The sequence below is a fragment of the Papio anubis genome, chromosome 18, assembly GCF_008728515.1.
Source record: "Papio anubis isolate 15944 chromosome 18, Panubis1.0, whole genome shotgun sequence".
Taxonomy (NCBI): Eukaryota; Metazoa; Chordata; class Mammalia; order Primates; family Cercopithecidae; genus Papio; species Papio anubis.
Window position 1 is genome coordinate 31,028,978 of NC_044993.1, and position 72,089 is coordinate 31,101,066.

The window sequence follows — 72,089 nt, forward strand, 5'->3', positions numbered from 1 at the left end:
ACCACTAATCATCAGAGAAATACAAATTAAAACCACAATGAGATGCAATCTTACACCAATTGAATGGCCATTATTAAAAAGTCAAAAAAACAAAACCAAGAGATGTTGGTGAGGATGTGGAGAAAAGGGAACACTTTTAAGTATACAGGTATCTAAGGGAATACTTACACACTGTTAGTGGGAATGTGAATTTGTACAATCTCTATGGAAAGCCATATGGAGATTTCTTAAAGAGCTAAAAATAGAACTACCATTGAATCTAGCAATCCCACTACTAGGTCTCTACCTACCAAAGAAAAACAAATCATGATATAAAAAAGACACCTGCACTCATATGTTTATCATAGCATTATTCACCATAGTAAAGGGATGGAATCAACCTAAGTGTCCATCAGCAGATGACTGGACAAAGAAAATATGATGTGTACATCAGAGAAAATTACTCATCCATAAAAAAATGAAATTATGTCTTGCAGCAACATGGATGGATCTGGAGGCCATTATCCTAAGTCAAATAATTCAGAAACAGAAAGTCAAGTATTGCATATTCTCATTTGTAAGTGGGAGCTAAATAACAAGTAGGCATGGGCATACAAATAAATAATAGATAGTGGAGACTCCAAAAGGTGAGACAATGAGAGGAGGATGACGAATGAAACTGTTTCTATTGGGTACAGTGTACAGTATTCAGATGATGAGTACACTAAAAGCCCAGGCTTCATTACTATGTGAGATATTCATGTAACAAAACTGCACTTGTACCTCCTAAATCTATAAAAATAAAAATAAGAACAAAAAATATGAAGAAGTCTTTTAGATTTTGAATATTTTCAGATTTTGGAATATTTGCATATACATAATATGATATCTTTTGGATGAGACCCAAGTCTTAGCACTTATGTTTCATATACACTGTCTACACATATCCCGTGCGTAATTTTATAGAACATTTCTAATAATTTTGTTCATGAAACAAAGTTCATATGTTGAACCATCAGAAAACAAAGGTGTGGCCAGGCACAGTGAGTCACACCTGTAATCCCAGCACTTTGGGAGGCCGAAGTGGGTGGATCTCCTGAGGTCAGAAGTTCTATACCAGCCTGGCCAACAAAGTGAAATCCTATCTCTACTAAAAATACAAAAATTAGTCAGGCATGGTGGCAGCCGCCTGTAATCCCAGCTACTCTGGAGGATGAGGCAGGAGAATCACTTGAACCCAGGAAGCAGAGGTTGCAGTGAGCCGAGATCATGCCATTGCACTCTAGCCTGGGCGTCGCAACAAGACTCCATCTCAAAATATATATATTTTTTTATATATTATATATTATATATATTTTTATATATTATATATTGTATATTTTTATATATTATATATATTTCTATATCTATATATAACAAATGTAGCAATGTAACACACTAAGGTAAGATGTTAATAAGAGGGGAAGCCACATGTGTAGTATGTGGAATCTCTCTGCTAATGTACTATCTTCTCAATTATTCTGTAAATCTAAAACTGTTCTTAAAAAGCCTATTAAAAATTTTAAAAAAACAAAAACAAACACACACAAAAAACACCTGACAAAAAAGAAACAGAATCTCACTCTCACCCAGGCTGGAGTGCAGTGGTGAAATCTCCGCCTCCCGGGTTCAAACAATTCTCCTACCTCAGCCTCCCAACTAGCTGGGACTACAGGCATGTGCCACTACACCCGGATAATTTTTGAATTCTTAGTAGAGATGGAGTTTTGCCATGTTGGTCAGACTGATCTCAAACTCCTGATTTCAAGTGATCCACTGGCCTCGGCCTCTCTAAGTGCTGGGATTACAGGTGCACCATGCCCGGCCTGATTAAACATCTAAATTAAACATTTAAGGCCAGGCGCAGTGGCTCACAACTGTAATCCCAGCACTTTGGGAGACTAAGGTGGGTGGATCACCTGACGTCAGGAGTTTGAGACCAGCCTGACCAATATGGTGAAACCCCATCTCTACTAAAAATACAAAAATTAGTTGGGCATGGTTGCATGGCTCTGTAATCCCAGCTACTCAGGAAGCTGAGGTAGGAGGGAAGCTGAGGTAGGAGGATCACTTGAACCCAGGAGGCAGAGGTTGCAGTGAGCCAAGATTGCACCACTGCACTCCAGCCTGGGCGACAGAGGGAGACTCCATCTCAAAAAAATAAATAATAAAAATAAATTAAAAAAAAATTTAGAAGGAACCATTTATATTAGCTCCCTTTGGAGAGAGAGGCTATGAGGAGAAAATGTTTTCTTCTTTTCATTTTATCTTATGCCCTTTCCAATTAACATATACCCGTGTTAGAATTTCTAAATTTAAAAATGTAAACAGGAGAGTGGATTTGGACCTTTTTTGGTTCAGTAAGTATACAAGTCTATATTATAAAGATCTGGATATTTTCCCCTAAATAAACAATGTAGAGCACAGTGAATGGGTTTATCAAGGGCTTGGATAGATGACCTTAAGTAGTTTGGCATTGTGTAAAGTTTCTATAAAGTTAAAAATAAATATGACAGGGCCGGGCACGGTGGCTCATGCCTGTAATTCTAGCGCTTTGGGAGGCCGAGGCAGGTGGATCAGAGGTCAGGAGTTTGAGACTAGCCTGGTCAACATGGTAAAACCCCATCTCTACTAAAAAATACAAAAATATTAGCCGGGTGTGAGGGCGGGCGCCTGTAATCCCAGCTACTCGAAAGGCTGAGGCAGGAGAATCGTTTGAACCCAGGAGGCGGAGGTTGCACTGAGCTGAGATCTTGCCATTGCACTCCAGCCTGAGGGACAAAAGCAAAACTCCGTCTCAAAAAAAATAAAAATAAACAAATAAATAAATATGACATACATTTTACTCCAGAATACATCTACCTTTGTTCAGTTTAAACATTTTTTAAATTGCTTTCTGGGGCAATCACCTAATTCTCTTTGAAAAGCAGAATCTGGTCTGCTGAGAAGCCGGGGTAAAAGCCTCAGCCCTTGCAGCCAGCATTCTGCAGGACGCATCCTGAGACTTCTACCACGAGATGGCGGCCGCTGCCTAGAGATGCTACCACCAGCCGAAGCGACCTCGGTAACACCTTGCAATAAGCTCACAGAACACTAGAGGGCCCTGAGAACTGTTGGTAGGAGCAGGGGCTGCGTCCGAAAACATCTCCTGGTCCGGGGCCGTCCTCCCCAGGCAACCACAGGTACACACTCACGCCCTCGTTCACTTCAAGGGTCCTGTTACCTTCTATACATCTGTGCCTGTTATACACACGCACACATACACATGCACATAACCACCCTGCACAAGATGTCCAAGCTGAGAAAACGCTCCTAAACTACCACATCTCAAGGTTCAGAGGGATCTTGCATCTATCTCTTCCTTACTTCCTATTTTAAACACAGAAGTCATTGGAGATCTAGCACGTTCAATAACAGTTTCAGCGGCAGGACTTACAGACCTCATTGTCGACCGGAGCGCCAGTCAGTGGAGGATGAACTCTGCACGTCCAGCAACTGGAGGAAACCACAACCCGTGAAGAGCTGGTGTTGACTGCACGCTGCTCACGCCAGACTCTGTGACATAACTTGATTCCCTTTTTCACTTCAGGAAACTGATTTTCAGTGCAGTAATCACCTCTCCATTGTCATACAATTACCTAGTGATAGAAAAGAGATTCAAAGCCAACTGTGTCTAATTCCAAACACCATTCTTTGTCCTGCTCCAGCGTTTTCTAAAATACTGGAAAAACAAGAAGGTCCAGGTCTCTGAGAAGAATTTAGTGTCACTTGCAATTTTCCTTCTTTTCACCAATAAATCCAGTCAAATTACACAAAGAATTTTGCCAAGTGCTAAATAGTAATTGTCCTACCAAAGACAAGCCATAGCTGAATGGAATGGAATGTGGAATTCTAGTCAACGTGAATTCTCAAAGGTATTGCGTAAAATGGCGTTTTCTGTAATCACAATAGTGCCTAAAACGCCTCAACACCACATATACTTTTTTTTTTTTTTTTTTTTTTTGAGACAGAAGTTTGCTTTGCTGCCCAGGCTGGAGTGCAGTGGTGCGATCTCAGCTCACTGCAAGCTCCACCTTCCAGGTTCACGCCATTCTCCTGCCTCAGCCTCCCGAGTTGCTGGGACTACAGGCGCCCACCACCACGTCCAGCTGATTTTTTTGTATTTTTAGTAGAGACGGCGTTTCGCTGTGTTAGCCAGGATGGTCTTGATCTCCTGACCTCATGATCCTCCCGCCTCAGTCTCCCAAAGTGCTGAGATTACAGGCATGAGCCACCGCGCCCGGCCACTTTTTTAAAATTATATGAAAATTGCCACACTCTCAAAAAGGTTAATAAATAAAATAAACTATGCACTCTTCGGTTTTTGTTTTTTGTTTTTGTTGTTGTTTGTTTTTGAGACAGCATCTCGCTTTGTCGCCCAGGCTGGAGTACAGTGGTGCAATCTCAGCTCACTGCAACCTCCGCCTCCAAGGTTCATGCGATTCTCATGCCTCAGCCTCCCAACTAGCTGGGATTACAGGCGCCCGCCACCACCACACCCAGCTAATTTTTGTATTCTTAGTAGACACAGGGTTTCTTCATGTTGGTCTGGTTGGTCTCAAACTCCTAACCTCAAGCAATCCACCCACCTCAGCCTCCCAAAGTGCTAGTGCTAGAATTACAGGCATGAGCCACCACGCCCAGCCCTTAGTTTGAAGTTAGAGGTAAAGTAACTCTGACTCAGGATTCCTTTTTCTTTTCTTTTCTTTTCTTTTTTTTTTTTGAGACAGAATCTCGCTCTATCACCCAGTAGCTGGGACTACAGGTGCGCACCACCACGCCCAGCTAATTTTTGTACTTTTAATAGAGACAGGGTTTCACCATGTTGGCCAGGATGGTCTCAATCTCCTGACCTCATGATCCTCCTGCCTTGGCCTCCCAAAGTGCTGAGATTACAGGCATGAGCCACCATGTCCAGGCAGGATTCCTTTTTCACATATGCTACTGCTGGCCACAGGCCATTATCATCAACACACCAATATGTGCTTGAGTTGTATTAATAAAAGGATAAAGTGATCATCTCACTCTACTTGCCTAGGTCAGACATCTTTGGTGCTAAATTCTTTTTTATATTTTTAAATTTTATTTTATTTTTGTAAACCAAACAAGCAGCAGCAGTGTGGTTCTAAATTCTTATCACAACATTTCAATGTTTTGTTAGCCAGAGAAGAGAGATTAGGAGGGCAGGGGCTACAGACCAGACAGCCCCAGGTCCTCAGTTGTTTCTCATGCTGTGGGCTAAAGAAGAGATTATTAAAACACTAACACCTGTATTCAAATAGGCAGGGTTTTGTTTATTTTTTTCTTCTAGCTCTAATGATCAGATGCAGGCCTATGAATAGAAGGTACACAGATAGAGTTTATCTCACCATAAGGAAAAGCACTGTCACACCCAACACTGTCTCACAGTGAAATGGGCGGCCTGGTGAGGGCATCAACAAATATTTGATAAACTTGATAGCAGCAGGAGGCAGACAAATCCCTAGGCAGATGTGAGCAGGTCCCCAGTGAAAACCCGACCTTCAAACCAAAGACAGTTTAAAGCTTGAAAGTCAAGCTACAAGTCCCAGGTAAATCCACAGACTGGATTGAGACCCTCTCTTCCTGTTTGGCATGCTTTCCTCTGATGGAGCCCCACCCTTCACTTATTTTACATACACCTACCCTTCCCCAATTGGTTTTATATACACTGTCATGCCCACCCTTGAGTGGTACCATTGTTTTAGCCCTTTTTGCGTAATCACAAGACATCAGCGTGTACTCCCCATTCTGAGCCCATAAAAGCTCCGGACCCAGTCACACTTAGAAAGAGACTGGCAGACTTTAGGTAGAGGACCACCCTCACATCCCCTCTCCATTGATAGCTGTTTTGTCACTCAAAAAAATTCTTCTCCACCCTCCTCACCCTTCAACTGTCAGCATAAGCTCATTCTTCTTGGATGTGGGATGAGAACTTGGGACCCACTGAACATGGGTATAAAGAAGGATGCAATTCCATGGCCCTCCACCCTCTGCTGGTGGAGGGCAGCTGCCCCACATGAGGGGAAGCAGTGGCAGGGCAGAGCCAGCCCCAGAGATGCTGGCCATAGCAGGGTGACAGGACTGACAGAGCTATTAACACACTACCACCTGTCAGGCTGCAAACGGCCAGACTAAAAGAGCTGTGAGCACGCTATTACACCCCCTCTGGTGCTTTGGAGTCTCAGGCACCCCTGCTTGGGCGCCACTGTGTTCCCCTCAGTGCAACACACCTGGTCTAGCTGCAAGCCCCACATGGAGCCCACTCCTGTGCCAGTACTTGGAGCAGCCGGCCAGATCCCACACTTGCTGGCTCACACACCCACTTCTGCCAGGAGCTGAGCACACAGTTGCAGCGGCCATGGGATTGTGCTGGAGTGCAAGCCTGGTGTGGCCTGGTGAGCTGAGTAGACTGGGCATCTCCAACAGCGAGCCCAGGTCCAAGTAAGGCCCAGGTCCAAGCCACCGGAGGTCTCTGGCTGGCAGAGTGTCCAAGAAAAATCCTGCATCAAACTGATGAAATCCATAAGCAGAATATCATTCTATAATATATATGTGATGTGCTATGCTAGGTTCTAGGTGCACAGAAAATATTGGAGGTGGGATCTGTCTCTGCCCTCACAGCCTTTACAGAGAGAACAGACAAGAAAAAAAATGGGGAATTATCATTATAAAGTATGAAACATATTATAATAAGAACTGTGTTGAGAAGCCCATCAAAAAGGCACCTAACTCTGTCTCTGGGTAGTCAGAGAAGGTAGAGAAGGATTCCCAAAGAAAGGTTGCCTAATTTAAGACCTAAGCAGTAACTGGGAATGAATTGAATAACAGAGATAGAATGAGAAGATTTTCTCCCTAAAAACAGTGTTCCTAGCTGGGCGCGGTGGCTCATAACTGTAATCCCAGCACTTTGGGAGATCGAAGTGGGTGGATCACCTGAGGTCAGGAGTTGGGGACCAGCCTGACCAATATGTTAAAACCCCATCTCTGCTAAAAATACAAAAATTAGCCAGGTGTGATGTTGGGCACCTATAATCCCAGCTACTCAGGAGGCTGAAGCAGGAGAATCGCTAGAACCCAGAAGGCGGAGGTTGCAGTGAGCTGAGATCACGCCATTCCATTCCAGCCTGGGGGACAGAGCGAGACTCCATCTCAAAAAAAAAAAAAAAAAAAGTGTTCTTTCAGTTTTCTAGGACCTCCTTCAAAGATGGAGTTTCATTCTGTCACCCAGGCTGGAGTGCAGTGACACAATCACGACTCTGCAGTCTCCGCCTCCCAGGTTCAAGGGATTCTCCTGCCTCAGCCTCCCAAGTAGCTGGGATTACCAGCACACACCACTACGCCCAGCTAATTTTTGTATTTTTAGTAGAGACAGGGTTTCACCATGTTGGTCAGGCTGATCTCAAACACCTGACCTCAGGTGATCCGCCCGCCTTGGCCTCCCAAAGTGCTGGGATTACAGGTGTGAGGCACCACACCTGGCCATCTTTTTTTAATAATTAAAACATCCGCAAGAATCTTCATTTAAGGTTACATGGAGTTATGTAAAAGGGTTTACTGAAGAAAGGGTTTACTAAAGTTGAAACTCACAAAAGCAAGGAGCTAGCCCTGGGCCTGGAAGTGGGCCAGACACCATGGCTTAGATTAAGGTAGGAGAACAGCTTCCAGTTTGAAGTTAAAGTTTGTTCTTACTTTTATGGCTCTTTCAGGTGCTTAGTGTGAGACAAAGCAGCAAGTGCTAAGAGGCCGTATTTGCTCATTTCTGCTTGAACCCCTGACTCTGTGATAAAATACAGCTCTTGGGAAGAATGTCTTGAAGTCAGAAGAGGACACAGCACACAGCCTCCCACATCTCTCACCTGAGTTACTACATTCCTTAAAAGATAAATGAAGCCAGGTGCTGTAGCTCATGCCTATAATCCCAACACTTTGGGAGGCCAAGCCAGGAGAATTGTGGGACCAGGAGTTAGAGATCAGCCTGGGCAACATAGTAAGACCCATTCTCAAAAATCATTTTATTAAAGGTAAATGATCCTTGTGTTGCCTTTTCCTATACATAAGATAATATCCAATAAGGTTAGTGGTTATGCTTCTATAAGCTATAACCAGATGTACTTTTTTTTTTTTTTTGACGGAGTCTTGCTCTGTCACTGGGCTGGAGTGCAGTGGCACAATATTGGCTTACTGCAACCTCTGCTCCCGGGTTCAAGCAATTCTCCTGCCTCAGCCTCCCAAGTAGCTGGGACTACAGGCACATGCCACCATACCCGGCTAATTTTTTGTATTTTTAGTAGAGATGGGGTTTCACCATTAGCCAGGATGGTCTCGATCTCCTGACCTCATGATCCGCCCACCTCAGCCTCCCAAAGTGTTGGGGTTACAGGAGCGAGCCACTGCACCCAGCCAACCGGATATACTCTTATATCCAAACTTTGAGGGGATTCTGCTTTAGTGTAACATCTGAACACATTGGATGTGATTTTTTTTTTTTTTTTTTTTTTTTTTTTTTTGACAGTCTTGCTCTGTCACCCAGGCTGGAGTACAATGGCGCAATCTCGGCTCACTGCAACTTCCACCTTCTGGGTTCAAGCAATTCTCCTGCCTCAGCCTCAAGAGTAGCTGGGACTACAGGAGTGCACCACCATGCCCAGCTAATTTTTTGTATTTTTAGTAGAAATGGAGTTTTGCCATGTTGGCCAGGCTGGTCTCAAACTCCTGACCTCAGGTGATCCACCTGCCTCGACCTCCCAAAGTGCTGGGATTACAGGCGTGGGCTACTGTGCCTGGCCTGGATGTGATTTTACACATACTGAACCTCTGCCACCTGTGTATGAGCAGTGGGCTGAAGAACTTCTGGAGCAGTCTGATAGGACACCTCTAACAGGCCGCTCCCAGGCTGTAGGCTTCTGTTTCTAGCCCTCAGTAAGACTTCTGAATAACATTCTCTTTAATTATTTAAAAGCTTGATGTTTCTTTATTCAACATTAGCATGATTTAAACAGAACTATTTGGAGGAATTAAATGTTGTGAATTTGTATACTGGTTTCTGTTTCTCCAAATTGTGGTTAGGAGGGCAGAGCGCGAATCCTAACTATTGGCCAGGTGTGGTGGCTCACATCTGTAATCCCAGCACTTTGGGAAGCAGGGGGATCACTTGAGCCCAGGAGTTCGAGCCCAGCCTGGCAACACAGCAAAACCCCATCTCTACCAAAAAAACAAAAATTAGCCAGTCTCCTAACCCAATCTCTAAATAAATAAACATTTTAAAATAAAACTTAAAAAAAAAAAATCCTTACTATTGAGCACAGAGAATCTCTCCCCAGTAAAGCCTCAAGTCTTGACTTTGAAGTCAATGACTGTACCTGTCTCCCTGCTCCCCACACTCTGCAAGCTGACTCAGGTCTGGGGTTTGTCTGAATCCCCTCAGTCAGCCATGATTGCGCCACTGCTCTCCAGCCTGGGTGACAGAGCAAGAACCCTATTTCAAAAAAAAAAAAAAAAAAAAAGGCCGGGAGTGGTGGCTCACGCCTGTAATTCCAACACTTTGGGAAGCTGAGGTGGGCGGATCGCCTGAGGTCAGGAGTTCTACACCAGCCTGGCCAACATGGTGAAACCCATCTCTACTAAAAATACAAAAATGAGCCAGGCGTGGTGGCGGACACCTGTAATCCCAGCTACTCTAGAGGCTGAGGCATGAGAATCACTTGAGCTGGGGAGGCGGATATTGCAATGAGCCAAGATCATGCCACTGCACTCCAGCCTAGGTGACAGAAGGAGACTCCATCTCAATAAAAGAAAGACAGAAAGCCTCATCAGGCTGGTGGGACATTTGCCCCTCTCGTACCTGGGAACATCTTGACCTTGATTGTGCTACCTCGTTCTTTGATGTCTTCTAGCTTTGACCCGTGCTGCTCCTTCTGATAACATCTGTCCTTTTCCTCCTTAATAAACTTTTCACTCGTTTTTCTAGACTCAGCCCAGGTGTTCCTGCCATCCCAGGCTGGATGCCCGTTCTGTACTCTTCTGGCAGTTGCACTTGAATTTAGTAACATTTGTCACTGTGCTTAGAGAGCCCAAAATCACCATTCCCACCTTCAAGCTGCTCATAGGCCTGTGGCAGATGCAGTATATTCTTTCATAATTGCCCTGTTTCGCAACATCTCCTAGCATGGCTACTTCTGCTCTCAGCACATAATGGTTGATCTTCGAGACTGAAGGCACACAGGGTACAGGGGACACCAAGGCAGTTGAGGGCCCCATTGGACACAGTTGAACTTACCTGCATTGAACATTACCTCCTCCTCATGGGAGGAGGCTGGCACCTGCTTCTCTCTGTCAGTGGGCAGATCTCCCAAGGCCTGCTGAAGTTACGTGGAATTACATGGGTTATGTGGAGTTACATGAAGTTATGTGCGCTATACGGAGAAGATTGGACTCAAGGCTGAGGGCACTAGGGAGCCTCTGAAGGGTTTTAAGCAAAGGAGAGATGAGTGGCTGCTTGTTTTAGAAGGATCTCACTGACTGGTCTGTGGGGAATATTCTGGATGAGTGAGATGAGTCATGCAGTCCACTGAGGGGCTTTGGGTGTGGCCCAAGAGAGTACCGATGATGGCGGCCATGCAGATGGAGAAAGCCAGGGGGTGAGGAGATGACTGCGGCTGAATCCCCACTTTGCTCCCCCCTGGCTATGGTTCTTGGACACCAACTTCATAGCATCACTGTGAGGAATACACAAGTGAATGAGTGTTTATAGTTACTATCATTATTATTACTTGTGGGGACAAGAGTGGCTTTATTTTAAACGTCAATCCACCATGTGACTCCTGACTAATCCCAAGTCCAGGAATGCCTCTAAAATGTTTAGTTGATATATTACTCTTTCTGTAAAAACATTTATTCATTGTAAGTTTCACCTATTCCAAAAAAAAAAAAAAAAAAAACACCACCTGAATGCTATCACAGAAATCATGCACTGTGATGCCCCCAGAAGCACCTACACATTCCTCCCACAGCATGCATGCTTTTTCTCCCAAGATGTAAGCCCTGGGTCAAGGTGGCTGTGGTGCAAAAATCTGCCTGTCTTGCCAGCTGCCCAAGACCACGTTTCTGCTAAGTTTCCCCAATAAGTCACATTACACAGAAAAACTAGATTTGTCTGCCTCCCTCTTTGGTTTCAGAGCTCCTTCAGCATTTAGCGGTTGCTTTGCATATACAACCCTTTCATGGAACATTACCATTCCAAACATGTTCTGGAGATCAAGTGGGAAGCACGGGAGGTGAGGGAGAGACAGCCCAAGGATGACTCTTGGGTCTCTGGCTTAAGGGAGATGGATAGATAAGTCAAATATGACTCACCCATGGGCATGTCAGGTCTTGGGAGTGGCGGGAGGAGGATATATATTTGGAATCTGTGGTGGGATATGTTCAGGCCCTAATGCCTCAGCCCTGGCTGGTGCTGGTGCCTGGTCCTCACCCCCCTGAACAGGACAGGGTGGATCCAGCACAGGCAGCCAGAGAGGCAGGGCTGATTGGAAATTGATGGGAAACAAAACAATAGGCCACCTATCTGAAAGGCAAAGCTGACAGAGGAGATCCATGTGGCCCTGGCTGAGTCACTTCACCATCTGGGACCCGTGCTCACAGGTGTGAATGGGAAAAGACAACTGTGCCCAGCCTTTCTAGACACTATGGCCATGAAGTACGGATGATGATGTTGAAACTCCCCCTCTTCCTTCCAGGCCCTGCTCACACACCACCTCCTCCATGCACCTTTCCCAGTTCCCCAGCCAGAAGCAACCTCCCTCCACTCTAAACCCCTAGAACCTCCACATTGAGTACTTTAATCTACCCCAGGCCCTGGCACAGTGCAGGGCACACCCAGGCACTCACCATCACATTTGCTGCTCTGTTCCCCATCCCTGCAAGCGGCCAACAGGAGCCCAGGGCCAGTCTAGAACCTGTGGCTCCTGCTGTGGTGACCCAAGCCAGCAAGGGAACTGGGGTTCTTCTGGTGAAAAGTCTGAGTGTGGGGCAGAACAAAGGGCAATCAGGGCACCCCCATAGGGGCTCAAAACAGGGGCCACAAATGGACACCACCATAGAGGATTTTTAAAAATTATTTATTAAATTCCTTATAATCATCAGGTAGGGTATGTGGTTGTACTTTTTCTGAATAATTGCACGTGCACAGAAAAGTATCTGAAGACACTCTGGGCCAGTGGGAGAGGTCTCCAGAGGGGTTGCTAGCCAGAAACCAGTATGTTCTGTGGGGGCTCAGGAGATGCTCTCTGACCATGAGGAGGAACAGAGTCACCAGCGATGACCCCTCCTGCCTCTTCCTGGGCCAGGCTGCCGGTGGCGAGGCAGTGCCTCCCCGCAGGACTTCTTCAGTTCTTCCTGAGGCTTTGCATTTCCCCTGGAGCAGGCTGAGCACGGGAGGGCAGGGTTGTAGGAATACAAAAGACTGTGGTGGCTCATGCCTGTAATCCTAGCACTTTGGGAGCCCAAGGCAGGAGGATCACTTGAGCCCAGGAGTTTGAGACCAGCCTGGGCCACATAGTGAGACCCTGTCTCAAGAAACAAAAGAAAAAGCAGTCCTTTCAACCAGCACTATCCCCCACGAGGATGCTACCAAGGCCACTGAGGCCACCCAGCATCCCTGTCCCTGGCTCACTTGGCCTCCTCTGTCCTTCTGGCCTGATAGGTTTGGAATCTGCCACACATCCATTCCTCATGCCTCCCACACACAGAAAACAGGCATGCAAACATGCACATACACAGACACCTGCACAGAGACACACGCCACTCACCGACTTTCACATACGCACACACGTGCAAAAACGACAAGGTCATGCTCAAACACAATGACCCCAAGTCCACACCCTTCACAGGCTCCATAGTCGGCTCCTCGCACACAAACACCCCACCCATGTCTACAGGGGCACCTCACACACACTTGCTCTTACACCTTTAAATAAATGTCTGTGTAGAGGGGGCTGTGTCTTGCTGCTCAGGGATTGCCAGCGCATTCCCTGATAGTAGGAGTCTGCACAGGACACTCCCTCTCAGAGTTCTGGCCCTGGGGAAGACTTTCAGGTTTTTTCTTCCTATAGCCTGAAGGCTAAATTGTAGAATCCATCCTATAGCTTGGGCTTGGAGTGAAAGCTCCAAGATGATTCCTGGACAGGCCACAGAAGCGACTCAGGGCTGGGCACAGATCAACGGGTCTTCTTAGATGTTGTATTTGGTGTTGAAATTCATATGGGAATCTACACTTCATCTGCGCTTTTGTTTCTAGTCTCAAACCCCATTTTGCTGTGTGATCTTCACCAATACTTCCCTCTTTTGGCCTCAGATTTTCTATATATATTGTGGAAAGTCTGGAGTTTGGGACATGAGTTTCCTGTCTCAGGCCTCAGTCTAACATCTATAAATGGCTGGTAAGACATGAGCTAGATCTTTTTTTCTTTTTTTTCTTTTTTTTTTTTTTTTTGAGACGGTGTTTCCCTCTTGTTGCCCAGGCTGGAGTGCAATGGCACGATCTCGGCTCACTGCACCCTCCGCCTCCCAGGTTCAGGAGACTCAGCCGCCTCAGCCTTCCAAGTAGCTGAGATTACAGGCACGTGCCACCATGCCAGGCTAGTTTTTTTTGGTTTTTTGTTTGTTTGTTTGTTTTTCTTTTAGTAGAGACAGGAGACAGGGTTTCACCATGTTGGCCAGGCTGGTCTTGAACTCCTGACCTCAGGTAATCCCCCCACCTCAGCCTCCCAAAGTGCTAGGATTACAGGCATGAGTCACCACGCCCAGCCAGGGCATGAACCAGATCTATGATACTCAAAATGCAGTCCACTAGCCAACACTGACCTCACCTGGGAGCTTATTAAAAATACAGAACCAGATGCGGTGGCTCACACCTGTAATCCCAGCACTTTGGGATGCCAAGGTGGGCAGGTCACGTGAGGTCAGGAGTTCAACACTAGCCTGGCCAGCATGGTGAAACCCCATCGCTACTAAAAATACAAAAAAAAAAAAAAAAAATTAGCCAGTCGTGGTGGCAGGCCCCTGTAATCCCAGCTACTCGGGAGGCTGAGGCAGCAGAATCTCTTCAACCTGGGAGGCAGAGGTTACAGTGAGCCAAGATCACGCCACTGCCCTCCAGTCTGAGCAACAGAGCAAGACTCCATCTCAAATAAATAAATATTTTTAAAAATAAAATACAGAAGGAGCCAGGCATGGTGGCTCACATCTCTAATCCCAGCACTTTGGGAGGCCAAGGTGGATGGATCGCTTGAGCCCAGGAGTTCAAGACTAGCCTGGACAACATGGCAAAATCCTATCTCTACAAAAAAATACAAAAATTAGCTGGGTGTAGTGGTGTGTGCCTGAAGTCCCAGTTACTCGGAAGACTGAGGTGGACAGATGGCTTGAGCTCGGGAGGTCAAGGCTGCAGTGAGCCTTGTTTGTACCACTGCACTCCAGCCCAGGCAACAAAGTGAGACCCTGTCTCAAACAAAACAAAACAAAACAAAACAAAAAACAAAGAAGTACAGTCCTTCCCCTCACCCTCCAACACCATGCTGAATCAGAACCTGCAATTTCACAAGCTCTCAGGGTGATGTACAACATGAGAAGCACTGCTCCAAACGAGCTCTAAAAGCTTTTTCAAGTTTCTGGAATTATATACTCCACAATTTCAACAAGATTGGGGTGGGAATGGCCGGGTGTATGTAATCGCAGCACTCTGGGAAGCCGAGGCGGGCAGATCACGAGGTCAGTATTTTGAGACCAGCCTGGCCAACATGGTGAAACCTCGCCTCTACTAAAGATACAAAAAATTGCCCGGGCATGGTGGGCGCCTGTAATCCCAGCTACGGGAGCCTGAGGCAGGAGAATCACTTGAACCCAGGAGGCAGAGGTTGCAGTGAGCCAAGATGGTGCCACTGCACTCCAACCTGGGTGACAAGAGTGAAACTCCGTCTCAAAAGAAAAAAAAAAAGAAAAAGACCAGGTGCCGTGGCTCACGCCTGTAATCCCAGCACTTTGGGAGGCTGAGGCGAGGGGATAATGAGGTCAGGAGATCGAGACCACCCTGGCTAACACAGTGAAACCCCGTCTCTACTAAAAATACAAAAAATTAGCTGGGCGTGATGGTGGGTGCCTGTAGTCCCAGTTACTTGGGAGGCCGAGGCAGGAGAATCACTGGAACCCGGGAGGCGGAGTGAGCCCAGATCGCACCATTGCACTCCAGCCTGGGCAATAGAGTGAGACTCCGTCTCCAAAAAAAAAAAAAAGATTGAAGTGGGAGCATGAGGCTTTTGGTGAGAAGAGTTACTTACCAGGAAATCTTTGTCTGTATTGATCCCTGGTGACCACAGAACAGCTTTCATAATTTCAGTAGAACGTCCAACTTTGGTCAAAGTAATTTTAAAACAACAATACAGCTGGGCATAGTGGTTCAGGCCTGTAATCCCAGCACTTTGGGAGGCTGACATGTGAGGATTATTTAAAGCCCCGGAGTTCAAGACCAGCCTAGGCAATACAGTGAGACCCCATGTCTACAAAACATTAAAATAAAATATTAGCCAGGTGTGGTGGTACATGCCTATAGTCCTAGCTATAGGAAGACTGAGGCGGGAGATCACCTGAACCCAGGAATTCAAGACAGCAGTGAGCTATGATTGTGCCACTGCACTCCAGCCTGGGTGACAGAGCAAGAACCTGTCTCTAAAATAAAAACTAATATTAAATAACAATATAAATGATGATGTAAGTGGGTAGGTGAAGAAGGGACCCTTCTTTGACTCAGGACCCCCTCATTGTTAGACCTTCCTAAACCCTTCCTCCCAGGAGAATCATTATATAACTAGATCCCTGGGTGAAAAGGATCCCCGCAATCATTTCTGGGGTCATTCTGGAAATGCTTCCTCTGAGTCTGTCTGGGAGCCAGCAGGAAACAAATGGAAGAGAGGCCCAGAGAAGCTCCGAATGCAGCAGAACAGAGCATGGTGTCCAGTAAGTTCTAAGTGATGGAACTTGACGCCATGAACGCCTGAACCCAAAGGTCACTCAGACTATGTGATCTAAGGACTTGCACATTGTTTCATTAAAACTGATTCTGGCTGGGCACAGTCACCCAGGAGTTCAAGACTAGCTTAAGTGACAGAGCAAGACCCTGTCTCCAAAAAAACGAAACAAAACAAAAACTGATTTTAAGTTCCAGCAGAAAGCTGGGTGAGAAGCAGAACGAGGCCAGCTCTTCCAGGTTGGCAGATGAACTAGGGGTCCCCAGGACAGGCTGCAGCCTCTGCGCTGTAGACGCCCAGAGCTCTTGCTGTGGCTGCCCACCAGCCAGGCCCAAGCAGCAGGGAACCTCCCTCCCCTCCCCACCTGGGTGACTTGATGGCAGTGGCAGCCTCTCCCAGCCTGGACCATACCAGCCACCCGGTCTCCCAGCCCAGTCCTGCCAGGCCCAGGTGAACCCCCTGCAAGCTGCTAGGATACATGTCCTTGAGTGGCACAGGTGTGACCAGGTGAAAAAGCGGGTCTATTGACACAGGCTTGGTCACCTCTGTAGGCCATAGGGCCGCACAGATCTGGATCCTCCGGTGCCCGCTCTGTCCCAATTGGACAAGACCTCCCTAGGCCTGAATCAGCCAGGAGATGAGGAAGCCCAGGACAACCACAGATGGATGAGTCAACAGCCATCCGACAAGTCTACCAGACTTTAATAAGGTAGAGAGAAGTCGTAGAATAAGAGACCACATTTGGCCAACTGGAAATGCCCACCACCCTTTGGAAAGATTTACTGGCTATGTGCATAATACACAGAAGGCCTGTGTATATAATATGAAAAAGCTAAAAGCTAATCTCGACTTGCCCTCCAACTTTTTTTTTTTTTTTTTGAGATGGAGTCTCGCTCTCTCTCCCAGGCTGGAGTGCAGTGGCACGATCTCGGCTCACTGCAAGCTCCGCCTCCTCGGTTCACACCATTCCCCTGCCTCAGCCTCCCGAGTAGCTGGGACTACAGGCGCCCACCACCACGCCCGCTAATTTTTTGTATTTTTAGTAGAGACGGGGTTTCACCGTGTTAGCCAAGATAGTCTCAAAATACTGACCTCGTGATCCACCCGCCTCACCCTCCCAAAGTGCTGGGATTACAGGCGTGAGCCACCACGCCCAGCCGCCCCCCAATCTTTTAAAGGAAAAAATTTGGCCAGGTTGGTGGCTCATGCCTATAATCCCAGCACTTTGGGAGGTGAAGGTGGGAAGATCGCTTTAGCTCAGCAGTTCACGACCAGCCTAGGCAACATAGCAAGACCCCCTTATCTGCAAAAAATTTAAAAATTAGCCAAGTGTGGTGATGCACACCTATGATACCAGCTACTCAGGAGGCTGAGGCAGGAGGATGTTTGAGCCTGAGAGGCAGAGGTTGCAGTGAGTTATGAGTGTGCCACTGCACTAGAGCCTGGGCAACACAGCAGAGCGAGACCCTGTCTGAAAAATAGCAATAAAAAGAAAAAGAAAAAGGAAAACATTTGTGGCCAGGCACGGTGGCTCACACTTGTAATCCCAGCACTTTGGGAGGCCAAGGTGGGTAGGTCAAAAGTTTGAGGCCAGCCTGGCCAACATGGTGAAACACTGTCTGTAATAAAAATACAAAAATTAGCTGGGTGTGGTGGTTGGCATCTATAATCCCAGCTACTCGGGAGGCTGAGGTATGAGAATTGCTTGAACCCAGGAGGCAGAGGTTGCAGTGAGCCGAGATTGCGCCATTGCACTCCAGCCTAGCCAACAAGCGAAACTCCATCTCAAAAAAAAAAAAAAAAATTTGTTACATCTGGTCCTTCTAGATGTCAAGAGGTTGCCAACTATGACAGAGTTAGAAAATCACACATCTTGTAAACATCCATTTGTTTTTTTAAAAAATCATAGAAGAGGTGTGTCTCCTGAAAATGACTTTTTTTTCTTTTTCTCTTTTTTTTTTGAGACAGGATTTTGCTGTCACTTAGACTGGAATGCAGTGATGCGATCATAGCTTACTATAGCCTCAAATTCCTGGACTCAAGCAATCCTCCCACCTCAGCCTCCTGAGTAGCTGGGATTACATGCTCATGCCACCATAACCAGTTAATTTTTTTTTTAATTTTTTATTTTTTTTGTAAAGATAGGGTCTTGCTATATTTCCCAGGCTGGCCTAGAACTCTTGGCCTCAAACAATCCTCCCACCTCAGCCTCCCTAAGTGCTGGGATTACAAGCATGAGCTACCCCACCCTCACCCCACCACCTCCGCCGGAGATGACTTTGTGAAATGTAGAAGCACCAAGAGTAACACACGTCCACGTTTGTACAGGGGTTTAGAGGACATGGAGCAGAAGACTGTGAGAAGGAAGAGAAGGTTCTATGCCAGGCAGGTCATATGGAGAAGATGTTTTCATATTATCATCATTATTTTGTGTATACATTTTATTCTTCACTATTTTATATATAGTTGACAGTGCAAAGTACTTTTTTGAAATATCTAGTCTTTCTAGACGTTCTGAAGTGCCTGATATATGTTAAAAGTAGAGGTAGTAAAATATCACATTTTGTAAAACTTTTTTTTTTGAGACAGAGTCTCACTCTGCCCAGGCTGGAGAGCAGTGGCACAATCTCGGCTCACTGCAACCTCCACCTCCCAGGTTCAAGCCATTCTCCTGCCTCAGCCTCCCAAGTAGCTGGGATTACAGGCATGTACCACCACAACCGGATAACTTTTGTATTTTTAGTAGAGATGGGGTTTCACCAGGTTGGCCAGGCTGGTCTTGAACTCCTGACCTTAAACAATCTGCAGGCCTCGGCCTGCCAAAGTGCTGGGGTTACAGGCATCTTTTTGTTAAAATTCGTATGAAATGTTGTTTTTGCGTAGTATGTTATGTTTGTGCGCGGTTCAGGGGAAGAAGGAAGAGAAGGAGGTACAATGAACTCTGCACCACTGCGCTTATAATGAAGCAAGATTAACCACTAGCCCTTCTGTCTGTGCATTTTGTTTTACTTATCTGTGTATATAATGTACATAAAAGATAAACAAGTCCTAATTTACAACAGCTGCTCTTTCTAGATGTTAGAGAGGTTGCCAGTGTATGACAAAAGCAAAAGTAGAGTTAGTTAAACTAATATATTTTGTACATTTTGTTTTAAAATTCCTCAGAAAAGGCCAGGCACGGTGGCTCATGCCGGTAATCCCAGCACTTTGGGAGGCCGAGGCGGGTGGATCACGAGGTCAGGAGATCGAGACCGTCCTGGCTAACACAGTGAAACCCCATCTCTATTAAAAATACAAAAAATTAGCCGGGCATGGTGGCGGGCACCTGTAGTCCCAGCTACTTGGGAGGCTGAGGCAGGAGGATTGCATGAACCAGGGAGGCAGAGCTTGCAGTGAGCTGAGATCGCACCACTGCACTCCAGCCTGGGCGACAGAGCGAGACTCCGTCAAAAAAAAAAAAAAAAAATTCCTAGGAAAGAATGTCATCTGAAAATTTGAGCATTATAGCCCACTGCATTGGTGTAGAAGGGAACAGTTTTAGGCCAGAATGTTCATGTTGGGAAGACACTGTCAAATGAAAACTATTGTGCTCACTTTGGCAGCATATACGCTAAAGCTGGAATGATACAGAGAAGATTAGCGTGGCCCCAGTGCGAGGATGACATGCAAATTCATGAAGCATCCCATATTTTCTAATAAGAAAGAAAGAAAAAAAAAAAACCGGTCAGGCACAGTGACTCATGCCTGTAATCCAAGTTGTTAGGAGGCCAAGGTGAGCAGATCCGTGCCTGTAATCCCAGCTACTTGGGAGGCTGAGGCACAAGAGTTGCTTGAAGCCAGGAGGCGGAAGTTGCAGTCAGTTGAGATCCAGCCTGCATCACAGAGCCAGACTCTATATCAGAAAAAAAAAAAAGAAAGAAAGAAAGAAAAGAAAAGAAAAGAAAAAAAACTGCAAGGCCGGGCGCGGTGGCTCACGCCTGTAATCCCAGCACTTTGGGAGGCCGAGACGGGCGGATCACAAGGTCAGGAAATCAAGACCGTCCTGGCTAACATGGTGAAACCCTGTCTCTATTAAAAAATACAAAAAACTAGCCGGGCGAGGTGGCGGGCGCCTGTAGTCCCAGCTACTCGGGAGGCTGAGGCAGGAGAATGGCGTAAACCCGGGAGGCGGAGCTTGCAGTGAGCCGAGATCGCGCCACTGCACTCCAGCCTGGGCGACAGAGCGAGACTCCGTCTCAAAAAAAAAAGAAAAAAACTGCAACTATTGCTTCATGTGTGAGGCTCATTCAACACTGCTATGTCTATGAGGACAACTATCCTTACCTGAAACACCTAGTCTATGTAGATGTTTACAAGTACCCAACGCATATTCAATATAGAGACAGTAAAATATCAATTTGTAAATATCTTGTTGCTGAAATTCATAAGAAATATTATCTTTTGGAAATAAAATTGTTAAACCACCTCTATGAGCAGGATAGTACCATCTATACTTGTTCAATGGTTTGCAGGAGGTGGGAGGGAAGGAATTGCAAAAGGTAATATGCTAGTGCATTCACACTTGGAAGTTTTCAGACACCGTTTTTCTGCACATTCTGTTTATTTGGTTTTGCTGTGTATCCAGTGTATGTAATGCACAAATGAGTCCTTAATTTTGCAACATCTAGTCTCTAGATGTTAAAAAGGCTGCCAGCCTATGACCAAGTCTTAGTAAAATTGGCTCATTTTGTACAGTTTGTATTGAAATTCACAGGAAACATTGTCGTCTGTAAATGACTTTAGGATATGAGTTTGTTCAACCTCTCTAACCATTACACATGCCTGTACTAGTCCTCTGCATTGATGACAGAGAGAAGGAAGTGAGGAGTGTATGGTTCAAGCCCACGATGGTCATATTTAGAAGATACCTCAGATTAAATGCAAAAGCTCAATTACTTTTGCACCAACCTGTAACAATTGTGTGTAATTTTAACAGTGCTGTGTATATAGTGGGCAAGTTCTAATATGAAATATGTAGTCTTTCTATATATTTAGAAACGCTTGATGTATTTAAAAGTATAAGTAGTAGGCTGGGTGCGGTGGCTCACGCCTATAATCCCAGCACTTTGGGAGGCTGAGGAGGGAGGATCATCTGAGGTCAGGAGTTCGAGACCAGCCTGACCAACATGGAGAAACCCCGTCTCTACTAAATACAAATTAGCCAGGGGCGGTGGTGCATGCCTCTAATTCCAGCTACTTGAGAGGCTGAGGCAGGAGAATGGCTTGAACCCGGGAGGTGGAGGTTGCGTGAGCAGAGATCGTGCCACTGCACTCCAGCCTGGGCAACAAGAGCAAAACTCCATCTCAAAAAAAAAAGAAAAAAGAAATAGTAGAATAACACTTTGTATAAGTGGCTTTAAAAAACTAATCAAAATACTGTGTTGGAAGCAGAATTGTGAAACCACCTCTGAGAACAGTATAATCTCTGTGGTTGTTCATTGGGTTCAGGGAGATAGGAGGGAAGATATTATGAAATGTGTTTTGCTACTGTGTACTAGAAAATTTCAGCTTATCAGCCGGGTGCAGTGGCTCATGGCTCATGCCTGTAATTCCAGCACTTTGGGAGGCTGAGGCGGGGCAGATCACCCAAGGTCAGGAGTTCAAGACCAGCCTGGCCAACATGGCGAAACCCCATCCCTACTAAAAATACAAAAATCAGTCGGGTGAGGTAGGAGGCACCTGTAATCCCAACTACTCCCAAGTAGTTGGGAGGCTGAGACAGGAAAATTGCTTGAACCCGGGGGGCGGAGGTTGCAGTGAGCTGACATCATGCCATTGCGCTCCAGCCTGGGCAACAAAAGCAAAACTCCATCTCAAATAAATAAATAAAAAGAAAATTTTCCTTACCCATTGCCCTATATGTTACATGCATTTCACTTAACTTTGTTGTACTGTCTGTATTGTGTATATACTGGGCAAATGAGTCTTAATTTTTTAATATCTAGTCTCTGAATATTAGTAAATAACACATTTTGTACAGTTTGTGTTAAAACTCATGAAAAGGCTGTCTTCTGAAAAGGACTTTTGGACATGAAATGATAACGTCTCTTCTAAGTGACACATGTCCCTATATCCACCAGATTGGTGGTGGAGAGGAGTTGGAAGAAATGAAGGATTCAAACCAGAATGTTCCATTGCACTAACAAGGAAGTGAAAATGTAAAAAGCAAAAAGGAAAAGAAACCAGAATGTTCCTATTTAGAAGATACTTTCAGATATAACCATTGCTACATGTGTCATTTATTTAACACTACTGTGTATATAGGAGAAAACTTAAGTCCTTATTTTTTATTTTATTTTATTTATTTATTTATTTATTTATTTAGAGATGGAGTCTCACTCTGTCACCCAGGTTGCAGTGCAGTGGCACAATCTCGGCTCACTGCAACCTCCACCTCCCGGGTTCAAGCGATTCTCCTGCCTCAACCTCCCAAGTAGCTGGGACTACAGGCGCGTGCCACCACTCCAGGCTAATTTTTGTATTTTTAGTAGAGATGGGGTTTCACTATGTTGATCAGGCTGGTCTTGAACTTCCGACCTCGTGATCCACCCGTCTCAGCCTCCCAAAGTGCTGGGATTACAGACATGAGCCACTACACCCGGCCTAAGTCCTTATTTGAAACATCTACTCTTTCTAGATATTTAGAAGTGGACCAAGTATGTTAAAAGTAGAGGTAGTAAATAATACATTTTGTAGATATCTTTCTGTTAAAATTCATATGAAATATTGTCTTTTAGAAATTGATCACACCACTTCTCTGAGCAGTACACATTATTATATTTGTGCTGGTTCAGGGAGGAAGGAGGAGAAAGTTCAAAGGGCTTTATACAAGAGTGTTTCTGGTGAACAACATTTGACCGTTGTCCCTCACGTCTGTGCGTTTAATTTTACTTTGCTGCGTATCAGTGTATATAAAGGTCAAATGAGTCCTGCTTTACAACATCTAGTCTTTCAAGATGTTAAAGAATTTGTCAGCCGGGCGCGGTGGCTCAAGCCTGTAATCCCAGCACTTTGGGAGGCCCAGACGGGTGGATCACGAGGTCAGGAGATCGAGACCATCCTGGCTAACACGGTGAAACCCCGTCTCTACTAAAAAAGAATACAAAAAAAATTAGCCGGGTGAGGTGGCGGGCGCCTGTAGTCCCAGCTACTCGGGAGGCTGAGGCAGGAGAATGGCGTGAACCCGGGAGGCGGAGCTTGCAGTGAGCCGAGATCGCGTCACTGCACTCCAGCCTGGGCGAAAGAGCGAGACTCCGTCTCAAAAAAAAAAAAAAAAGAATTTGCCAGCGTATGACAAAAGTGGAGTTAGTAAACTAATACACTGAGTACTTTACGTTAAAATTCATAGGAAAGACTGTTCTTAAAAACACTTATGGAAGTGAAATTGTTAAAATCCCTTGTAAGGCCAGCCATGGTGGCTCACACCTGTAATCCCAGCACTTTAGGAAGCCCAGGCGGGTGGATCATCTGAGGTCAGGAGTTTGAGATCAGCCTGGCCAACATGACAAAGCCCCGTCTCTACTAAAAATACAAAAATTAGCTGGCAATACTGATGGGTGCCTGTAATCTCAGCTACTCCAGAGGCTCAGGCAGGAGAATGGCTTGAACCTGGGAGGCAGAGGTTGCAGTGAGCCAAGACTGCACCGCTGCACTCCAGCCTGGGTGATAGAGTGAGGCTCTATCCCAGGCTGGGCTCAGTGGCTCATACCTGTAATCCCAGCACTTTGGGAGGCCAAGGCAGGTGGATCATGAGGTCAGGAGTTCAAGACCAGCCTGACCAACATGGTGAAACCCCATCTCTACTAAAAATACAAAAAAAAAAAAAAAAAAAAAAAAAAATTAGCCAGGTATGGTGGCACGTGCCTATAATCCCAGCTACTCAGGAGGCTGAGGCAGGAGAATCTCCTGAACCCAGGAGGCGGAGGTTGCAGTGAGTCAAGCTTGCACTAATGCACTCCAACCTGGGCGACAGAACGAGACTCCATCTTAAAAAAATTAATTAATTAAAATTAAAATTTAAAAATCCCTTCTAAGCATTGCAGATGCTTATACTTGTCCCCTGGGTTCATAGAGGTAGGAAGGGGAAGGGTTCTAGGCCAGAATGTTCCTAGTCAGAAAACATATTGAAATTATAGCCTTTGTTATGTATGTGCACTGTTAACTCAATGGGACTGTGTGTATAGTGAAAAACTTCAGTCCTATGTGAAACATCTCATCTTCCTAGATGTTTAAAAATGCACAAAATATGCTAAAAGAACTAAAGTAATACCCTTCAAGTTTTGGGGTTTTTTTAATATTATAGAAGTCGCTGCATTTTGGGGACAGAATTGTTAAAGTTGATGTCTTGGAGGGTATGCTGACTGCTCATTGGGTAGTGGTGGGTGGTGGGGAGGAGGAATTTTGCAGAGAGAAGGGTTCTATGCCCAGGAGTTAGATTAGTTCAGATCGCCTAACCATCGTTCTATATGCGCATTTTAGTTATTATTGCTGTGCATTAAATAATAAAATAAGTTATAATGCTCAAAGTATGTTAAAAGTAGAGGAAGTAAAATAATCCCTTTATAAATGTGCTCTTGTTCATTTTTACCAACACCTGTCTTCTGGGAGAGACCTTTGTCCCTAGACCTCTTGGAGCTAGACATAGTCCTGTACTTAGTCCCTGGAATGGTGGAAGGAGAAGAGAAAGGGTAGAGGGAAGGGCTCTTCACTAAATACCAAGAAGATGGTTTTAAATTAAAATCATAGGTCTACATGTGCATTTTTAGTAAAGTACTTGTGTTTCTTGAGGACAAAGTTCATTGTTTTGCAACATCTACGCTTAATAGATGTCCCGAGGTGACAGTGTAAGACAGAGGTATCCAATCTTTTGGCTTCCTGGGCCATGCTAGAAGAACTGTTTTGGGCCACACATAAAATACACTAACAATGACAATAGCTGAAGAGCTAAAGAAAAAAAAAAATCGCAAAAAAAATAAAACTCATAATGTTTTAACAAAATGTGTGATTTTTTTTTAGATGGAGTCTTGCTCAAAAATAAAAAAACTGATGATTTTTTTTAACGAGCATTTACTCCATATTGTAAAATACAGAGAAGTAGAGATATAGTGATTAACCCCGAGGGAGAAGGAGTGCTGTCATTTGCTCCTGAGACTGTAAGAGCAGGTGGATGGCTTTAAGGAACCGTGGCTCTGTACCAAAACCTGAAATGCAGGATTCATAAATTCAAGTAATTAATAGTAGGGTTGGAAGTATGAGGTGCGTGGGTGAAAAAGTCCAAGGCAATGGCCAGAAGGGGCAGGTGTGCAAAAGAGGAGGGAGACTGGGGAGGTACACAGCCAGGACAAGGAAGATAATCAGGAGGGGCATAGGCCATGTCTTTTCCTTCCTTCCTCCTCCACATACCACATTAACACTGTCCTTTAAAGTTCAGATCAAATGTCACCTCCCCCATGAAGGCCTCCCTGATTTCCACAGCTGGCATTGAGCCCTTTCCTCCTCTGTGCTCCCCTGGCTCACTCTCTCCTCCATCTGATCTTTGTCACACTCTTCCTCCTCCTATTTTAACTTCCCCTCCACCCCCCGCCCCCAGACAGGGTCTCACTCTGTTGCCCAAGCTTGAGTACAGTTGGACAATCTCAGCTCACTGCAACCTCTGCCTCCCAGGCTCAAGCAATCCTCCCACCTCAGCCTCCCAAGTAGCTGCAACTACAGGCGCACACCACCATGCCTGGCTAATTGTTGCATTTTTTGTAGAGACAGGGTCTCACTATGTTGCCTAGACTGGTGTAGACTGATCCTGGACTCAAGCAATCTTCCTGCTTCAGCCTCCCAAAGTGCTGGGATTACAGGCATGAGCCATTGCACTTGGCCCATATTTTAATTCTTTTAAAAGTTAACTGGTGTAAGTCCTTTGCATTCCAGCTGCCTTGAATGGAGATGTGATGGCTGAAGCTATGGCTACTATCTTGGACCACTGAGAGTCAGCCACCCTTTAGGGAGGGCGGGGCAAAGAGCTGGAAGGACCTGACTACCTCAGGACTCAGTGGGTCAGAAATGCCACCTCAGGCCTGGGTTGCCTATCTCTAGATTTTTATGTGAGAAAGATATATTTTATGTTAAGTCAATTATTCGGGGTCTCTGTTAATTGCAGACAACCCCAATTTTAACTAAAGCATTGGGAATTATTTCTGACTCCTTTTCTACCTTTGTCTGAATCTAATCACCAAATCCATCCGATTCTACCTCCTTCATATGCCCCAGATCTGTAACCTTTTCTCCATCACTGTTACCTCTAGCTGAACTCAGGCAATCAGAATTTCTTGCCTGGATTCCTGTGTAAACCTTCCTTCTACCTAGTCTGCCCACTGTAGGGTTGTTCCTTCCAATCCACCTTTCATATCAGGAACTCAAATTAGCATATATCTATATGTATATATATACACATACACACACAAAAAAAACTATATGCACACAGACACACACACACACACACACACACACACACACACGGAAAAGTACAGAATCCAATGTAACAAATACTCAACCCCAAAATGGTGACAATTGTTAATCTTATCTGTATCTTTTTCTTTTTCTTTTTTCTTTATTTTTTTTGAGACAGAGTCTTGCTCTGTGCCCAGGCTGGAGTGCAGTGGCACGATCTACGCTCACTGCAACCTCCGCCTCCCAGGTTTAAGTGATTCTGCTACCTCAGCCTCCTGGGTAGCTGGAACTACAGGCACACGCCACCACATCTGCCTAATTTTTGTATTTTTAGTAGAGACAGAGTTTCACCATATTGGCTAGGCTGGTCTCTAATTCTTGACCTCAGGTGATCCGCACACCCTGGCCTCCCAAAGTGCTGGGATTACAGGCATGAGCCACCACACCTGCCTTTTATCTGTAATTTTTACGAAGCAAATATGACAAAGTTGTCTCCTTCCCTCCACAAGGGCAAATACGCTCATGCCCTCCTAATCCTGGATTGAACTATATCCTTGGCATATTTTTTCAAACTTTTACGTACACTTATGAATGAATTATGTTCTGGTTTCATGTATTTTAAAAATATTATCTAAGTGGCACCATATTATATGTATAATTCGATAGTGTGTTTACGTTTTTGAGGTGTTTCCATGGTGACATCTATTGAGCTCATTCATGTTGGTAGTTCTGTAACGCTCCATCATGGGACTGTAGCAGAACATCCATCTCTTCCTCCGTCAATGGGCGACTAGGTTGTTCCGCTTTGCTTTTATAAACAATGCTTCACTGACAGCCTTAAAAATGTGTGAGGAGATCTCTAGGGTTTATACCTGGAAGTGTTATTGTTTTGGGAATAGTCGTTGTTACAGGTTGAAATGTGCCCCCCAAAAAGATATGTTTAAGTTCTAACCTGGGGAACTCATTAATGTGATCTATTTGAAAATAGGGTCTTTACAGATGTAATCAGGTGAAGATGAGGCAATTAAGATATACCCTACCCCAATATGATTGGTGTCCTTAAAAGAAGAGGAGAGACAGACAGGGAGAGAACACTGTGTGACACCAGAGGCAGAGATCAGTGATGCCTCTGACAGCACAGGAATGCCCAGGACTGCAGACAATTGCCAGAAGCTAGGAAAAGCATGGAACAGAGTCTCTGAGACCCCATAAGGCACAAACCCCGCCAACACCTTGATTTTTGACTTTTGCCCGCCAGAATTGTGAGTGAATAAATTTCTGTCGTTTTAAACCACCCAGTTCATGGGGATTTGTTACAGCAGCCTGAGCAAACTAATGTACTAGTATGTTTGAAATGCTTGTTTCTTGGTGCCGTAAAGAAACAGCACTTGAACATAAATTTAATTTCCTTAGCAAGGCCTTTTTTTTTTTTTTTTTGAGACGGAGTCTTGCTCTGTGCCCCAGGCTGGAGTGCAGTGGCGCGATCTCGGCTCACTGCAAGCTCCGCCCCCCCAGGTTCACGCCATTCTCCTGCCTCAGCCTCCCAAGTAGCTGGGACTACAGGCGCCCACCATCTCGCCCGGCTAATTTTCTTGTATTTTTAGTAGAGACGGGGTTTCACCGTGTTAGCCAGGATGGTCTCGATCTCCTGACCTCGTGATCCGCCCGTCTCGGCCTCCCAAAGTGCTGGGATTACAGGCTTGAGCCACCGCGCCCGGCCGCAAGGCCATTTTTATACTTTCTGCAGAAAGGGTACACTCGACAGCAGTTTTGCCATGAGAGTACACCGAACAAAGGAGACAGGGTCATTTATAAGCTGATGCGTCCACCTTGCTGCTGTGTCCTGTTTTCATTGGCTGGAACGGGTCCTCACATTTTGTATTTGTTCTGATTGGCTAGCGACTTAGAACTTTTTAAAAGAGGCAAAGGCAGAGGAGAGCAAAGGAAGGAGGAAGTAACTTGTAGAATGCTGAGAACGGTAAAATACGGAAGAGGAACAGGCTATGACCTGATGCTTGCTTGGACCAGTACAAGCATGCCAGGGCAAATATTTAGGCTGAATTATGGGAGCTAAGAACATAAAGTACATTGATTTCTTTATTACGGCTAGCAGATATTTAAGAATGTCAGTATGGGTCTTTGAATAAATTTTGTTTTTAAGAGAAGTTACTATTTCTTTCTTTCTTTTTTTTTTTTTTTTTTTGAGACGGAGTCTCGCTCTGTCGCCCAGGCTGGAGTGCAGTGGCCGGATCTCAGCTCACTGCAAGCTCCGCCTCCCGGGTTCACGCCATTCTCCTGCCTCCGCCTCCCCAGTAGCTGGGACTACAGGCGCCCGCCACCTCGCTGGCTAGTTTTTTGTATTTTTTAGTGGAGACGGGGTTTCACCGTGTTAGCCAGGATGGTCTGGATCTCCTGACCTCGTGATCCGCCCGTCTCGGCCTCCCAAAGTGCTGGGATTACAGGCTTGAGCCACCGCGCCCGGTCATTTTACTATTTATTTCTAATTAGACAGGGAGCAAAGTCTTTGAAGAAGAACCTCTACTTTACCTTTTACAGGTAGAATCCCAAATCATGGCCTATAGGAGCATAGGTCAAGGTCATATGAGAGCATAATGGTCTGAGACAGTAAATTGGAGCTGGGCTGGAAGGACCTATAATGTGGCCCTAAGGAGGGGTTTAGACTTTACCATTCAGGCAACATGGAGCCACAGAGGAGATATTAAATTGCCAAGGTATACAGTTCTATCTCGGTTTTATTTTATTTATGTATGTACTTATTTATTTAGAGACGGCGTCTCACTCTGTTACCCAGGCTGGAGTGCAGTAGCACAATCTTGGCTCACTGCACCCTGAATTAATGGGCTCAAGAGATCCTCCCTCCTCAGCCTTCTGAGTAGCTGGAACCACAGGCATGTGACACCACACCCAGCTAAATGTTTTTATTTTTTTAAGAGATGGGGGTTTCATCTTGTTGCCCAGGCTGGTCTCAGACTCTTGGTTTCACGCCATCCTCCTGCCTCAGTCTACCAAAGTGTTGGGTTTACAGGCATAAGCCAACACACTGGGCCCCTATCTGGGTTTAAGATACGAGTATCAGAGAAATAGACTACACATGAGAAAGACTTGTTTGACTTGTGGATGTGTCTGAAATTCCTTTGCTTTTTTCTTTAAAACTGATTCATTTCCTTCCACAAACAGTCACCAGGATTTGACATACACGAGTTTGTCATTAATGACCATGGGTTATTTTGTGCTTACTAAATCAGGCCCTGTTTTAGACATAATCTGCTAATCTTATTAATCCTCACAACTGCCCCACAAAATACGCATGCGACCCTCTCCATAAAGGGATAAGGAAGCCGGGCGCGGTGGCTCACGCCTGTAATCCCAGCACTCTGGGAGGCTGAGGCGGGCGGATCACTTGAGGTCAGGAGTCCGAGACCAGCCTGGTCAACATGGTGAAACCCCCGTCTCTACTAAAAATACAAAAATTAGTCGGGCGTAGTGGTGGCGCCTGTAACCCAGCTACTCAGGGAGCTGAGGCAGGAGAATCACTTGAACCCAGGAGGCAGAGGTTGTAGTGAGCCGAGATCACGCCACTGCACTCCAGCCTGGGTGACAAAGTGAGACTCCATCTCAAAAAAAAAAAAAAAAAAAAAGGGTGGGGGATAAGGAAACATTCAGGAAGGAGGTGACATGACTTGTGTTTAGGGAAACTATTAGGGTTGAAAGTAAGGCATCTTGGTTGGGTCCTAGTGGCTGTAAGGCATCAGACAAAATACGTCAACTATGTCAGCCTACATTTTCTCATCTTTTTTTTTTTTTTTTTTTGAGACAGAGTCTTGCTCAGTAGCCCAGGATGGAGTGCAGTGGCACGATCTCGGCTCACTGCAAGCTCCGCCTCCCGGGTTCCCACCATTCTCCTGGCTCAGCCTCCTAAGTAGCTGGGACTACAGGCGCCCGCCGCCACGCCCGGCTAACTTTTTGCATTTTTAGTAGAGACGGGATTTCACCGTGTTAGCCAGGATGGTCTCGATCTGCTGACCTCGTGATCCGCCCGCCTCGGCCTCCCAAAGTGCTGGGATTACAGGCGTGAGCCACCGATCCCGGCCCATTTTCTCATCTTTCAAACTGCCATAACAGCAGCCACTCTTCGGCCGGCTGGATTAAATGAATGAAGTGCAGCAAAGGCTGGGCTTAGGTAAACTGTGCAGTCATCCTCTTCCACGACCTCCGCGGAGCCCACGCCGCTCCGCCCACCGGCCGCCAGGGGTCGCTGTGACGCGGCTCGGGCCCAGCACGCGGCCGCTCTGGCCCGGGAAAGTCGTTGTCCTTACCTTCAACAGGAGCCGGCTCCCTGTGTGTGTGTCCGCTCGCCCTCTGCTCGGTCCTGCGGCGGCCCACTGCCCTCCTACCGTCCACCATGGCCCTGCTGCACTCCGGCCGCGTCCTCTCCGGGGTCGCCGCCGCCTTCCACCCGGGCCTCGCCGCCGCGGCCTCTGCCAGAGCCAGGTAAGCCAAGAGAAAAGGAGATGGAGCCAGGGCGATGGCCCTGCCCCGCTGAGCTGCGAGCACCCCAGCACATTCACTCCTCCCGGCCCCCAAACACACACTGTCACTCACACACACACACACTTTTCTGCCACCCCCTCGGCTTTCCCTTAATGGGGACTGAGGATTGAGCGTCCGTGCCCCACAATGACCCTCAGGATCCCTCATCCTTCTGGTCCCCGCACCGGGCCCTGCAAGAGGGCGTGCAACGCAATCCCTGGGGAAAGGAAGTGTGGCCCTCGGCGGTTCCCGGACTCCCATTCAAGTGGGAGGGGTGCGGAGAGTACTGGGGCAGCGGCGCCCGGGGACGCCCGTGCCCTTGATAGGGTGCCCTGGGGGCGGCGGGCGCACCTGTCCTGGCTCCCGGCCCGCCCGAGCCGGTGGGCCGGCGGCGGCTGGCTGCCGCGTGTGTGCCCTGGGCGGGAAGCGCGCGAGAGGAAGGTTTCCCGGGCGTCGGCATTCGGGCCTCGCTTCCCTCCCGGCATCTGCGACCTTGGCGTGCGGCATCCCCGAGACCTTGCGACCCTCCGAGGTCCCTGTGACCCCGGTGCCCGTTTGGCCTTTGCTTGGGGAAGGGTCGAGGTGTAGTGTGCCTCCTTTATTTTTTCCTTATTGCCCCTAAGGAGGTCCGGTTGCAGGGAGGCCATCAGTCTTCCTCTCCATCTCCCTGTGCTCTTTCATTCAGTAAATGTTTCGTAACTGCAGTTTCTCAGAGCCAGGCTCTGGACCAGATGCTAGCGATACAACTGTGAACAAGGCGAGGGAAAGACAATGACAAATTGTCATTGCTCAAAAAATGACAACGTAATTTCGTACTGTGGCGTGTATAATAGTATGGAGGGAAATTTCAGAGCTTGAAACGAGCGCTAGTAATTCATTCCCAGTGGAGACCGGAGCCAGACGATTAATTCAACTCAAGAAGCCGATTTGGAGCACTCTCCTTAAGTGCTACCTTAATAAGGAACTGAGTTTTAAAACCACCCCCAAGCAGGTATTAACTGCAAGGAGCAAAGCGTAGCTCGGCCTTTCGTTTGAATGTATGCTGTGTATCTTTCAGCCAGCAGAACGATCTGTCCTTTCCAATGCCCGACAGCCTTGGCAGTACAGTTTTGCCTGGGCTTCGCACTTTCTTCTCTTCCTGACTTGGCTCCTTCCTGGCCCACTGTCAACGTGTGTGCTCTTTAAGTCTGCCTACCTAGTGGACCAGAGCCAGGAGGAGTTATTTATACAACAAATTTGGAAAACCAAAGTAGTGCTTAAAATTTCGGGCAAGAGAAAGTATGTTTCCCTATTATAGTAATCTTAAAATAATACCTTGTTTTATGGATTTGGCTAGGTCGCCTGAAGCTCTAGTGCTTGGTGAAAATCCCTTGGAGTCAGGGTTAGTCATTCTTTAAGTTTGAGAGTCTGACTCATGTTTCTTTCTGTATTTTTCTCACTAGAATGTAAGTTCCATAAGAGCGGAGACTTCACCTACTTTATATTCACTGTTACATCTCAGCACTATTAACAGTTCCTGGCATGTCTCTCATATTGGATATTTTTATTTTAAGCCCAGATTTTTCACTTAATGCAACAGAAACAAATACAGTATGACATTTTAATGTTGTGTCTTAGATCAAAATCTGAACATAGGCTGGTCCAAGTGTAATGGTGTTTACAACTAATTGATCATAACCAGTTACAGATTTTATTGTTCCTTCTCTCGACTAATCTTAAACACACAGGGGAACCATAGTGCTGCAAAATATGTAGAAAAAAAATAAATTATCTCTCTTTTTTTTTTTAAATACAGGGTCTCACTCTGTCACCCAGGCTGGAGTGCAGTGGCACAATCATGGCTCACTGCATCCTGACCTCCTAGGCTCAAGTGATCCTCCTGCTTCAGCCTCCCAAGTAGCTGGGACTACAGGCACGCACCACCACACCAAGCCAATTTTTTATTTTTTGTAGAGACAGGCTCTCCCTATGTTGGTCTCAGACTCCTCCCACATCAGCCCCCCAAAGCATTGGGATTATAGACTGATAGACTCCACCTGACCAGAAAATAAATTCTTGAAATAGTTGAGCACCTAATGTTGAGGAATTACTCTTCAGATTTAAACAATGATACCTGATTAGATGATAGAACCAGATGCCCTATTTAGCATGAAGGTTAACTGTTCATGCAAGGAGATCAGACTTCACTCCTTCCACTGTGGAAGTGATCTTTACCTAGCTCCGAGTGGCAAACGTGGAAAATACTTAAACTGAACTCATCGACATTTCTATTTAAATGACTAATATAATAAAACCTTGTCAGTTGTTATTCTGAAGAACTGAGGATTTATCCAATGGCATACTTGGAACTCTTCGTAAATATGTGGAACTCTTTGTAAATTCAAGTGTATCATTTAGCTAAACACTGCGAATATAACTTTCTCTTGTTGACCTGTACTGTAAATGTATAGTGACATGAGATCAGACATAGTTGCAGTTCAATGAAGAAAAAAAAAAGATGCTAATGTATTTTGATTTATAATGATTCGTTTTTAATTATTTAATTCTGATTACTTTTTGGTGAAATAACTGAGCAGGTCTTGTGAGACTTTAAAAATGCAGTGTGCAACTGTGGTACCATAACCATAGAAGATCACAGACGAGGCGCAGTAGCTTACACCTGTAATTCTAGCACTTGGGAGGCTGAGGCAGGTGGATTGCTTGAGCTCAGGAGTTCTAGACCAGCTGGGCAACATGGCAAGACCCCGTCTCTACATAAAATACAAAAAAATTAGCCGGGCATGGTGATGTGCACTTGGAATCCCAGCTACCTGGGAGGCTGAGGTGGGAGGATCACTTGAGCCTGATCGCTTGAGAGGTGAAGAGTTGCAGTGAGCCAGGCCGATCACGCCACTGCACTCCACCCTGAGCAACAAAGCAAGACTGTGTCTCAAGAAAAAAAAAAAAAAAAAAAAAAGATCACAGCTGTGCTATTGTCTCTGCCATTTTTAGCTCTGTGATTGTGGGCAAGCTAACTAACTTCCCTTCTGATTTTAAAATGAGAAGATGTGAGGAAAAGCAGTTTAAAAACTAAAACTTTAAGTAGGCTTAAGCTCCAGGGAAATTGCAATGCATTTCGATTGGAAAGGCTTACCTGAATACTTTGTACCTAACCTCTCTTGGATGACCAGTCAATATTGCTCAATGTTTGAGGCTTTGTTCCTGTATCCAAAGTGTACTGATAGGAATCACTTTCTAGGTCACAAGTTATCAGCATTAATTTTGCCCCTAGAACACTCTTCTTTTCATCTACTCAATTCCTTTAAAAACATCAGAGTTCTTACAACGTGTGTGTAGTCTTTACCATGTTAAGAAATGGAATAATGAAAGGCATGGAGGAGCTGAAAGCTGGTTACTAATGTGTGGCTAATCAAATTGAGTATTCCCTCTAGGCCAGGTGCTGTGGCCCACACCTGTAATCCCGGCACTTTGGGATGCCGAGGTGGGAGGAGCACTTGAGCCCAAGAGTTGGAGACCAGCCTGGGCAATATGGCACAACCCCATCTCTACAAAAAACTAGCCAGGCATGGTGGCACGCACCCTAGTCCCTGCTACTCATGGAGGATCACTTGAGCCCGGGAGGTAGAGGCTGCAGTGAGCCGTGGTCACCCCACTGCATTCTAGCCTGGGTGACAGAGTGAGACCCTGTCTCAAAAAAAAAAAAAATCTTATCCCTCTAGGAGGGGAACAACAGACACTGGAGCCTACCTGAGGGTAGAGAACGGGAAGAGGGAGAGAATGAGAAAAAATAACTGTCAGGTACTATGCTTCTTAGCCAGATGATGAAATTATCTGTACACCAGACCCCCAGGACACGCACATGTACCTCTGAACCTGAAATAAAAGTTAAAAAAAACCTCCCAGGCCTCTGCCCTTTAGATGCCAGTAGCATCTGCTTTCCCCCAGAGTTTCAACAAACAGAAATGTCTCCAGAAATTGTCAGTGTTCCCTAGCTAGGCAACCCCTTCCTCTCTCTCTGGCTAAGAACCACTTTCCTTGTAATCTGGATTATCAAGCTTGTCTCAAGCAATAGATATGTGGTTTTCATACCTGTGTACTTTAATCTGTATTTCATGTTCAATCTCAAAACTAGCTTTGTAATTGTAAAATGAACATAATTTATTACATTTATTTTTAAATTGAGTATCCCTGCTCCTGTATTTAGATTGTTTAAAAATTCAGTATTTGAAATTGTGTTGAGAATTCTTAAGAGATATCCCAGAAGACTCAAGGCTATGGTTTCTGAGTTTCTATGCTTAACATTTTAAAGAACTTGAAAAATAAGTGCTTTTCACACCATTTAACAAGAATGATGCCTTCTCTCCTTGTGGTAGGGAGCAGTGGGCAATGTTATTATTGATCGAGGGCCTTGGAGGATACAGACCATTGTTTTTTCTTTTTCTTTTTTCTTTTTTTTTTTTCTTCCTGACACAGAGTCTCTATGTAGCCCATGCTGGTCTCAAACACTAGGCTCAAGTGACCCTCCCACCTCAGCATCCTGAGTAGCTGGGACTACAGGCAAGCGCCACTATGCCCAGCCAGGCCATCTTTTGAAAAATGAAAACTGTTTTCCAGAAGTGTTCTCTTTTATAATCTAGTATGTCCTTGACATTCAGGGTATTCCTTTCACTCAGCAGTTAATGACAGTGATGTAGACAGACAGGTGGCTACATGTTTTCAGGGTCTGAATTGTGGATAAGTCATAAGGAAAGCTTTCTTCAGGCCCAGTTCAGAAGTTGGTTTAAGGTATCTGTGCTTCTTACTATCGCCTAGGTACTAGGAACAGCCAAGCAACCTAGAGCCACAACAACAAAATGAGAGGCAAGCTATTAAAAGAACTGGCACCAACACTAGTGAGGGGGAAGGGCGATAATGGTAGTGTCTCCTGATACTCTGGAAAAACCTATGCAGTAGTAATTGAAAAGCAGAAAAGGGCCAGTGCGATGGTTTATGCCTGTAATCCCAGCACTTTGGGAGGCTGAGGCGGGCAGATCACTTTAGATCAGGGGTTCAAGACCAGCCTGGCCAACATGGCAAAACCGCATCTCTACTAAAAAAAAAAAAATTAGCCGGGTGTGGTGGCAGGCACCTACTTGGGAGGCTGAGGCAGGAGAATCGCTTGAAGCCGGGAGGTGGAGGTTGCAGTGAGCCGAGATCACGCCACTACAATTCAGCCTGGGCAATACAGTGAGACTCTGTCTCAAAAAAAAGAAAAGCAGAAAAGGTTAGTTGGTCGGAGGGTTGTGGGTTATTGTTAAACTGATTAACATTATCTCCCGCGAACCCGGGAGGCGGAGCTTGCAGTGAGCTGAGATCCGGCCACAGCACTCCAGCCTGGGTGACAGAGCAAGACTCCGTCTCAAAAAAAAAAAAAAAAAACATTATCTCCCCCCACAGCCATACTTGATTAGCTTTGTATTTAAAGAGAAAGAAAAGCAGAAAGGACCTGCATTTGGTCATAAGGTCTTATAACTGTATATGCTCCTTGAATTCTCTACATACTGGCCTCCCCAGGCTCTGTACAAGGATGCAGGATGGTTACAAATAAAAGTGGAGCCGTGATAATTTAGTAACGATGACTATTAGCAAACATCACGCACTCTGCCAATCTAGGTTCTGAGTGGTTTTTTTCATCATTATACCAGCCCTGCGAGATAGGTAGTACTATGGCCCCATTTTACAGGTAAGGAAAGTTGAGGCTTAATTTACTTGCCAGTGCTCACATAGCTGGCAGATGACTGAGCTGTTATTTGAATCCATGCAGTTTGCCCAGTACTGAAATTACCCAAGGCAAACTATTAAAAGAACCATTAAAAGAAATAAGAGCCTGGGAAATCAAAAAAACTGGAAATAATCTACCCTTAAATAACAGAGAATTGACTGTATACACTAATTCATTACAATGATTGAGACTGCAGCAGTCTTTAGCTTGTCAAGAGAGCATGAATTAAACTCTGTACTGCCATCCAGTATGCCCCATGGAGGAGTGGGTGTATGAATGCTGACAAGTACATTACGAGAACCTTTGTTGGGAAAGAAATATTCATGAGGTAATTCACGAGTTTATCAGCATGGTGAACACGGAGAACTTCCATGGTACCATACTGAAACACGTGGCTGATTCACAGTGGATAAGTGATTGCTAGGAGAACTTGGGCGATTCTCCTGCAACAACCCCCAGCTCTTTCTCACCGTGAGCCTTTATTCTTAAGCCTCTACTTGGAAAGCCCTTTTTCTCTTCTTTTCAGTCTTAGCACTCAGCTGCTAAGTCACGTCCTCCAGGAAGCCTTCCTAACCTTGTGCAGTACTTTCCTTCCCTTCTCCAAGCTATTAGGTCCTCTGCTCGGGGCTCCCATAAGTAATATCCCATAATAATGCCCTGGGTCGGTGTGTATCACTATCCATCATCTCCCTGCAGTGCCCAGCCTGCATTGCTTGTAGCTCCCTGCTGATCACCACAGTGGACTAAGGTGGTAAGGGATTGTGTTATACTCTTCTTTATGTTCCCAGCCCTTAGCATAGTGTTCTTAATGATTGCTTTGGAAGATCATAAAGCCTAGAAAAGTGTTCTGGCAAGGCAGAGAATCTCTACAATCTAAACTGATTGCACAGGAGGTTTTTTTTGTTTGTTTGTTTGGTTTTTTTCTTAAACTTTTATATTGTGGGTGAAGTCATTAATCACTAAACCAAGGAAACTAGGTCATCAAGATTGGGCAAACTTTGTTAAAATGTTAACTTGTGTGCACCTGTAGTCCCAACTATTTGAGGTGGGAGGATGGCTTGAGTCTAGGAGGTCAACGCTGCACTGCAGCCTGGGGGACGGAGTGAGACCCATCTCTTTGTTTGTTTGTTTATTGAAACTGAGTCTTCCTCTACCACCCAGGCAGGAGTGCAGTGGTGCGTTCTTGGCTCACTGCAACCTCCGCCTCCTGGGTTCAAGTGATTCCCATGCCTCAGCCTCCCAAGTGGCTGGGATTACAGGCGCCTGCCACCTTGCCCAGCTAATTTTTGTATTTTTCGTAGAGACGGAGTTTCACCATGTTGGTCAGGCTGGTCTCAAACTCGTGACTTCAGGTGATCTGCCTGCCTTGGCCTCCCAAAGTGCTGGGGTTATAGGCGTGAGCCACTGCACCCAGCCGAGACCCATCTCTTTAAAAAAGAAAAACAAAAAAGTTAACTCAACTTCTTTTCAGATTCACTTACTATAAATCAAAACAAAATTCACATCTGGGTGCAGTGGCTCACGCCTGTAATCCCAGCACTTTGGGAGGCGAAGATGGGTGGATCACTAGAGGTCAGGAGTTCAAGACCAGCCTGGCCAACAGGGTGAAACGCTGTCTCTACTAAAAATACAAAAATTAGCCGGGTGTGGTGGCACACACCTGTAATCGCAGCTATTTGGGAGGCTGAGGCAGAAGAATCACTTGAACCCAGAGACAGAGGTTGCAGTGAGCCGAGATTGCACCACTACACTCCACCCTGGGTGACAGAGCAAGACTGTGTCTCAAAATTGAATAAAAATTTTAAAAAACAGGCTGGGGGCGGCTCACGCCTGTAATCTCAGCACTTTGGGAGGCCGAGGTGGGTGGGTCACAAGGTCAGGAGTTCGAGACCAGCCAGGCCAACATGGCAAAACCCTGTCTCTACTAAAAATACAAAAATTAGGCTGGGTGCAGTGGCTCACGCTTGTAATCCCAGCACTTTGGGAGGCCAAGGCAGGCGGATCACTAGGTCAGGAGGTAGAGACCATCCTGGCTAACATGGTGAAACCCCGTCTCTACTAAAAATACAAAAAGTTAGCCGGGCGTGGTGGCAGGTGCCTATAGTCCTAGCTACTTGGGAGGCTGAGGCAGGAGAATGGCGTGAACCCGGGAGGCAGAGCTTGCAGTGAGCTGAGATCGTGCCATTGAACTCCAGCCTGGACGACAAGAACAAGACTCCATCTCAAAAAAATAAAAAATAAACAAAATTCACTTTCTAAGTTTTGTCCTCATATGCTTTCTTTTTTGGGGCCAGTCTGGCTCCCATCACCGGGCTGGAGTGCAGATCTCACTGCTCGGGTTCCATCTACCTCAGCCCTCCCGAACTAGGACTGAAATGCCATCTCGCCCGGCTAGTTTTGTATTTTTTGGTAGAGGCGGGGTTTCACGTGTTGCAGATGAGTCCTCACGATCTCCTGACCGCCATTGATCGCCGTCTCGGCACCTCCCGGTACGGGATTACAGGCTTGGAGCCGCGCCCGGCCCTCATATGCTTTTTCATATTTAAAACAAACTGATCCTTTAGGATGGTAGTTCTCCCTGGGAACATGTTAGTTCCATGTTAGTTATGTTAGCATGCAATGTGTTTCCATCATTGCTATTTTCAAATGAATCAGTAAGTATAACAAGCTGCTCAGTTTTTCTAATATAGTAAGTATTAGTGGTTATACCCCACATTAATAAAAGCTCTTTGGGGTTTTCAGTAAGTTTTAAGAGTATAACAGGATCTAAAGATCAAAAGTTGCTTTAGACCAATACTACTCTTTTTCCTTAAAAGCACACAGTTGTATTTATTTGTCACTATTGATCCTAGTGTGGTCTCAACACTCATTGCTTATCTTTTAACCAAAGTAGCTTCGATTTCCCAGAGAAAATTAAGAAGGGAGGGTGGTGATGTCAGTCCTACACAAGCATTCTAAGCAGACTGGCAAAACTTGTGAACACACGCAGCACAACTTCTACCGCCGCATATATCCCTTTTATACCTCCTTCAAGTGGCAACAAGGAAAGATCTTTTTATTTTAATGACTCAAAGCTATAGCCTCTTGAGCATGTAAAAATAAGCAAAGATATATAAATTTTAAATTATACTTGGTAACCAATGTGTCTGTAGTCTATCTTAGAAATTAGGTGTGCAATGAATAATAATCTGTTAATTCATTGTAATATTAGACCAAAAGTATAAGTTACCCTAAAGATCTTAGAAATTGTGTTCAAGGCCGGGTTCAGTGGCTCACGCCTGTAATCCCAACACTTTGGGAGGCTGAGGCGGGCAAATCACATGAGGTCAGGAGTTCAAGACCAGCCTGGCCAACATGGTAAAACTCCATCTCTACTAAAAATACAAAAATTAGCTGGGTGTAGTGGTGGGCGCCTGTAATCCCAGCTACTTGGGAGGCTGAGGCAGGAGACTCACTTGAACCCAGGAGGTGGAGTTTGCAGTGAGACAAAATCGCGCCACTATACCGTCTGGGCGGCAGAGTGAGATTCCATCCCCCACCGCCTGGACAAAAAAAAAATAAAAGAAAAAGAAATTGTCATCAAGCTGGCATATTACAAAATACAATTACTGTTCTCCCGAAAGCCTATATCCCCAGTCTAATAAGAAAAACATCAGACAAATTCCAGTAGAGGGGCATCCTACAAGATACCTAACCCGCATTCCCAAAATTGTCACAGCCAAGAGAAGCTTATGGAGACATGCAGCTAAGTGTAACATGGTGTCCTAGATGGAATTGTGGAACAGAAATAGGTAAAAACTAAGGAAATCTAAATAATGTGTGGACTTAATAATGTATGGGCCAGGCGCAGTGGCTCACGCCTGTAATCCCAGCACTTTGGGAGGCCAAGGCGAGTGGATCACCTGAGGTTGGGAGTTTGAGACCAGCCTGGCCAACATGGTGAAACCCCGTCTCTACCAAAAATACAAAAATTAGCTGGGTATGGTGGTGGTCACCTGTAATCCCAGCTACTCGGGAGGCTGAGGTGGGAGAATCACTTGAACGCGGGAGGCAGAGGTTGCAGTGAGCTGAGATCACGTCATTGCACTCCAGCCTGGGTGACAAAGAGGGAAACTTCATCTCAAAAATAATAATAATAGTAATGGGCCAGGCGCGGTGGCTCAAGCCTGTAATCCCAGCACTTTGGGAGGCCGAGACGGGAGGATCACAAGGTCAGGAGATCGAGACCATCCTGGCTAACACGGTGAAACCCCGTCTCTACTAAAAAATACAAAAAACTAGCCGGGCGAGGTGGCGGACGCCTGTAGTCCCAGCTACTCGGGAGGCTGAGGCAGGAGAATGGCGTAAACCCGGGAGGCAGAGCTTGCAGTGAGCTGAGATCCGGCCACTGCACTCCAGCCTGGGCGACAGAGCGAGACTCCGTCTCAAAAAAAAAAAAAAAAAAAAGAAAATCATGTATCAGTATGGATTCATTAATTGTAACAAATGTGCCATACCAATGTAAAATGTTAATAGGGGAAACCTGGGGGTAAGGGTAGATGGGACTGTACTATCTGCTCAATTTTCTGTAAATCAATACTGTTTTGGCTCACGGAGGCTGAGGCATAATTGTTTGAACCCAGGAGGCAGAGACTGCAGTGAGCTGGGGTCACACCAGTACACTCCAGCCTGGGTGACAGAGTGAGACTCTTTCTCAAAAAAAATAAATAAATAAAGTTTGTCAGAATAGCAATTCAATTTCATTTAACACAAATTTGTAGTTTTCATAATTTTAAACATGTAAGAGTAATATGGCCGGGTGCAGTGGATCACCTGAGGTCTGGAGTTCGAAACCAGCCTGGCCAACATGGTGAAACCCTGTCTCCGCTAAAAATACAAAAATTAGCTGGTGTGGTGGTGCGTGCCTGTAATCCCAGCTACTCGGGAGGCTGGAGCGGGAGAATCACTTGAGCCCAAGAAGCAAAAGCTGCAGTGAGCCAAGATAGCGCCACTGCACTGCAGCCTGGGTGACAGAGCAAGAGTCTATCTCATAAATAAATAAGTAAAATGGATCTTGGATCTAGCTAATGGGATCGAGCTAATGTATTTCTCATTTCAGCTCCTGGTGGACCCATGTGGAAATGGGACCTCCAGATCCCATTCTGGGAGTCACTGAAGCCTTTAAGAGGGACACCAATAGCAAAAAGATGAATCTGGGAGTTGGTGCCTACCGGGATGATAACGGAAAGCCTTACGTGCTGCCTAGCGTCCGCAAGGTGAGCTTGCCATTCATCTCCTTCTGAGTGGGATGAATAAACTGAAGAGAGCCCTGGAGAGTGGCAGGAATAGTGCTAGACCGGGAATCAGGAGCCCTGGGCTTTAGTTCTGGCACTAATGGCATGAATCACTCGGGTTTTCTGGGCTATAGTCTCCTTGGCTGTAAAGGTAAGAGGTTGGAACCATCTGTTTTTTTCCAAGATTGAACTTTCTATGGTTCTGTGATCATCTGTAAAATAGACATTAAATATGCTTTAGAAATGCTTAGCTATGTCTAGTTTAATCCTGAAGGTGCACGAGATGACCAAGACTTTAAGCACTGTCTCTTGGTGAGAGGAATAGCTCTTCGTGGATTACTATTGTTATTTTCCCTTTCTCTAACTGTGATTACCTTAATCAAACCTTTGTACACAGGCATGCTCCGTCCTTTCTTCCTGCTGAGCTATGGAATTTTTTTTCACCTCTTTTGTTATATTTTTATTAGTAGCATCTTTATTCATTAACTAAATAATGTAACAAATCCCCTTAGACTAATTTTTTAAGTTATTCAGTAAGTATTTGCTACTGCAACCTGCATCACAACCAAGCACTATTGTACATTCCCTCATTCACACTTCTGAACACTGTGAGAGGTAGAAATAGTTCCTCCATTTAACAGAGGAGGAAACCAAGGCTCAGGAAGGCTAAATAACTTGCCTAGGGTAACACAACTAGTAAGGCACAGCCAGGCCTCCAATGCCAAAGCACGAAGATGTGTGGCTATCACTGTTAACCCTTTGAAGCTCTTAGACTGGCATATAGCTTGAAATGCTTCTCCTGTATGTATTTAGTTTGATTTAATCATCTTATATCTATTTTAGGTGTTGCTCTTAAACCTTGGTTTTGTGCATTCCAGGAATCTCATTTTATGTTAAATTGTAACCAAGAGAGACCATACCCATCCACATAAAACTTAACTTAAACAATAAAATACAGTTTTAAAAAGTAAGTATTTCTGTTCTTCAATATAAACTATCAAGCATTCTACCTACCCTTCTTCTCGGAGAGTAACTTCAAATTTTAAAAAAAGGTTTGGCCAGGCACAGTGGCTCACGCCTATAGTCTCAGCACTTTGGGAGGCTGAGGCAGGTGGATCACCTGAGGTCAGGAGTTTGAGACCAGCCTGGCCAACATAGTGAAACCCCATATCTACTAAAAATACAAAATTAGCCGAGCATGGTGGCAGGTGCCTGTAGTCCCAGCTACTTGGGAGGCTGAAGCAGGACAATCACTTGAACCTGGGAGGTGGAGGTTACAGTGAGCTGAGATCACACCACTGTACTCCAGCATGGGTGACAGAGCAAAACTCCGTCTCAAAAAAAAAGACTTTACCTCCAAAACTTAACTTATAAAACTTTAAATATTAATCATAGTAATTCCAAGTAAGGAGAAGAAACTCAATGAATGTATTTTCTCTTGTCTAGGCCGAGGCCCAGATTGCCGCAAAAAATTTGGACAAGGAATACCTGCCCATTGGGGGACTGGCTGAATTTTGCAAGGCATCTGCAGAACTAGCCCTGGGTGAGAACAGCGAAGTCTTGAAGAGTGGCCGGGTAAGCTGAGCAGGCTCTGGCATCATCCCAGGTCTTTAACAAATTTGTAGTTATTTAAACAATTTTAGGCCAGGCGTGGTGACTCACACCTGTAATCCCAGCACTTTGGCAGGCCAAGGCGGGCGGATCATCTGAGGTGGGAAGTTTGAGACCAGCCTGACCAACATGGAGAAACCCCGTCTCTACTAAAAATACAAAATTAGCCAGGCGTGGTGGCGCATGCCTGTAATCCCAGCTACTCGGGAGGCTGAGGCAGGAGAATCACTTGAACCTGGAGGGTGGAGGTTGCAGTGAGCCGAAATCGCACCATTGCACTCCAGCCTAGGCAATGAGAGCAAAACTCTGTCTCAAAAAAAAAAAATTTAAGAAATATGAAAAGATAACTTATTTTGTGTGTAATGATTGTTCTGAGGAGGCCACACTATTTCTAATAATTCTTATTTGATAGTAAATTGCCATCATTAAATAAAATAATCTACATGACACCAATTCCAAAAATGTACTACTAGTAATCCTGAAAATGTGGTAGTCATTTGACTGATAGATTTGACGTTACTTTTGCTGTTAGTCTCTACCTGCTTACGTTCATTTTACATTGAATATGCTTTAGAAATGTTAACTACGCCAAGTTTTAGGCCTGCAATTAGCCCAAACCCTCATGTCCTAAGCTTCCAACTTGCACAGAAGCAGCAAAAGCAGGAAACAAGCCATGGGTGGACTGTGGGCGCTGAACCAGTCTGGCAGCCCTCTGCTATCCCTTCACAGCCCGTGTGGACACACAAAAAAGACCACGCTCCCAACATGTGAACTCGTGCACGTTGTGGTTCACTTTATTTTGGAAAAAAACATGTTTTTTAATGAGTGCATTTGTATGTTTTTCTGGGTGAGCCTGGGGAGTGAAGAAACATACAAACTAGCAACTTTAAGTCAATATTTTGTCTTCCCTTCCCCCTCTGAAAAGCCAGAATAAATACACTTTATTTACAAGACTGGTCTAAGTCCACACGTGAATTTGTTAACTCAGAGTAAAGCACAACAACCTCAACCCCAGGGTTAGGTAGTAATTATCCTACGTCAAATAGATGTGGTTTAGTTCTGTCCATACAGTCAACTGCCTGTTAGCCCCTCCTGAAAATTTCTGTACTTTTTAATTCATGTGTTTTTTTGCCTAGTCTCTGCTCCATCTAGATAATAACCTAAGTATGAAACTGGCCTACCTTAAAATAACATTAACTTGTCTTTTATAAGTTGTGCCTCGGCCGGGTGCAGTGGCTCACGCCTGTAATCCCAGCGCTTTCGGGGGCCAAGGCGGGTGGATCACTTGAGGTCAGGAGTTCGAGAACAGCCTGGCCAATATGGTGAGACCCCCGTCTCTACTAAAAATACAAAAATTAGCTCGATGTGGTGGCGCATGCCTGTAGGCCCAGCTACTGGGGAGGCTGATGTGGGAGGATTGCTGGAACCCAGGAGGTGGAAGTTGCAATGAGCCGAGTTTATGCCATTGCACTGTAGCCTGGGTGACAGTGCAGAGGGTGACCTGTCTCAAAAAAAAAAAAAGCTGTTGTGCCTTTGTGAATCATAGTATTATCAGACCTACAGTGAGGTTTTTATTTCCATCATGCCAAAGTTTGCAGAGACAAACTATTTAAAAGTAAGTTTTTAGTTGGGTTTTTCCCTCTTTAATCTACTGCCACCCCAGTCCAGAAAATACATTTGTGCTTTATAGAGCCTTGTACTTCTACAATGCCTTTAAAAACAACAAATGAAAACCTCTTAAACCTACAGTGATTTCTTGTTTGTCCCTTAAAGCTGACCAATTTGAATAAGCAGATTCACCTCAGGCATCTTCCTATTACCCAAAACATGAATATTTTCAGATTATGAAAACACATAGAAGGGGACCTCTTAGAAAACCTTTATCTATCTATTTATTTATTTATTTATTTATTTACTTATTTATTTATTTTGAGATGGAGTTTCGCTCTTGTTGCCCAGGCTGGAGTGTAATGGCACGACCTCAGCTCACCGCAATCTCCACCTCCCAGGTTCAAGCGATTCTCCTGCCTCAGCCTTCCCGAGTAGCTGAGATTACAGGCATGTGCCGCCACACCTAGCTAATTTTGTATTTTTAGTTGAGACAGGGTTTCTCCATGTTGATCAGGCTGATCTCGAACTCCCAGCCTCCGGTGATCCGCCCAACTCGGTCTCCCAAAGTCCTGGCATTACAGGTGTGAGCCACTGCGCCTGGCCAGAAAACCTTTAAAATGTTGTAATGTTATCCTTATATATTTGTTGACTTGCTTTTCAAGGAACTTTGATGTTTAGAGAGTCATTCTACTTTGTATAATTCTAGAGTAATGTCTTAATGTAGTGACTATTCTCAGTGTCTTATTTATTTATTTGTTTATTTATTTATTTTTGAGACAGGGTCTCACTCTTTCACCCACACTAGAATGCAGTGGCACAATTTCGGCTCACTGCATGTTGGGGTCCGCGTGTTTCCTAAACAAAGGAATGAACACACAACACAACACAAGACAAGACAAACATGGCGGCCGCCTCGAATGGCTCGCTCCGCTTTATTTTATACAGTCGTTTGTGGAATGTTGCCAAGTCACAAGACACATTGTTGTTTTTCTGACCTTTCCCTGACTTTCTGGATTTTCAAGATGTTTACATATAAACAGGCCCCCAACGCCCTGCTTCGCCCTGCTTCGTTTGCAAGAGCAGGACTTATTGGGAACGCCCTGCTTCGTTTGCGAGAGCAGGACTTGTCAGGAACGCCCTGCTTCATTTGCGGGAGCAGGACTTATGGGGAACACCCTGCTTCGTTTGCGAGAGCAGGACTTATCGGGAACACTCTGTTTGTGAGCACGTAGTCCTCTACAACTGCATCCTCCACCTCGCAGGTTCAAGCAATTCTCGTGCCTCAACCTTTTGAGTAGCTGGGATTACAGGTGTGCACCACCATGCCCAGCTAATTTTTGTATTTTTAGTAGAGACAGGATCTCGCCATGTTTGCCAGGCTGGTCTCGAACTCCTGACCTCAGGCAATTCACCCGCCTTGGCCTCCTAAAGTTATGAGATTACAGGCATGAGCTACCACACCCAGCCTCTCAGTGTCTTTTTATATCTTTTATATAATTCACCCCTTTTTCATATTGGGGAGGAATGTTTGTGTTCTGAAAGTTTCCCGTGTAACGTGGAATGATACTAACAGGCCATAAAGAATGAGCTTCTGAAGTACGGAAGGGTCTTGGACAGAGCAGTGCCCCTGGGCTGGTCCTGTATAGAGAATGTCGCACATCACTGACCGTGGGTATCTCTCCTTCAGTTTGTCACTGTGCAGACCATATCTGGAACTGGAGCCTTAAGGATCGGAGCCAGTTTTCTGGTGAGTCTGGAAGCTTCTTCAGGAAAGAACTATAAATTCCAGTTGACAGGGCTTCCTGTTGTGTGTATATTTGACTGTTGATGCAGAAATAGATTTCTTCTTTCCATGAATTTGCAGATGTCCTATTCTCTGATGAAAAAATGAAAGGACTTTAAAGAAATTACAAGAAAGATATAGTAGTGATGAAGGTAAATTAAGTTCACTAGAAACTATTTACTAGAGAGCTTTTGCCTTTTAACTTGTTTAATCCCTATGACAGAGGTACAATTAACCCCATTTACAAGTGAAGAAGGCAAGACCCAGAAAGGTCCTTGGCTATACAGCCAGTATAAGTGTCGGAGACTATTCCAACCCAGGCAGTCTTACTGCTGAGTCAATACTGCTCAACCATTGAGAGAAACTGGGTTTCAGTGAGAAAAATGTTCCCTCAGTAAAACACGTCAACATTTTTTTGCGTCTCCTTTGTTCATTTTTCTGTTTCCTTTCGTCCCATCTTTTAGCAAAGATTTTTTAAGTTCAGCCGAGATGTCTTCCTGCCCAAACCAAGCTGGGGAAACCACACACCCATCTTCAGGGATGCTGGCATGCAGCTACAAGGTTATCGGTATTATGACCCCAAGACTTGCGGTTTTGACTTCACAGGCGCTGTGGAGGATATTTCAGTAAGTGTGGCTTTCAGGGTGAGAATAAAACTCCTTGCTTGCAGACATTTGATGTCTCCCACCGTGTTCCAATATCTGAGTTAAAATACTGGAGAAGAGGTGATTCCCAGACTTCTGGTTACCTTTGTTACTTATCAAATGATGACAATCCTGTGGCATTTCAGATAAACTGCCTTAAAGCTTCAAAGTCATCTCTTGGCTGTTTTTCTCTTTAGAAAATACCAGAGCAGAGTGTTCTTCTTCTGCATGCCTGCGCCCACAATCCCACGGGAGTGGACCCGCGTCCGGAACAATGGAAGGAAATAGCAACAGTGGTAAAGGTGAGGAGGATGAACTCACTGGCGACAGTTCTGTGTGTAGTAACCAGCTTTGGAGGCTTAATTTGGCAATGTCTTAACAGAGAGTCTTAACCTTGAACCTGTGTGAAATGTCCATACAGGTGGATAAGCTGCCAGAAAGGGCTCCCCATTTGCGTGATTAGCAGTTCTGGGATTGATGACGCATGAGCATTTGAAAGTAATTTTTTCTGGCCAGGCGCAGTGGCTCACGCCTGTAATCCCAGCACTTTGGGAGGCCTAGGCAAGTGGATCACCTGAGGTCAGTTCGAGACCAGCCTGGCCAACATGGAGAAACCCTGTCTCTACTAAAAATACAAAATTAACTGGACGTAGTGGCCCATGCCTGTAATCCTAGCTACTTGGTAGGCTGAGGCAGGAGAATCACTTGAACCCAGGAGGTGGAGATTGTGGTGAGCCGAGATCGTGCCACTGCACTCCAGCCTGAGCAACAAGAGCAAAACTGTGTCTCGAAAAAAGAAAAAAGAAAATAATTTTTTTCCTTGTCCTGGATGTAGGGAACTCTGATAAAACCTGTCTACTGACCCCAGGATGTCTGCTGTTGATGCCTACATTCACCCTGGTCAGTGGTTGCTTAGTGATCTGTTTAAACACTTTTTCATGGCCTTTCCTTTGCAGCATCGCCATGATCACTCTAAAAGTGTAGACAGCTGTCAGAGAAGACACTAGTCAAAATTCCTAGAGAGGAAAATATTATTCCTGTTGTCTCATCTCCCTGTTTTCCCGTTTCACTCCTTTTCATTTCCCTTTCTTTTCTCTCTCTCTCTTTTTTTTTTTCTCTTTTGAGACAGAGTCTCACTCTGTCGCCTTAAGCCAGAACACAGTGGCACAGTCATGGCTCACAGCAACCTCTACCTCCAGGGTTCAAACAATCCTCCTAGCTCAGCCCCTGAGTGGCTGGGACTGCAGACATGTGTGCCACACCTGCCTGGCTAATTCTTTCTAGTTTTTATAGAGACAGCATCTCACTTTGTTGCCCAGGCTGATCTCAAACTCCTGGGCTCAAGCAGTCCTCCCACCTTGGCCTCCGAAAGTGCAGGGATTATAGACATGGGCCACCATGCCTGGCCAGTTTCCCTTTCTTTAACTTCTGTCAAATCTAAGCTGCACACAGAATGAGACAGAAACAGCATTTGGAAAGCACTTTCAAGATAAAATGGTTCTAATGAGGTTGTCTCGTGAGCCCTGGATGTAAGATGAGTCTTCCAGGATTACGTTAGCCCCAGAAAAGGCTTATTGTGCTTATTGGGATCATGCCCACCTCACAGAAACGTCTTTCAGATTTTTATAAACATCTAGGGCCTCTTCAGACAGACTGCTGAAGCTTCAATCTTTTGTTCCTTCTCAGAAAAGGAATCTCTTTGCATTCTTTGACATGGCCTACCAAGGCTTTGCCAGTGGTGATGGTGATAAGGATGCCTGGGCTGTGCGCCACTTCATCGAACAGGGCATTAATGTTTGTCTCTGCCAATCATACGCCAAGAACATGGGCTTATATGGTAAGCTACAGCACCCAGCATGACACATGTTCGCATGCTGGGAGAGAATGCCACGAAGGCATAGAGCTTGTGGGGTGTGTGTGTGTGTGTGTGTGTGTGTGTCCATCCATGTCCACATCCCTCCCTACCCTAAGATGAAAGACTGGTATCGTAGATTTTACTGATTTTCTTAGCCATATATTCTTCAGTATTCTTAAATTTTTCCAGCAAAGGAAACTGATTACTGCTTCTCTAAACAAAAAGTAACAAATGCGTCAGCCAAGAAGATAGATACAATAAAAAATACCTTTGAATACTCTGAGTACTCAAAACTTCCTTGTGCCTCAGTTCACCATTCTGGTTGTTGAAAGCTTTTTATTTATAATAAAGTTATTTTGGGGTCCTTTGGATGGAAACAGATAATACGTAGCAAATACACTCATGATTTGCTTTAGCACATTAGATAGTAGAAGTAGAAGACGAGATCCATTTTTGTCTTTCAGGTGAGCGTGTAGGAGCCTTCACTATGGTCTGCAAAGATGCGGATGAAGCCAAAAGGGTAGAGTCACAGTTGAAGATCTTGATCCGTCCCATGTATTCCAACCCTCCCCTCAATGGGGCCCGGATTGCTGCTGCCATTCTGAACACCCCAGATTTGCGAAAACAATGGTAAAGGCTTATGCCACTCCCCAGCCACCCACCTGTTCCCACCACTGCTCCTTCAAAGCTAGTTTTTAATTGACCTCTAGTGATATACAGTACCCCATAGATTCCATATGCGAAGGCAGGGAAGGGAGCAAAAAATGTGCATTCCTTTTTTAAAAAACAGGCCGGGTGCGGTGGCTCATGCCTGTAATCCCAGTACTTTGGGAGGCCGAGCTAAGTGGATCACCTGAGGTTGGAAGTTCGAGACCAGCCTGACCAACATGGAGAAACCCCGTCTCTACTGAAAATACAAAATTAGCCAGGTGTGGTTGGTGCATACCTGTAATCCCAGCTACTTGGGAGGCTGAGGCAGGAGAATTGCTTGAACCTGGGAGGCGGAGGTTGCAGTGAGCTGAGATTGCACCATTGCACTCCAGCCTGGGCAACAAGAGCAAAACTGCGTTTCAAAAAAATATATATAGAGAGAGAGAGAGAGAGAGAAAGAGAGAACGAGAGAACGAGAGATTGGTTGAGACAGGGTCTTGCTCTGTCACCCAAGCTGGAGTGCAGTGTTGCAATCCTAAGGCACTGTAACTTTGTACTTCTGGCCTCAAACAGTCCTCCAGCCTCAGCCTCCCAAGTATTTGTTAGCACTTTGAACCAAATTAGTTGGTATTTCTCTGTAAGAGACAGACATAATTTTTAATTGGTAGTTCCTTTTATTCCGTTATCTCCACATCAAATAGAACCTGCTTTCCCCTAAAATCAGTTTCAAATTAAGTACCTTACATAGGAAAACTTCCTTAAAAACATATTTTTGTTTGTGTCCTAATAATTGCTAGCATTGAATCAGTATTTTTGCATTTCTTTGTGTTTTATTGTAGAGACAGGGACTTGGCTGTCTTGCCCAGGCTGGTCTCCTCAAACCCCTGGGCTCAAATGATCCTCCCACCACGGACTCCCTAAGTGCTGAGATTGCAGGTGTGAGCCACTGCACTCAGCCTGTTTTTTATTATCTGTAGTATCTGACTCTCAACATCTGTTCTGTGAATTAGTGTTACTCAATCTTTTTGACCACAATCCACATAAGAAATATATTTAAGGCCACTGTGCCCAGCCAATTGCATCTTACTAAGTTGAATTTAACATACTAAGCCAGGCAACGTGGTTCACACCTATAATCCCAGCATGCACTTTGGGAGGCCAAGGTGGGTGGATCCCTTGAACCCAAGAGTTCGAGACCAGCCTGGGCAACATAGCAAGACTGTGTCTCTATTAAAAGAAAATAAAAAAATAAAAATATAACCTACCAATGGGTCATGACACATAATTTAGAAAACACTGCTCCAGAAAGGGGTTGGCAAACTGTTCTGAGAGTCAATCCAGTTTGCTCCCTATTCTTGTAAATAAAGCTTTATTGGAACACAGCTGTACCCATCTATTTATGCGTTTTATATAGCTACTTCTTTGCTGCCATGGCCAAGTGAGCAGTTGTAGCAGGCAGAGACCATATGGCCCGTAAAGCCTAAAATAATTACTCTTTGGCCATTTACAGAAAGTATGCCAACCCCTACTCTATGAGTTTATAAAACCATGATGCCTGTGGAAGGCGTGATTTGTTATATGAGTTTATCCTGTGTAGCTGCTTAGTTGAGAGGTCACATCTCTGAGCAGCTCTTGGGTAGAAAAGCTAAATCTGCTATCTCTAAGAAACTTGATATGTACCTCCCCTAGTCATCATATTGCAACTATTTTTCTGTCTTCAGTTTCTGTGTCATGAACATTAAAGTAAATACTAAGAGTCTGGTTCAGGATAGTTTTTTTTGTTGTTTTGTTTTGTTTTTTCCTTTTGATTTTTTTATAAAGACAAGGTCTCACTGTGTTATCCAGGCCAGTCTCAAACTCCCGGGCTCAAGTCATCCTCCCACCTCAGCCTTCCAAAGTGCTTGGATTACAGCTGTGAGCCACTGCGCCCAGCTCAGGATAGTTCTTTATGATATAATAGGTTCACGCTAGACTTACCAAAAAATTGACTACTTTTTAAGTCATATTTTTTTGCAGCATGATATTAACATGTAAGTATATTTCAGAAAGTTTGTGAAAGGGAAAAAACCATAACTCTAGCTATTCTAACTCAGCTTTTTTTTTTCCCTTGCCCATTGTTTGTTTGTTTTTTGTTTATTTGTTTTTTAAGTTTGTGTGTGTGGTTTTTCGGGTTTTTTGTTTTGTTTTGTTTGTTTGTTTGTTTGTTTTTGAGACAGAGTTTTGCTCTTATTGCCCAGGCTGGAGTGCAATGGCACAATCTTCCCTCACTGCAACCTCCGCCTCCTGGGTTCAAGCGATTCTCCTGCCTCAGCCTCCTGAGTAGCTGGGATTACAGGCATGTGCTACCATGGCCAGCTAATTTTGTATTTTTAGTAGAGACAGGGTTTCTCCATGTTGATCAGGCCGGTCTCGAACTCCCGACCTTAGGTGATCCGCTCATCTCAGCCTCCCAAAGTACTGGGATTACAGGCATGAACCACCGGGCCCAGCCACCCATTGTTATCTGTAGTTGTGACATACTGTTATATATGTATGAGCAGGACTGGTTTTGGTTTTGTCACTTAGAATTATACTAAACTTTTTTTACTTAATATTTTCTAAAATATTTTCATATTCTCTGGTTATGAAGGTTTTTTTAGTGCATGCATTTCAATACACAATTTGAGAGTTTGCAGTAGACAAAGATGCCAGACTGTGTTAATGACTACCCTCAGGGTGGTTATAATCCGATGAGAAAGATACACACATGACTTTCTTGTTGTTGTTGTTGTTTTTGAGAGAATCTTGCTCTGTGGCCTGGGCTGGAGTGTAGTGCCACAATCTCGGCTCACTGCAACCTCCGCCTCATGGGTTCAAGCAATTCTCCTGTCTCAGGCTCCCCTGAGCTGGGATCACAGGCACCCACCGCCATGCCTGGCTAATTTCTGTGTTTTTATTAGAGACGGTTTCACCACCTACGATAGCTTCGCTCATTGTAGATTCGTAGTATATTGTCTCAATTGTGGAGATGAGAATGTATATTTCATCCATGTCAAAAATAAGGTCATTTTTTTTGTTTAACCCACAGCTTTTACCTTAATCTTAGTAGGTTTTAGAGTGATTCATTCACTTTTCTTAATACGTATGCAATTACAATGGGGTTACATCCCAGTAAGCCTGTCATAAATTAAAAATGCATTTAAGGCCAGTCTTATGTCTGTAATCCTAGCACTTTGGGAGGCTAAAGTGGGAGAATCACCTGAGCCCAGGAGTTCCAGACCAACCTGGGCAAATAGGGAGACCCTGTCTCTACAAAAAAAAAAAAATGAGCGAGGCATGGTGGAATGCACTTGTGGTCCCACCTCTTGGGAGACTGAGGCAGGAGGATCACTTGAGCCTAGAAGATTGAGGCTGCAGTGAGCCATGATCATACCATTGTACTCCAGCTGGGTGATAGACTGAGACCCTATATCTTAAAAAAAAAAAAAACAGGCCAGGCGTGGTGGCTAACATTTGTAATCCCAGCACTTTGGGAGGCCAAAGCAGGAGGATTGCTTGAACCTCGGAGTTTGAAACCAAACCGGGCAACATGGCAAAACCCCATCTCTACATTATTTTTTTTAGAAAAAGGAAGGAAAAGAAAATGCATTTAATACGCTTAACCTACCAAACATCATAGCTTACCCTAGCATACTTTAAACATGCTCAGAACAGGTATTAGACTACAGTTGAGCAAAATCATCTAACACAAAGCCATTTTATAATGAAGTGCTGAATGTCTCATGTAATTTATTCAATAACATACTGAAAGAAACAAAATGGCTGTATGGATACTTAAAGTACGGTTTCTATTGAATGCATGTTGCTTTTGTGCCGTCATAAAGTTGAAAAACTGTAAGTCAAGGACTGTCTCTACTCAAATGTGTTAACTGTTTTAGTTGCCTGATGGAAATAGTGTTCTGATATAAAACAGAATGCTATAAAATAGCTTTCTTACCTGGCCAGTGACAGCATGTGATTCACTCATGGCCTGAGAATTGAGGCATGCTAGGGGAGTGCTCAGGTCGGGGGTAAAAATGCTGTAAACTCCGGCATATCTGTCAGTGCTTAGGCAGAATGAGCTGCATCTCAGGATTTCTTTACAGGTTGCAAGAAGTGAAAGGCATGGCCGACCGCATCATTGGCATGCGGACTCAACTGGTCTCCAACCTCAAGAAGGAGGGTTCCACCCACAACTGGCAACACATCACTGACCAAATTGGCATGTTCTGTTTCACAGGGTTAAAGCCTGAACAGGTGAGTGATTCTGATTTCTCTGCAGCAGACTAACTGATCAGTCTTTGCAAACCAGAAGGATTCTTTTTTTTTTCTTTTTTCTTTTTTATTTAATGTTTTTGGGTTTTTTGTTTTGTTTTGTTTTGTTTTTGTTTTTGTTTTGAGACAGTCTTGCTCTGACACCCAGGCTGGAGTGTAGTGGTGCAATCTCAGCTCACTGCAACCTCCACCTCCCAGGGCTTAAGTGATCCTCCTGCCTCAGCCTCCCAAGTAGCTGGGACTACAAGTGAATGCTACCACACCTGGCTAATTTTTATATTTTTTGTAGAGACGTAGCTTTGCCATGTTGCCCAGGCTTGTCTTGAACTACTGGACTCAAGCGATCTGCCCACATTGGTCTCCCAAACTACTGGGATTACAGGTGTGAGCCACTGAGCCCAGCCCCAGAAGGATTCTTCATAGATCACCCACCTATTCAAAGTTAACCTAAAAATAATTAAAACAGTTATTTTGGAGCCCTTTTAGGTAAAAGTATTGTAATACTTTTTAGCATTTATTTGGCTTTCTTTTTTTTTTTTAGTTGTTTACCTCTCTGTATCACCCATGAACTCACAAACTTCTAAAGAGCAGAGCTTGTTTTGATCATGTTCATGATCACTGTTGCTTCTCCCAAGAGAGCAACAGGAGAAATAGCTGTTTCGTAATTGAATCCTGGCTCTGCTGAATCTAAAGGTGTTTTTCCCCATCTATTTATGCCTCAGAATTCATCATCCTACTTTAAAGTAGCTTTTTTTTTTCCCCGAAATGGAGTCTCACTCTGTCACCCAGACTGGAGTGCAGTGGCGCAATCTCGGCTCACTGCAGCCTCTGCCTCCCAGGTTCCAGGTTCCAGCTATTCTCCTGCCTCAGCCTCCTGAATAGCTGGGATTATAGGCGTGAGCCACCATGCCCAGCCTTAAAGTAGCTTTTTATTCTTATTTTATTCCAAGTTAACAGCAAATGCTGGGAACAGGGTTTAAGCGAGGAAATAGAACTTTAATAAGTTGGCTGCTGTACCATGCCAGGCCGGGGAGAATCCCCCCTACCAGGAAGAGGTACCCAAACTCTTTCTTCTCTGCAGGTGGAGCGACTGACCAAGGAGTTCTCCATCTACATGACCAAGGACGGCCGCATCTCTGTGGCAGGGGTCACCTCCGGCAACGTGGGCTACCTTGCCCATGCCATTCACCAGGTCACCAAGTAATGTCCCTGGTGCAAGGAAACAGAGACAACCTTTCTGTCTTCAGCCTCTGCTATTGAGAGCTTCACACAGATGATGAGAGAGGGTGGATGGTGGTGAGTGGATCATTTCTTTCAACCACAGTGTGTAACACTCAGCATTTGAATGTTTCTCCGAAAAGAACATGTAGTGACACAGGGCAGAGGCATCCGTGGCTGGTGTCTGGAACATTAAACCAAACTCTCTCCCCTGTCCTTTTATCTCCAACTTTTCTCAAAGAGTTTACATGTGCAAGAAAGTCATCGCACCAAAAAACCTGTCAATTATGCCATTGCAATATTTCAGAAGCTTTAACTGAAGTGTCAGGTTCCTTGTGAGAAATAGCACACGTTAGAGGCTTTGAGAGAAGACCTAGTTCTGTCGTGAGCAGTCGACCTTGTGTCTGTCTTCCCATCTTGGAGCAACCTTATCAACAGGCCGCACTGCAGAAATGATGTTTTATGAAAACCAATGAGGCTGCTGCCACTCCAGCAAGGAAAATAATGCAATTTCCTGTCTTATGTAAGAAAAAGAGAAGGCTCTCTTTTTCTCCCTTGTCATTGCTGTTCTTTTCCTTATGTACAAACATTTTTAACTACTGCAGATTTTCATCCCATTCTACTGCTTGACTGACCATCAACTCCATCCTATCGAGATTTATTTAAGAATGAAGAACAAAATTTTCTGCTGATGCCATACCCTCACCTTTCTCAGCAAAGAATAGTGGAGAGTAGGAAACTGTACTTTAGGCATCCTCTTGAATGATTGTGTAAGTTTCTCTGGTTGGGATGTTGTCTCTGCCCAGTTGGACCTCCTCCCTTTGTTGAATGTGGTATACAGCCACTCATCTCACACCGTGAGTCGTGGCGCAGGGTGGTACCAGGAAAGAGGATATTCTAGGCTTTGTGTGCTGCTAGCTGGGTTCAGGCTTCACCCACTGGAAAGAACCACCATCTGCTCTAACCATGTAGACTTATTGCGGCCTGGTTTCTCTGTTACAATAAAATTACTGTAGACCCAACTACTGTCTACTAAGTATCTTTTTTCTTTAATGGGAGGAAGGAGTAAGAGTGGGTAAATAAATATCCTAGGAGTTTGGAATTGTGTAGCTGATCATAAGCCAGTAGATGTAGCCACTATTCCAAACATTGGCTGAAGATTCATCGTTTTCTTCTTTGTGTTGCCATTCAGTTTGTGCAGTCCAAAGATGCTGAGAATGTGGGTGTAATCTCTTGGACCTTGTGGGGAACAAATGGAGTCCCATGAAGGATACTGTGGATATAGGCAAGGGGTAGAAGGGATGGAGGAGAAGTGACAACTTCAGTGGTCTATAGGAGCCAAATAGGTAATGTGAATAAAAAGTGGTGTGAACTGAATTTACGATGATCAGTGGTGATCAACCCTCATCCTCAGCATTGAGGAGCAATAGCGAAGTGACAGGAACTGTGAGGATGAACGCCCAAGGTGGTAGGTCTTATATTTGTCAAGAGAAATGGAAATCTTGATTTCTATGGGTGGTCTGTTGGCGCTTAAAAGTTGGCAACTGGTTCAGTTTTTTAAAAATGATTTGGGCCGGGCATGGTGGCTCATGCCTGTAATCCCAGCACTCTGGGAGGCCGAGGTGGGTAGATCACCTGAGGTCGGGAGTTCAAGACCAGCCTGACCAACATGGAGAAACCCTGTCTCTACTAAAAATACAAAATTAGCTGGGCGTGGTGGCGTATGCCTGTAATCCCAGCTACTCAGGAGGCTGAGGCAGGAGAGTCGCTTGAATCCAGGAGGTGGAGATTGCAGTGAGCCGAGATCATACCGTTGCACTCCAGCCTTGGCAACAAGATCAAAACTCCATCTCAAAAAAAAAAAAAAAAAAGATTTGGAAGCAGGGTGCAGATGGTAAACTGCAATTCTGTGTCCTCTGATGTAGGTCACATGCCCCTGTCAACAGACATCTAGCACTGGCACCCGTGTGGCATCAGCCCTGCTTATGGTATTTTGTCCCTTCCATTCAGTATAAGGAGCCTTTCATTATGGGGCAGTGACCAGCCAGATAAGCAATGGCGCAGGAGCCAGGCCCAGAGACCCTCCACAGTGTCCCCATGGTTGCTGGGGTGAGGAAGCAGGCTCAACTTGTTCTTTCCCTCTTGCTTTCCCTGAGGGAACACTGCATGGCAGGTCAGGGGTCGCTCTGACCCTTTGCTTCTCTGTATTCCTGTTACTAGTGGACATTCCAAGGTGGTGAAAGGATGTGTGAAAGGACTGGTTCACTGGATATCTCTATCTGAAAAGGGGAAACAATAGACATCTTAGTCTGCTGCTCTACAACGGTACTGACTGCCTAGGTTAGGAGAAACTGAAGTTCTCTGTCTGGAGCAAAAATGGTTGAAAGTTGGCTGCCAAGACCTCAACTAATTGCGAAAGGAACTTAACCCCCACCCCCTGGTCTCACTCTGTCGCCCAGGCTGGAGTACAGTGGCGTGATCTCAGCTCACTGCAACCTCCACCTCCCAGGTTCAAGCAATTCTCCTGCCTCAGCCTCCCAAGTAGCTGAGACTACAGGCGTGTGCCACCACACCCAGCTGATTTTTTGTATTTTTAGTAGAGGCGGGGTTCCACCATGTTGGCCAGGATGGTCTTGATCTCCTGACCTCGCAATGCGCCTGCCTCAGCCTTCCGAAGTGCTGGGATGGATTACAGGCATGAGCCACCACACCCGGCCTGACCTTGTTATTTTTAAACATGGGTACTACCACCTTACACTGGACTAAGTCCCATTCATCATGTGGTGTCTGCAGCTTGGTAGTTTTCTGAGAAGGTCAGAACATTGGCCCACAGCCTTTTCCTAGTTCCCTAGTCTGGGTCTAAAATGTTAACATTCTCCAATCTGAGAGTAGTTTGCCTGCTCAGAGAGAATAGTCATACCTTTGTTTTTTTGTTTTTTTGTTTTTTTTGAGACAGAGTTTTGCTCTTGTTGCGCAGGCTGGAGTGCAATGGCACGATCTCGGCTCACTGCAACCTCCGCCTCCCAGGTTCAAGTGATTCTCCTGCCTCAGCCTCCCAAGTAGCTGGGATTACAGGGATGCACCACCATACCTCGCTTTTTTTTTTTTTTTTTTTTTTTTTTTTTTGTATTTTTAGTAGACACAGGGTTTCTCCATGTTGGTAAGGCTGGTCTTGAACTCCTGACCTTAGGTGATCCACCCACCTCAGCCTCCCAAAGTTCTGGGATTACAGGCATGAGCCACTGCACCCAGCCACCTTTGTTTCATTATAATTCAAGGTAGAATAGTTCCCAAATCTAGATCATTTATTTAAAATACTGGTTCTCTGGCCTCACCTCTTGGGCATTCTGATTCAGCATGTCTAAAAGAAAGCTTTAGAATCTATTTTATTAAATTAAAAAAAACTGCAGTTGATTCAAATATAACTCACCCATAGATCAGCCACTGGGAACTGTCAACCTGAACTGTTTCAGTTAAACATCTAAGCAACCAAAGTCCAACTTACTCAGCCAACTTCAGAGTTTATTCTAAGCCTTTTTTCTGGATTTTTTTTTTTTTTTCATAGAAATTACTGGCGGTTTTTTTCTTTTACTTTTGTTTTTTCTTTATTGTTATTATTATTTTTTAATGAGACCAGGTCTTGCTATGTTGCCCAGGCTGGTCTCAAACTCCTGCACTCAAACAATCCACCCACCTTGGCCTCCCAAAGTGCTGGGATTACAGGTGTGAGCCACCACACCCAGCCTATAGGTTTATTTATACGTAATGATAACTGAAAGACCAATCGTTTCTTTTTCAAAATATCTTATAAAAATGCTGAAAACGGCTGGGCACGGTGACTCAAGCCTGTAATCCCAGCACTTTGGGAGGCCGAGGCGGGCGGATCACGAGGTCAGGAGATTGAGACTATCCTGGCTAACATGGTGAAACCCCATCTCTACTAAAAATACAAAAAATTAGCCGGGCATGGTGGTGGGCGCCTGTAGTCCCAGCTACTTGGGAGGCTGAGGCAGGAGAATGGTGTGAACATGGGAGGCGGAGCTTGCAGTGAGCCAAGATTGCGCCACTGCGCTCCAGCCTGCGAGACAGCGAGATTCCATCTCAAAAAAAAAAAAATGTTGAAAACAGTAGTTTTTATTGATAATAGTAAGGTATGCTCATTTCAGAAAATTTTAAATTCCTCAAATGCCTACCATGTGGAAATAACAGTTGTTTATACTGAATGGTCTTCATTGGTTTTTCCATGCAAATATTTATATAGTAGAGATTGTACTACTAATATAATTTTGGCTGGGCACAGTGACTTGGGCCTGTAATCCCAACTACCCAGGAGGCTGAGCTGGGAGGATCACTTGAGCCCAGGAGTTTGAGGCTGCAGTGAGCTATGATCTAAGTGAAAAGAATGAGCTTTGACCCCCTACTTAACAACATATACAAAAGTTTATTCAAGATGGATCAGAGACTTAAATGTGGAAGGTGAAACAATAAAACTTCTAGAAAAAAAAGTAGGCGCAGGCACCATGACTTATGCCTGTAATCCTAGCTCTTTGGGAAGCTGAGGCAGGAGGGTTGCTTAAGCCCAGGTGTTCAAGACCAGACTGGGCAACATAGTGAGACTCCGTCTCTTAAAAAAGGAAAAAGGGCAGGATGCAGTGGCTCACGCCTGTAATCCCAACACTTTGGGAAGCCAAGGCAGGCGGATCACCTGAGGGTCAGGAGTTCGAGACCAGCCTGGCCAACGTGGTAAAACCCCGTCTCTACTAAAAAATATATAAAAATTAGCCAGGCATGGTGGCGTGTGCCTGTAATCCCAACTACTCAGGAGGCTGAGGCAGGAGAATCACTTGAACCCAGGAGGTGAAGGTTGCAGTGAGCCAAGATCGCCATCATTGAACTCCAGCGTGATCAACAAGAGTGAAACTCTGTCTTAAAAAAGGGGGGGGCTGGGTGCAGTGTAACACTCCTGTAATCCCAGCACTTTGGGAGGCCGAGACAGATGGATCACGAGGTCAGGAGTTTGAGACCAGCCTGACGGACATAGTGAAACCCCATATCTACTAAAAATACAAAAATTTAGCTGGGTGTGGTGGCGCATGTCTGCAATCCCAGCTACTCAGGATACTGAGGCAGGAGAATCGCTTGACTTGGATCTGGGAGGCAGAGGTTGCAGTGAGCCAAGATTGCACCCCTGCACTCCAGCCTAGGTGACACAATGCTATAAATAGAACAATGTCTTTTGTTTCCAAAGTTGATATACTAGAGCGATGCAAAAATAATAAAAATGAGATATTTCATGGCAAATTTATCTCAGGGTAAATGCTGCGGCCACAAGCGTTGCCAGTTAGTATTCTCAGAACAAACAAGACAAGGGTTAAGGATTACCAGAGTTGAGTAATTTATAAAAATAGATTTATTTGGCTTATGGTTTTACAAGCTGTACAAGAAGCATGACACCAGCATCTGCTCTGGTGAGGACTTCCGGGTTCTATCACTCTTGGCAAAGGGGAGCTGGTGTAGGCAGACATCACTTGGTGAGACAGGAAGCAAGAGAGGGGCCAGGCTCCTCTAAACAGTGAGCTGGGAAGGAAACTTCTGCCAACTAATAGAGTGAGAATTCATTTCCATGAGGACAGCACCAAGCCATTCAAGAGGAATCTGCCCCCATCACCCAGACACTTCCCATTAGGCTCCACCTGCAACATTGGGGATCAATTTCAACATGAAATTTGGAGGGGTCAGATATCAAAACTATAGCATATTCCTATCCTATGACCCAGAAATTCCATTCTTAGGTATACACTCAAGAGAAATTCATATATGTCAACCCAAAGACATGAACGAGAACATACACAATACCTATTCTTAATTGCTGTATTAGTCTGTTTTCAACTGCTATAAAGAAATACCTGAGAGTGGCTGGGCACGGTAGCTCATGCCTGTAATCCCAGCACTTTGGGAGGCTGAGGCAGGTGGATCATGAGGTCAAGAGATTGAGCCCATCCTGGCCAACATGGTGAAACCCCGTCTCTACTGAAAATACAAAAATTAGCCAGGTGTGGTGGCACATGCCTGTAATCCTAGCTACTCAGGAGGCTGAGGCAGGAGAATCGCTTGAACCTGGGAGGAGGAGGTTTCAGGGAGCCGAGATTACGCTACTGCACTCCAGCCTGGGCAACAGAGCGAGACTCTGTCTCAAGAAAAAAGAAAAAAAAAGAAATGCCTGAGACTGGATAATTTATAAAGCAAAGAGATTTAATTGACTAACTGTTCCACATGACTGGGAGGCCTCAGGAAACTTAACAATCGTGGCGTAAGTTGAAAGAGAGGCAGGGACCTTCTTCACATGGTGACAGGAGAGAGAAGTGTAAGCAGGGGAAATGCCAGATGCTTATAAAACCATCAGATCTCATGAGAAGTCACTCACTATCATGAGACTAGCATGGGGAAAACCACCCCCATGATCTAATCACCTCCCTCCCTCGACACATGGGGATTACAATTTTTTTTTTTTTTTTTTTACTTTTTTTTTTTTTTTTTTGAGACGGAGTCTCGCGCTGTGTCACCCAGGCTGGAGTGCAGTGGCGCGATCTCGGCTCACTGCAAGCTCCGCCTCCCAGGTTCACGCCATTCTCCTGCCTCAGCCTCCGAGTAGCTGGGACTACAGTCGCCCGCCACCACGCCCGGCTAGTTTTTTGTATTTTTAGTAGAGACGGGGTTTCACCATGTTAGCCAGGATGGTCTCGATCTCCTGACCTCGTGATCCACCCGCCTCGGCCTCCCAAAGTGCTGGGATTACAGGCTTGAGCCACCGCGCCCGGCCGGGGATTACAATTTGAGATGAGATTTGGGTGGGGACACAGAGCCAAACTATATCAATTGCCAACACTAAAAACAACCCAAGTATTCATCAACAGAAGAATGAATTTTTCTTTTAGAAGAATGGGTTTCTGGCTGGGCACAGTGACTCCTGCCTGTAATCCCAGCACTCTGGGAGGCCAAGGCAGGTGGATCGCCTGAGGTCAGGAGTTCAAGACCATCCTGGCCAACATGGCGATGAAACCCCATCTCTACTAAGAATGCAAAAGTTAGCTGGGCATGGCAGCGCACGCCTGTAGTCCCAGCTACTTGGGAGGCTGAGGCAGGAGAATCACTTGAACCTGGGGGTTGGAGGTTGCAGTGAGCCAAGATTGTGCCATTGAACTCCAGCTTGGGCGACAGAGTGAGTCTCTGTCTCAAAAACAAAAGAAAAAGAAGGATGAGTTTCTTAAAATTCACAGTCATAGGGGGGAAATACATATATAAATAACTACTTAGAGCAACCTGGATGAATCTCACAGTATTGACCAAAAGAAACTAGACTCCAGTGAGCAAATACTGTATGATTTAATTTATATGAAGTTCATGAACTGGCAAAACTAATCTATGATGACATCAGCCAGAATAGTGGTTGCCTTTTCTAAAGGGGGATATTACCTGGGACACGAGAGGCTTCTGAGATGCTGGAAACGTTCTGTATCAATCTGAGTGGTGGTTGCATGTATGTATAAACACTTGTAAAAATTTCAGTTAAAATGTATTACATGTAAAGTTGTTCCTAACATAAAAGTAAATATATTTTTTAAAAGAACCAGCACAATATCTATTAAAAATGCTTAATCTGGCTGGACACAGTGACTCACACCTATAATCCCAGCACTTTGAGAGGATGAGGTGGGAGGATTGCTTAAGCTCAGGAGTTCAAGACCAGCCTGGGCAATATAGTGATACCCCATCTCCGAAAGAAAGATAAAATTTCTTAATCTGTCATAGGGATAAGAAAAAAAAATGCTCTAAGAGCTATGCTAGAAATGTTTTAAATCTTGCTCTGGGTCATGGTTACAAAAGTGAATACATAAGTAAAAATTCATCAAGATGTATTGAATTTAATTAGTATATTTTACTCACTTTGCTATATGCATCTTACACTTCCTTTTTTTTTTTTTTTTTTTTTTTTACGAAGTCTTGCTCTGTTGCTAGGCTGGAGTGCAGTGGCACAATTTCCCTCACTGCAACCTCTGCCTCCTGGGTTCAGACGATTCTCCTGCCTCAACCTCCCGAGTAGCTGAGATTACAGGCACGTGCCACCATGCCCGGCAAATTTTTGTATTTTTAGTAGAGACAGGGTTTCGCCATGTTGGCGAGAATGGTCTCAATCTCTTGATCTCATGATCCGCCCACCTCGGCCTCCCAAAGGGCTGGGATTACAGGCGTGAGCCACCAGGCCCGGCCCTAAAATAAGCTTTAAAAAATACTAGGAGAAAAAAAGGAATGGGAGAAACAAGGCAAATGAGCATACCAACGCAAGGAAAATAATGCCACAAAGAAAATGAAAATTCTGGCCATAGATTCTCACATATGTTGAACGTACTGAAAGACAATTATGTAAAGTAGAGATCAAGGAAGAAAAAAATTAATAAATAGAGAATTAAGTGAGTTGGCAGAGCTTAGGAAATAAGCGAAAGATAAAAACAAAACCAGGGCCAGGCATGGTGGCTCTTGCCCGTAATCCCAGCACTCTGGGAGGCCAAGGTGAGTGGATCACCTGAGGTCAGGAGTTTGAGACCAGCCTGGCCAACGTGGTGAAACCCTGTCTCTACTGCAAATACAAAAATTAGCCGGGTGTGGTGGTGGGCGCCTGTAATCCCAGCTACTTGGGAGGCTGAGGCAGAAGAATCGTTGGTACCTGGGAGGCGGAGGTTGCAGTGAGCCAAGGTCACACCATTGCACTCCAACCTGGGCGACAAGAGCGAAACTCCATCTGAAAAATAAATACATACATACATACATACCGGGGCCAGGTGCGGTGGCTCACACCTATAATCCCAGCACTTTGGGAGGCCGAGGCGGGCGGATCATGAGGTCAGGAGATGGAGACCATCCTGGCTAACAGTGAAACCCTGTCTCTACTAAAAAAATACAAAAAAATTAGCCGGGTATGATGGTGGGCACCTATAGTCCCAGCTACTCAGGAGGCTGAGGCAGAGGAATCACTTGAACCCGAGAGGCAGAGCTTGCAGTGAGCCGAGATCACGTCACTGCACTCCAGCCTGGGCAACAGAGCAAGACTCCATCTCAAAAAAAAACAAAAAAAAAACATGGTTTTATTTAAAATGGTAAAAACTTGCTGTCAAGTCCCCAGTGAGGTGGTAGCCTTGGGGAATCTACAGACAGGAAGTCCATTCTGTAGCTGGGTGCAGTAGCATGAGCCTGTGGTCCCAGCTATTTGGGAGGCTGAGGCAGGAGGATCACTTGGGTCCAGGAGTTTAAGTCCAGTCTGGGTAACGTAGTGAGACCTTGTCTCTAAAAAAGAATTTTTTTTAATTAAAAAATATAGGCGAGGTGTGGTGGCTCACTCCTATAATCCTAGCACTCTGGGAGGCCAAGGCAGGAGGATCACTTGAGACCAGGAGTTCGAGACCAGCTTGGGCAACATGGTGAAACCATATCTCTACTAAAAATACAAAAATTAGTTGGCTGTGGTGGTGCACTGCCTACAGTCCCAGCTACTCGGGAAGCTAAGGTGGGAGAATCGCTTGAACCTGGGAGGTGGAGGTGACAGTGAGCCGAGATTGCACCACAGCACTCCAGCCTGGGGGACAGAGAGACTCTGTCTCAAAAAAAAAAAAAATTGTAAAAAGTATATCTACACTAAAGAAAAAAAATGAAATGAAGGCCATTCTCTAAATGTCCAAATCTAAAAAAGGAAGTTACTCAATATCCAAAGACCTTTTTGGACCAATTCCTGGGGCAATGTGAGGAATTTCAGCTGAGAATTTCTGTCAGGCTTATATTTAACAATCCCTTACCTTTATTTACATGGCACTTAAAAATGGACATGATCAGCCAGGTGCAGTGCCTCATGCCTGTAATTACAGCACTTTGGGAGGCTGAGGCAGGCAGATCACTTGAGTTCAGGAGCTCAAGACCAGCCTGGCCAACATGGTGAAACCCCATCATTACTAAAAATACAAAAATTAGCCGGATGTAGTGGTGGGCACCTGTAATCCCAGCTACTCAGGACGCCGAGGCAGGGAGAATCACTTGAACCCAGGAGGCAGAGGTTGCAGTAAGCCGAGATCACACCATTGCACTCCAGCCTGGGCGACAGTGAGACTCCGTCTCAAAAAAAAAAAAAGTACATGATCTTATTTGATGCCCGTGGCAACCTTCAATAAATATTTTCGAGCAAATACTGTGGCAGGTCATTTGTGCTTAGAACTCGAAGGCACCCTTTATTGTTTTCCCCTGTCTTGGCTTTGAGACTATAGACTTTATCAATTAGGGCTCCTTTGGTTGCAAGTGCCAAAAGCCAGTTTGACTGGCACAAGAATAAAAAGGGAATTAGCTCATGTACATGTACTGGAGAACAGCCCAAGGCTGATGTAATGGTAGCTCTAGATCTCTAGCTGCTGGGTCTAACAGCCAGAGCTAAGTGCTCCGTGTTGCCAAGAATCTGCCTCCATTTGTCAGCTTCACTTTTTTTGCTGCTGCTGCTGGCACTGGCTTCAATCTTTTTTTTTAAGAGATAGAGTCTTGCTCAGACACCCAGGCTGGAGTGATTGCAGTGGTGCGATCTTGGCTCACTACAATCTTTGCCTCCCAGGTTCAAGCAATTCTCCTGCCTCAGCCTCCCAAGTAGCTGGGATTACAAGTGCCTGCCACCACACCCAGCTAATTTTTTGTATTTTTAGTAGAGACGGGGTTTCACTGTGTTGGCCAGGCTGGTCTCAGACTCCTGACCTCGAGTGATCCACCTGCTTCGGCCTCCCAAAGTGGTGGGATTACAGGCGTGAGCCACTGCGCCTGGCGGGTGCTGGCTTCATTCTTGAGAAGGCTGTCCTCTCAACAGTGAGAAGATACTCACCAGCAGGTCCTGGAGTTTTTTCTAATAACTCCACTCCCTCTCAAAAAAAAAAAAAAGAGAGAGACAAAAAGAAAAAAAACTTCTCTTTCTCAATTTCAACAAATGTCTGAAGACCTATTCTGAGTTGGCCCAGTTTAGGATATTCCACAGCAGATGCAAAAGCATAATGGAAGGCCTGGAAACAAGTTAGAGCTCAAAAATGGGAGCAGCAAGAGATCTGCCTAGCAGGGCAGGCAGAGGCCACACCACCAAGTGCATTATGTCTTCTTAAGGAATGACTGGATCCTGTAGGCAAAAGGGTTTAAGGAACAAAGTCATCTGCTCCATCTCAATTTGGTTGCATCATATGAACCTTGATCCCCATCCAAACTCTTAATCTAAACTGGATGAAGTGGAAAATAAAGAACGATTCTTGGCCGGGTGTGGTGGGTCATGCCTGTAATCCCAACACTCTGGGAGGCCGAGGTGGGTGGATCACCTGAGGTCAGGAGTTCAAGACCATCCTGGCCAACATGTTGAAACCCTGTCTATATTAAAAATTCCAAAAATTAGCCGGGTGTGGTGGCGGGTGCCTGTAATCCCAGCTTCCTGGGAGACTGAGGCAGGAGAATCGCTTGAACCCGGGAGGCGGAGGTTGCAGTGAGCCAAGATCGCACCACTGCACTCCAATCTGGGCAACAAGAGTGAAAATCCATCTCAAAAAAAAAAAAAAAGAATGATTCTTACCAGAGCATTTTTGAAATGGCAGAATGTGGAAGAGAGAATCCTGTCTTCCATAAAAGCTATGAGAATACTGTCAAAAATTGCCAAAATCAACACTCTGGGAATGAAGCAAAGGCTTCCAACAATCCCAGGAGAGTTTATTCAAGAAAAATGACAATCTCAGTCAGAACGGCAAGACTTGTGTCATTTAACGCCCTATTTCCATCCCCCTCCTCCCAGCTCCATGGTAGCCTTAGAAACCAAAAGACTCAAAACTGGTTTCAGGGACCAGTGCAGTAGCTCATGCCTGTAATCCCAGCCCTTTGGGAGGCCAAGGCAGGCGGATCTCTTCAGCTCAAGAGTTTGAGACCAGCCTGGGCAACACAGTGAAACCCATCTCTACTAAAAATACAAAAATTAGCTGGGTACACAGGTGCACACCTGTATTCCTAGCTACTCAGGAGGCTGAGGCACGAGACTCATTTGAACTGGGAGGCGGAGGTTGCAGTGAGCCGAGATCGTTTCACTGCACTCCAGCCTGGGTGACAGAGCAAGAGTTGGTCTCAAAAAAACTAAGAAAGGAAAAAAAAAAACTTCAAAAGAAAAAAACTGGGAAATGAATGTGTCTATAGAGGCCTTTAAAAAGTTTTGAGTGGCTCACACCTGTAATCCCGACATTTTGGGAGACCAAGGCGGGAGGATCACTTGAGCCCAGGAGGTCAAAGCTGCAGTGAGCCATGATCATTGCCACTGCACTCAAGTCTGGATGACAAAGTGAGATCCTGTCTCAGTAAGTAAGGGCCAGGCACAGTGGCTCACAACTGTAATCCCAGCGCTTTGAGAAGCCAAGGCGGGCAGATACTTGGGGTCAGGAGTTCAAGACCAGCCTGGCCAACATGGTGTAAGCCAGTCTTTATGAAAAAATGCAAAAAAATTAGCTGAGCATGATGGCGCACACCTGTAGTCCCAGCTACTCAGGAGGCTGAGGTGGGAGAATCGCTTGAACTGGGAAGGGGATGTTGCAGTGAGCCAAGATTGTGCCACTACACTCCAGCCTGGGGCAACAGAGTGAGACTCTGTCTCAAAAACAGTAAGTAAGTAAAAGTTTGTCATGCTTCTGGAAAACTAGACAACCATGAACAGTTACAGGCTGTGCACATGTCCAGGTAAGATCTAAGAACATCCTAATCTCTCACTTCTGACTGGCCTTGAGGCTCTGTGCAAACAGTAAGTGAAGTCCAGGACAGAGGGATAAACTGCCAACCAGAGAATTAAACAGACTTTCAGTAAAGGCTGAGATACTTACTGGTTCAAGGCCATTTAAGGAAATCTATCAAATTAACTAAACTAACTCAGAGGAGACTTCAGTGACCACACACAACAAAGAATAAAGACTTTACAGAATTAGTCCAGGAAGGTCACTAAACAAAAGGAAGCAGCAACAAACTCCAATTTTTGGATATCCATATTATATTATTTTTCAATGTCTAGTCTTCAAAAACTTTATGAAAAATGTAAAGAAATGGGAAAGTATGGTCCACATATAGGGAAAAAAGCAGTCAATAGAAACTGTCCCTGAGTAAGCCCAAGCCCAGGCATTAGACTTACTAGACAAAGACTTTGAATCACATAGGCAAAGAATGAAAGGAAATTATGTCTGAACAACTACAGAAAAGTATGAGAACAGTGTCCTGCCAAATAGAGACTATCATGAATAGATATTATTAAAAAGACCCAAATAGAAATTCTGGAGTTAAAATGTACAGTAATAACTGAAATTAAAAATTTAATAGAAGGGCTCAATAGTAAATTTGTGCTGATAGAAGAATCAGTAAACATAAGGATACATCAGTTGAGATTGTCCGTCCTGTGGAAGAGAAAGAAAAAAATGAAGAAAAATGAGGGCTGGGTGTACCTGTAATCCCAGCACTTTGGGAGGCAAAGGAGGGCAGATCACTTGAAGCCAGGAGTTCCACAGCAGCCTGGCCAACATGGTGAAACCCCGTCTCTACTAAAAATATGGAAATTAGCCGAGCATGGTGGCATGTGCCTGTAATCCCAGCTACTCGGGAGGCTGAGGCATGAGAATCACTTGAACCCAGGAGACAGAGGTTGCAGTAAGCCAAGATCACAACAATGCACTCCAGCCTGGGTTACTGAACCAGACTGTCTCAAAAAAAAAGAGGAAAAATGAACAGAATTTCAGAGACCTGCAAGACACCATCAGGCATACCAACATATACATAATGGCAGTCTCAGGAGAAAGAGAAAGAAAGGAGCAGAAAGAATATTTGAAGAAATAATGGTGGAAAACTTTCCAAACTTGAGAAAAGCATTATCTACACATCCAAGAAACTCTAAGATAATCTTAAAATGATCCATACCTAGAAACATCATAAAGTGTCCAAAGACAGAGAAATTTGAAAGCAGCAAGAGAAGGAACACATACAGGGCTCCTCAGTGAGCTTAACAACTGGTTTCTCATCAGAAACCATGGAGGCCTGAGGCAGTGAGGAGACACATGCAAAGTGCTCAAAGAAAAAGACCATAAATTAAGAATTCTCATCCAGCAAAACTATCCTTCAAAAACAAGAGAAATTAAGATATTCCCAGATGAAAACAGAAAATTGTTGCTAGCAATCTGCCCTATAAGAAATATTCAAGGAAATCCTTAAGGCTGAAATAACAGGACACCTGACAGTAATTTGAATGAAGAAATAAAGAGCACCAGTAAAAGTAACTACATAGTAAATATTAAAAATAGTACAAATGCATTTTTTGTTTATAACACTTTTCTTGTGCTCCCTACTTATTTTTTTAAAACAGAGTCTCACTCTGTCCCCCAGGCTGGAGTACTGTGGTATGACCTCAGCTCACTACAACCTCTGCCTCCCAGGCTCAGCAATTCTCTTACCTCAGCCTCTCCAGTAGCTGGGACTACAGGTGCACACCACCATACCCAGATAATTTTTTTTTTTTTTAGTAGAGATGGGGTTTCACCCTGTTGCCCTGGCAGATCTCAAACTCCTGGGCTCAAGTGATCCACCCACATCCACCTCTTAGAGTACTGGGATGACAGTCATGAGCCATCACACCCAGCCATGCTGTCTCATTTAAAAGGCAACTGCATAAAGTAAGAATTATAAAACTATGTTGATGGAGCCAAGCTCAGTGGCTCATCCCTGTAATCCCAGCACTTTGGGAGGCCAAGGTGGGCAGATAACTTGAGGTCAGGAGTTTGAGACCAGCCAGGTCAACATGGTGAAACCCTGTCTCTACTAAAAATACAGAAACTAGGTATTTTCAGTGTAATGCATGCCTATAGTCCCAGCTACTCAGGAGGCTGAGATGGGAGAATAGCTTGAACCCATGAGACAGAGGTTGCAGTGAGTCAGGATCACGCCACTGTACTCCAGCCTGCATGACAGAGTGAGACCCTGTCTCAGAAAAAGAATTTTTTAAATTTCAAAATAGAACTATGTTGATGGGTTTATAATGTACGTAAACTGTTGTCATATTTGTATTACTAGAGTAGCATATGGGGGAAAGAGAACAAAAGGATATAGAAGCAAAGATTTGCATCCAAGTGAATTAAATTGGTATTAATTCTAGAGTGTTGTTCTAATGTTAATTGTAATCCACAGGGCAACCACTAAGAAAATCACTCAAAACTGTGTATAGTAAGGCCGGGCGCGGTGGCTCAAGCCTGTAATCCCAGCACTTTGGGAGGCCGAGGCGGGTGGATCACGAGGTCAGGAGATCGAGACTATCCTGGCTAACACGGTGAAACCCTGTCTCTACTAAAAATACAAAAAATTAGCCGGGCGTGGTAGCGGGCGCCTGTAGTCCCAGCTACTTGGGAGGCTGAGGCGGGAGAATGGCGTGAACCCAGGGGGCGGAGCTTGCAGTGAGCCGAGATCGCGCCACTGCACTCCAGCCTGGGAGACACAGCGAGACTCCGTCTCAAAAAAAAAAAAAAAAAAAAAAAACTGTGTATAGTAAATGTCTTAGTCCATTTTGAGTTGCTATAACAGAATACCACAGACTGGAGAATGTATAAGCAATAGAAGTTTATTTGGCTCATGGTTCTGGAGACTGGGAAGTCCAAGAGCATGGTGCTGCCATCTGGTGAGGGCCTTCATGCTGAGTCATCCCATGGCCAAAGATGGAACACTTTTATTTTTATTTTTATTTTAAGACAGGATCTCGCTCTGTCACTCAGGCTGGAGTGCAGTGGCAGGATCGTAGTTCACTGCAACCTCAACCTCCTGAGCTCAAGCAATCCTCCTGCCTCAGCTTCCTGAATAGTTGGGACTACAGGCATGAGACAGCCTGCCTGGCTACTTTTTCTTTTCTACAGAGACAGCTGTGTTCACTGGGCTGGTCTTGAACTCCTGGCCTCAAGAGAGGCCTACCTTGGCCTCCCAAAGTGCTGAAATTACAGGTGTGAGTCACTGTCCCCAGTCCAGAACTTGCTTCTCTAATAAGCCCAATCTCATGATAACTAACCCACTCCCACAATAATTATATTAGTCCATTCATCAGGGCAGAGCGCTCATGACCTAATCACCTCTTATGTGGCCCCACCTCCCAACACTGTTGTATTAGGTATTAAGTTTCTGACACATGAATTTTGGGGGACACATTCAAACCATAA

General features: G+C 45.0%; 1 protein-coding gene and 1 non-coding gene across 2 annotated transcripts; both read left to right on the plus strand.

Annotated features, from left to right (window-relative positions):
- Positions 1-19,683: 19,683 nt before the first annotated feature.
- LOC116271416 lies at positions 19,684-19,790 on the plus strand. The gene has a single exon (XR_004179970.1). It is a non-coding gene; the product is annotated as a U6 spliceosomal RNA (small nuclear RNA).
- Positions 19,791-30,875: 11,085 nt separating this feature from the next.
- GOT2 (glutamic-oxaloacetic transaminase 2) lies at positions 30,876-56,849 on the plus strand. The gene is made up of 10 exons (XM_009196571.2): positions 30,876-31,088; positions 41,987-42,143; positions 43,608-43,736; positions 47,071-47,130; positions 47,631-47,792; positions 48,008-48,112; positions 49,497-49,647; positions 50,130-50,295; positions 54,441-54,591; positions 55,691-56,849. Exons 1-10 carry the CDS (start codon positions 31,000-31,002, stop codon positions 55,811-55,813), a joined length of 1,293 nt encoding a protein of 430 aa, XP_009194835.2. The 5' UTR covers positions 30,876-30,999; the 3' UTR covers positions 55,814-56,849.
- Positions 56,850-72,089: the final 15,240 nt, after the last annotated feature.

Coding starts and splice junctions, on each gene's coding strand:
- GOT2 (XM_009196571.2), top strand. CDS start 31,000: ATGGCCCTGCTGCACTCCGGCCGCGTCCTCTCCGGGGTCGCCGCCGCC. Junction 47,131..47,630: donor GGATCGGAGCCAGTTTTCTG/GTGAGTCTGGAA, acceptor CCCATCTTTTAG/CAAAGATTTTTTAAGTTCAG. Junction 47,793..48,007: donor GCGCTGTGGAGGATATTTCA/GTAAGTGTGGCT, acceptor TTTTCTCTTTAG/AAAATACCAGAGCAGAGTGT.